Source organism: Marmota flaviventris, chromosome 9, assembly GCF_047511675.1.
Source record: "Marmota flaviventris isolate mMarFla1 chromosome 9, mMarFla1.hap1, whole genome shotgun sequence".
Lineage (NCBI taxonomy): Eukaryota > Metazoa > Chordata > Mammalia > Rodentia > Sciuridae > Marmota > Marmota flaviventris.
In genome coordinates, this window is record NC_092506.1 from 17848314 (window position 1) to 17920402 (window position 72089).

At 36.4% G+C, this 72089-nt stretch overlaps 3 protein-coding genes and 2 pseudogenes across 3 annotated transcripts; 2 read left to right on the top strand and 3 right to left on the bottom strand.

Annotated features, from left to right (window-relative positions):
• Nucleotides 1–12565: 12565 nt before the first annotated feature.
• LOC139706974 (olfactory receptor 4C11-like) lies at nt 12566–13497 on the top strand. The gene is given in 2 exon segments (XM_071616953.1): nt 12566–13451; nt 13454–13497. Coding segments are annotated over 2 exon segments (930 nt in total).
• Nucleotides 13498–22452: 8955 nt separating this feature from the next.
• LOC114093772 (olfactory receptor 4C16-like) lies at nt 22453–23385 on the top strand. The gene has a single exon (XM_027936674.2). It carries the CDS (start codon nt 22453–22455, stop codon nt 23383–23385), a length of 933 nt encoding a protein of 310 aa, XP_027792475.2.
• A 19017-nt stretch (nt 23386–42402) lies between these two features.
• LOC114093684 (olfactory receptor 4C15-like) lies at nt 42403–43419 on the bottom strand. The gene has a single exon (XM_027936554.2). The coding sequence runs from the start codon at nt 43414–43416 to the stop codon at nt 42403–42405; it is 1014 nt and encodes a 337-aa protein (XP_027792355.2). The 5' UTR covers nt 43417–43419.
• Nucleotides 43420–55614: 12195 nt separating this feature from the next.
• LOC139706975 (olfactory receptor 4C15-like) lies at nt 55615–56550 on the bottom strand (annotated as a pseudogene).
• Nucleotides 56551–68768: 12218 nt separating this feature from the next.
• Nucleotides 68769–69753, bottom strand: LOC114093549 (olfactory receptor 4C15-like; annotated as a pseudogene).
• Nucleotides 69754–72089: the final 2336 nt, after the last annotated feature.

The window sequence follows — 72089 nt, forward strand, 5'->3', positions numbered from 1 at the left end:
TATCGAAGATATAAACTCGTTTTCTTCATACCACTTCAATGGGTATGTGCTACCAGTGTGACCCCACCTTTGCTGGGAACTTGCCCACTTAGCTGAGGCAGCCATGGTCACATTCCTTTCTGTAGTTGCACAGCCCCTATCCCATACTGACTTGTTTGGAAGGGGTCACTAGGCACAGCCCACAAGAAGAGGCATGGGTGTCCTCTAAAACATTCAGGACACTTTATCTATGTAAATATTTTGAATTTATATTCTTTGAAATTTCTCTACTCTCCTTTAAATTTAGTTATTTGGATTCTTGGATGCATGTGTTATAGTGCAGCTTATATTTCAGTACGGTTTCTTTGTGTAGATGCAACATTGTTCACAGCTTTCACCCCTGTAGGGTCTTTCAGTTGACCCAGTATTCCTGTCCCACATTCCCATCACCATGAGTGAATGTGTGTTTTAGCACACCCTTACTCTCTACCACTGAAGGATGCTCCAGTTTCTCTATTAGCACAGATCTGGAAGTAAATATTCTTTCAAGAAGGACTGATCATTTTCTTGAACAATAATATTGGAAAGAAAGATCCAGGTCCTACAGTTTTGTTTTGTTTTCTAGCCGAAAGTGTCACTTATCACCCAAAGTAGTACTTTTGATTATAAGAATAAGCTACTCCTTTACCCTATAATCTGAGATAAATCAAGGAAGAAGTTCTTTATCACATTTAACTCATTTTTCTTATCATAGGGAAGGGACACTTGAGGGAATTTCTTCCCAGGACTCCCATGATTTGCATCATTCATATAAAAGGCACCTCCAGGGAAGGCAAGAGGAGAGGAAACTCCCAGTGAAACTCCTGTGTGTGGGTAGATTTCAGAAAGTGCTGAATGACTCTGGAGCCATTTAGTTTGCCTTCCAGCATGCAGGTTAGAGCATAAACTTGTTGATGAGACCAAAGACATCCTGATTCCAGAATAATCAGGCATTGATTTAGGAAAACTTTTAAAATTCTTATTTGAGTAAGTGACCTCTATATTACTTTGAAAAGAGGGCAAATGAACATTCTAACCTTGCATTATTTTGTCAAAGTTGGTACGATTGGTATTAACTTATTTGTATTTATACTTCCAGAAAATGAATCAGATTAAGGTCACAGCCTGTTTCTAGCACACTCCAGGACTTGGTTGAAGGATAGGACCTCTAGGGTCTTTTCTAGGAATGCTTTCCAATCTAAAGTGAGAACATGGATATGGATTAAAAGCAACAACAAACAATCAAAAACTGGGCACTGTAGTTCCTAATGGAAATGGATACTACTAGGGATGGTTGTTCATATATGGAGCTTTAGTGTATATATGGAAATAACATATATTTTGGATGTTCTAGGTCATTCTGTTGGTGATGATGTTCCCACTGATATAGTTGGAATCCCTTTCCCCTGATTGCAACTAAGTATAGACTAGTGTGGAACTCTATTGATTTGTATCCATAAGAAATCTCTTAGTTCTATGGTACTGCTTCATGCAAATGTACACCATACTTACATCTACAAAAAAATTATATAAAAACGTATACAATTTTATAGGACACCTACAAATTTGCTCCAAGTTATTATAGGGAAAACCTTAAAAAAAAAACCTAAAAATACATACTATCAAATGCCAGAAATCCAAAGAAATGTCTTCTGTCCTGTAGATCAGGGCCAGATTGAATGACTTAAACTCAAATTGAGTCATGACCCAGTCCCAGAAGAAATGCATCTTCTGGGAGAAGAGGTTGACAGAGTTCCATACAAACACAGAAAAACACATAGCAATTTATTGGCAAAACCCTGTCCTGTTTCCATAATGGTGCCTAATCTGTGAATATCAATCTAGTCCTGAGTTCTCAAGTAGGAAGTCAATAGACATTGTTGCCTGATCTGCAAAAGAGAGGCAGGGATGTCAATTAAGGACTTTGACCAAGGGGCTGGGTTAAAAGTAATTTCTAGTTGCAACTTCTTGCTGGGGCATAACCTGCCCCCAAACACTTCAGTTTTTATTGAAGCAGTCTGGTTCCCCTCTTTCCCCTTCATAGATTTATCTTTCAGGTCTTTGTTGTCCTTTCATTTTACCAAACTTTTATGAGAAATAGATAAGCTGATAATCCAGGCATTGCTGACTTGGAGTAGCCAGATGGGAGTGAGCGTACCTGAACAATTCATGAAAACTAGTCCAGTCCCACACTAGGGCTCTACAAAGCAAAGTGTTTTGGCCTTTCCCAGTCCAACAGAAGGTCAACTGTGCAGACACCCACTTCCAGGGAAAAGACATTAAGGCCTTTTTGTGGATTCATTATCGGTATCAACTATTAAATATAATGAATGTCCATTTTCTGCATATGTGTATGAAAAAAAAAAAAAAAAAAACAGACCACTAGAATGACCCTTTGCAATGCTTCTCCTTTAATTCTCTCCTATTCTCTTGTATGTTTTCTGGTTTTCTCTGGTTGTTTGTTTTCATCTCCACTTATACAGATATTATTCTAGCAATCTTCATTATATAGACTGGAAAACCTTCTACAATCAATATGCTGTTATGGCAATACCAAAGCTGGTTATGAAATGAAATTATAAAAAGCATTATGGTAAGAAACCTATGCCCAGGGAAAGGGTCAGTTCTCCTTTGCTTTAATTAGACTTTCTTCAGGAAGTCTAATTAACCATGGGTCCCTACCTTTTGGATTATAAAAAACTGTCCTAGAAGTCTGATTACTACATTTATTTATTTATTTATTGCTGAGTTGTGCTTGTGACTAAAAGGCTCAGGGGTCACTCCAGGTGAACTGAGCTAATTGAGCTGCACGAAATAACCACACAAGAGACAGAAATACCATTTTTTTTCTTGGGGGGGGGTGACTGTGACGGCTCCTCTGACCTTAAGGGTCCGCAGGAAGAGAGAGAGAAAGAGAGCCCATGCATGCTGACCCCTTTTATTGAGGAAAAGCTGTTCAAATGAGACAAGGGGTCAGGTTTCAAGGGGCTGAGTCTAGCTTCATGATGTCTGCTGTTAGCAGGTTGACTGACATCTAGGTAGGCCACACCCAAGAGCACAGTAAGAGAAGGGGACACACAAAAAATGTTTCCATGGAACATTCTATCTCATACAGGGAAAGGGGTAATATTACAAAGTAACAGGTGAGCATAGCTCCATCCATCCATGTCTTGCTACAGCCCATGCACAAAGACACGTCCCTCGAACCTAAGAAGGGTGGGGAAAGACCTGCCACATTTCTGCAACTGGATGCCTCAGCCCCCAGTCAGGGAGTGTGACTCAGTCATATGCAAGTTTGGTCTCCCAGAATTTATTTATTCTAGTTAGGTATATATGATAGCAGAATACATTTTGATTCATTGCACACAACTGCAGCACAATTTTAATTACCATGGTTGTACACAATGTAGCGTCATACCATATGTACAGTCATAAATGTCCCTGGAGTAATTATGTCCATCTCATTCCACCATCTTTCCTGCCCCATGTCTCCTTCCCTTCCCTTTTTCCCCTTTACCAATCATAGTTCCTCCACTTTTCCCATGTTTCCACCATTATGGATCAACATCCACTTGTCAGTGAGAATATTCAGCCTTTGGTTTTTTGAGATTGGCTTACTTCACCTAGTATAATATTCTCCAATCCATCCATTTACTTGAAAATGCCACAAATTTAATATCTTTTAATGTTTAGTAATATTACACTGTGTATATATACCACAGTTTTTTTTATCCATTTATCTATTGAAGGGCATATAGGTTGGTCCCACAGTTTAGATATTGTGAATTGATCTGCTGTAAAATTTGATGTGGCTGCATCACTATAGTTGGCTGATTTTAAATCCTTTAGGTATTGACCAAAGAGTGGGATATCTGGGTCAAATGGTGGTTCCATTCCAAGTTTTCTAAGAAAGTTCCATACTGCTTTCCAGATTGGTTGCACCAATTTGCAATCCCACAAGCAATGTATGAGGGTGCCTTTTTCCCCACATGTTAAACAGGAGTGCTGAGAGAGAGAATCCCTGACTTGTTCCAATTTTTAGAGGGAATATTTCCATTTTTTCTCCATTTTGAATGATGTTACCCTTGGGTTTAGCATAGATATCTTGTACAATGTTGAGCTATGTTCCTACTTTCCCTAGTTTTTCTAGTGTTTTGAAAATGAAAAGTTGCTGTATTTTATCAAATGCTTCCTCTGCATCTATTGATATAATCATATGATTCTTATCCTTAAATCTATTGATGTGATGAATTACATTTATTTATTTCTGTATGTTGAACCTTGTATCCCTGGAATGAACCTCACTTGATTATGGTGCAGTATTTTTTTAAATATGTTTTTGTATGTGATTTGCCAGAATTTTTTTGAGAATTTTTGCATCTATATTCATCAGGGATATTGGTCTGATTTTTTTTTTTCCTTGATGTGTCTCTGCCTGGTTTTGCTATCAGGATACTAGCTTCATAGAATGAGTTTGGAAGGGTCCCTTCCTCTTCAATTTTATGGAATAATTTGAGGAGTATTGGTATTACTTCTTTTTTGTAGGTCTTGTAGAACTCACCTATGAATCCCACATGTTCCTGGGATTTTCTTGTTTGATAAGCTTTTGATGGTGTTTTCTATTTCTTTGCTTGAAGTTGATGTGTTTAATTTGTGTATGTCCTTTAGACTCAGTTTGGTTTGATAATATGCCTCTAGAAATTTGTCAGTGTCTCCAAAGTCTTCTATTTTACTGGAGTATAAATTTTCAAAATAGTTTCTAATTGTCTTCTATATTTCAATAATGTCTGTTGTGGTATTTCCTTTTTCATCATTAATTTTAGTAAGTTGAGTTTTACCTCTCCTACTTTTCATCAGGGTGGCTAGGGTTTTCCTGAGAAAAAAGTGTATTCACTTATTGATGCATGGAATATTCTATGTACATCTGTGAAGTCTAAACTATTGATTGTTTTATTGAGTTCTATAGTTTCTTTTTGTTTGTTAGTTAGTTTATTTTTTTGGAAGATCTATCCATTAGTGAGAGAGGTGTATTAAAGTCACTGTATTAAAGTGTTGTGGTCCATTTGGTTCTTATATTTGAGGAGGCTTTGTTTGACATACATAGATGACTCATCATTTGGGGCATAGATATTTATGATTGTTATGTCTTGTTGATGTATGAATCCCTTAAGCAAAATGAAATGTCCTTCTTTATCCCTTTTCAATAGCTTTGGTTTGAAGTCCACTTACTCTGATGAGGATAGAAACCCCTGCCTATTTATGAGATTCATGTGAATGGTATGTTTTTCCCACCCTTTCCCCTTCAGTCTGTAGATGTCTTTTTCTATGAGATGAGTCTCTTGAAGGCAACATATTTTGGGGTCTTCTTTTTAATCTAATCTGTCAGTGTGTGTCTTTTCATTGGTGAGTTTAGGCCATTCATATTTGGGGTTATTATTGGAATATGATTTGTATTTCTGGATATTTTGCATTATTTTTGGTTTTTAACTTGACTTAGTTTCTCCTTTGATTAGTCTTCCCTTTAGTATAGTTCCTCCCTTCGCTGATTTTCATTGTTATTTTTCATTTCCTCCTCCTGGAATATTTTGCTGAGAATGCACTGTAGTGCAGGCTTCTCACTGTTTAAATCCTTTTCACTTTTGTTCATCTTGAAAGGTTTTTATTTTGTCATCAAATCTGAAGCTTAATTTTGCTGGATAAAAGATTCTTTTATTGATTGGCATCCATTTTCTTTCAGAGTTTGGTATATGTTGTTCTAGGATCTCCTGGATTTGAGAGTCTGAAATGAAAAATCTGCTGAGATCTGAATTGGTCTCCCCTATATGTAATCTGATTCCACTCATGTGGCCTTTAAAATTTTATCCTTATTCTATATGCAGGCATTTTCATTATAATGTGCAGTGCTGTATAGCTGTTGTAATTTTGTACATTTGATGTCCTGTAAGTCTCTTGTATTTGATTTTCTAATTCATTCTTCATGTTTGGGAAATTTTCTGATATTATTTCATTGAAGAGATTGTGCATTCCTTTGGTTTGAATCTCTGTACCTTCTTATATCCCAATAAATCTTAGATTTGTTCTTTTGATGCTATGCCATAATTCTTGTGTGTTCTATTCATTGTGTTTTTTATCATCTTCACTCTGTGGTCAACTTTATTTTAAAGAGTGTATATTTTGTCTTCATTATCTGATGTTCTATCTTCCAAGTGATCTAGTCTGTTGGTGATGCTTTCTATTGAGTTTTTTATTTGGTTTATTGTTTCCTTCATTTCAAAGATTTCTTATTTTTTTTCAGAATTTCTGTCTCTTTCTTGAAGTAATATTTGCTACCTGTATTTGCTCCCATATCTCTTTGTTGGTGTGATCAATGGAATTTGTCTCTTATCTCTTTGTTGGAATTATCAATTTTTTCCTGTATTTGCTCTATCAGGTCATTCTTCAATTACAGATCATTTTAATTATGATCATTCTGAACTCTTTCTCTGATATTTTATCAACTGTGCTGTCAGTGGATTCTATTATTGTAGTATCCTGGTTTGTTTTGGGGCACTTTCTTCCCTTGTGTTTTCATGTTGTTAATGTATTGACCTTTCTTGCAGTGCAGATCTGAACTATTACAGTTTCTACCCTATACTTTTGGAGTGACCCTGCAGATTACCTCTACCTCACCTTGGCGTTGGGCTTCCAGTTCACAGCCAGTGTCCCAAGATAGATGCTACTGCAACTAAAGATGGTAGCAGCAATAGCAAAGATAGCGGTAGGAGTGTCCCAAGATGGATGCAACCACTTTCAGAGATGGGGCTGGGAGAGTGGCCTTACAATGGCTTTGGGCTGCCTGTTTGGAGATTCAGATGGCTCCAGGCCCTGTTATTGTCCCAGGGTGAAAGCCATTACATGGGGAGGGCTATGTAGCAAGAGCTATGGCAATATGTGCAGTGTCCCATGGGTGTGGACTAGGCCTGGTCTCCAGTGTCCCATGGGTGTGGACTAGGCCTGGTTTCCAGCCTGGGTCAGCATGGGCAGTCCTAGGCCTGGACCTGGGCTTGCTGAAGGGCCCACAGGTGGGCAGGGTTGGGGATAGTCCTGGGCTTGACCTGGGCTTGGGCTCCCTTCTATATTGTATTTAGAGACAGGGTTTTACTGAGTTGCTTAGGGCCTTACTAAGTTGCTGAGGCTGGCTTTGAACTTGCAATCCTCCTATCTCACCCTTATGAGCTTCTGGGATTAAAGATGTGCATCACCGAGAACAACTTCCATTAAAGTTCTGACTGCTCACCAAGTAAGTAAATATGCACTTAAAATATATCCCAATGATCCAATTTCTAGCTCTTTGTTCAAGAAATACAGTATGTTCATAAAATGATTGTACTATACAATTTAGGCAGGTTTGTGAATAATAGGTACGAACATCAAGAGACTCAAGTGTCTATTAATAAAAACAATGAAGACTCTGGTATATACATACAATGAAATATACTTCAACAAGAAAAAGGAGAGAAGCACTGATATGCACAATACCTGTAATGAATAGCAGCAATATTTTGCTGAATGAAAAAAACCTGTTCATAAAAGAGTACATTATTTATGATTTTATTTATATAAGTTTCTAGAGGAGGCAAAATTAATCTATGGTGTAAAAAATCCTAAAAGCAGCAGAGTACCAATGGCCTATTGGGATGGGACACTGGTAATTATCTGAGCTTCAACATCTCCTTCTTCTGATATCCCTTCTATTTTCACATTTCCTTCCCCCACTTTCCCCTTTATTTTGCCTTAGCTTTTTCATTAGAGAGAAAAGAGTCAACCCTTAACTCTAGGTATGGTTTATTTAACTCATCATGAAGTTCTGCAGTTCCATCCATTTTCCACTCAATAACATAATTTCATTCTTCTTTAGGGCTGAGTAAAACTTCACTGTGTATATGCACCACATTTTCTTTATTTATTCATCATCTCATGGACACCTGTGCTGGTTCCATAATTTGGCTATTTTGAATTGCACTTCTATAAACATTTTAGAGCCTATATCACTACAATATGCTGATTTTAATTTTTTTAGATAAATACCAAAGAGTGGGAAAGTCGGATTGATGGTGATTCCACTTCTAGTCTTTAAAGGAATCTTCATTCTGCTTTCCAAAGTGATTGCACTAATTTGCAGTCAAATGCACTGTGTGAATGTACCTTTCCCCCGCACACCTTTGTCAGCATCTATTATTAATTGTATTCTTGATGATTGCCATTTGGACTGCAGTGAGATGAATTCTCAACAAAGTTTTGATTTCTATTTTTCTGATTGATAAAGATGTTGAACATTTTTTTTTCAAGTATTTGTTTTCACTTGTATTTCTTCAGTTGAGAAGTATCTGTTTAGGTCTTTTTCTAATTTATTGATTACATTTTTCAAAACAAATGAATAAATATTAGTACACAATTATTGACTGAGATTCATATTTTATTCAGATATCCTAATTTTTATGTCCTATCTTTTTTCTCTTCAGAATCCTGTCCAAGATGACACATTGATTTAGTCATGTTTTTGTCAGCACAGATAGACAGGGATACTGTCTTTGTTTTTCAGTGACCTTGACACTTTTCAGGAAAGCAAGTCAACATTTTTAATAAATCTCCTCAGGTGTTGCTTGCCTGCTGTTACTCAGTCTGGAATTGTGAGATTTTGGGGAAGGAACATCAAAGAAATAAAGTTTCAATTTTATCATGTCACATCGGTGGGTATGTGCCACCAGTGTGACTTTACACTTGCTGGGAACTTGCCCACTTGGCTGAGGCAGCCATGGTCACATTCCTCTCTGTACCCACTTGTCCCCCATTCAATACTATCTTGTTTGGAAGGAATTCACTATTCACACAGTCCACAAGAAGAGGCATGGGTCTCCTCTAAAATTTCCAGGACACCTTGTCTCTGTAAATACTTCAAATTTATATTCATATAAGTTCCTCTACTCTCCTCTATTTAGTTATTTATTCAATTATAACATGTGGACTCTTGGATGGATATGTCATACTTCAGGCTATATTTCAGTATGGTTTACTTACTTATGTTGCTGCTATATTTTCAGTTTTGATCCCTGTAGTCCCTTTCAGTTGACCCTATATCCCTGTCCCACATGCCCATCGCTGTGAGCGTGTGTGTGTTTCAGCAATAACCCATTCTCTACCACTGTAAGATGCTCCAGTTGCTCCTATGCATTCTCAGTTCAGTTCTGGAAACAGACACTCTTTCAAAAAGGCACTATCATTTTATTGGAGAATAGTATTGGAAGATAAGTTCTTACTTTTTTTTTTTTGTAGCCCAAACTGCCACATATTACCCAAATTAGTGTCTTTAATTATAAGAATAAATAACCTCTTTATCTCATAATCTGAAATAAATTGAAGATTAAGTTACTCATCATATATGATTTATTTTTCACCTGAGAGGAATGGGACACTTCAGGGAATTTCTTCCCATGACACCTTTAATTTGCATCATTCATATGAAATGCATCTCCAAGGCGGGCAAAAAGGAGGAAAGTCCTAGTGAAAATCCTGTGTGTGAGTAGATTTCAGAAAGTGCTGAATGAATCTGGAGCCAGTTTAGTTTGCCTTCCAGCATGCAGCTTAGAGCATAAACTTGTTGGTGGGACTAAAAACATCATGATTGCAGAAAAATCAGGGATTGATTCAGGGCCACTTTTAAAATTCTCCTTTGAGTAAGTAGACTCTAAATTACCTTGGAAAGAGGGCAAATGAACTTTCTAACCTTGCATTCTAATCTTGCCAGAGATGGTAAGGTTGGTGTGGTTTGTATTTAAACTTGCAGAAAATGAATCAGATTAATGTCAAAACCAGTATCTAACACAATTCCAGGACTTTGTTGAAGAATAAGATCTTTAGGATATTTTATAGAAATGCTTTACAATCTAAAATGAGAACATGATTTTTTATAAAATATGTTAGATTTATTCTTCTGTCTTTCCTATTCCTATCCTCCCTTCCTTACAGTCTTTCCCCATTGTTTAATCTACTGAGCTTCTCTTCTTCCCCTCCTTCTCTTTATTGTGGTTTAGCTTCCACATATCAGAGAAAACATTCAACCTTTGGTTTTTGTGGACTGGCTTTTTTCACTTAGCATGATATTCTGAAAGACAGTAGAATAAATGCAACATAATTTTCCTAAGTGAACTCCACCATCGTGTCCACCAAAAAAAAAAAAAAAAAAAACAAAGGAGCCCTAATTAGAATAAGATAAATCCTGTGATTTTATAATTTTATCAAAATGGATTCTACTGTCATGTACAACTAAGTACCAATAAAATAAAATAATAGGCACAGTAAATAGAAAGTGGCACTATTAGGTATGGTTGTTGATAGGTATGGTTATAAGGTATAAATAGAAGTAATAGTTTGGGTGTTTTAGATGTTGCCATTCATATTGTGAAATATAGGAATACCTTTTCTTCAATAGTAGCTAAGTAAAAAAATGGTATAGAACAATACCTATTTGTATCCATAGAAAATATCTTGATTCTCTTATTCAGTTTACTCCAATATATACCATTCTTATGCCTAAAACACACACACACACACACACACACACAGTGCCAAACAGATGTGTTAGGATGATTACATATCTAAATCTAGCTATCTATAGAGACAAGAAAAGAAAATTGATTTGTTGATATAAATGAACATATTTTATACTACTTAATTATAGAACACAAGAACATTTTCTTTATCTCTGTTTCCTAAATAGCTCCCATAAGGAATATATTTAGAAAATATCCATATGAAGCAAGTGAACCTGTAGTTAATACAGTGTGGTGGTTTATGATGCACTTAAACACTGCTGAGTCTTATAATCACCTCACCTGTTGCTGAAGCTCAGTGCTGTCTAAAATTAATACATCTGTCCTGTACACAACAGAGATAGTTGTGATGAATCAATGACATGCTGATATGAATCATAGTCTCTCTTACAGTAAGGTATTTCAACTTTTTTCTAATTGGGGTATGATTATATATTTAATATTATATAATAATATTTTCAAATATTATTAAAGTGATTCATTTAAAAATAGTTATTCCTCACTTCAAAGAAAGCAGTGTCCATCCTGCAAATATTTTATGGTCTTTTAAATAATATTTATTTGTATAAGGATGTATATATATGCAAGCATATTTTTCTGTAATGAAAATTGTATCATCCTATGAGAATACCACATGTTGAAATCTTTTTTTTTTTGGGGGGGGGGGGGGTACCTTTAAACTATGGACACTCAACTACTGAGCCACATCCCCATCCCTATTTTGTAGGGGTTTAGAGACAGGGTCTCACTGAGTTTCTTAGTGCCTCGCTATTGATGAAGCATCCCCATCCCTATTTTGTAGGGGTTTAGAGACAGGGTCTCACTGAGTTTCTTAGTGCCTCGCTATTGCTGAGGCTAGCTTTCAACTCTTAATAAATCCTGCCTCAGCCTCCCTCCTGAGGCTCTTGGAAGCAGGTTTGTGCCCCTGAGCCTAGGCCCTGTTGAAATTTTGAATTACAATTTACAATGTGTTCTTGATAGTAATCAGTATTTACATAATATTATCATCCTTGATTTTTTCATTAGCATTTTGATCTTAAAGGTTGCTTTTTTTTTTTTTTTTTTTTTGCTAAGGGTTGAACTCAGAGGGCATTGAACCCAGGGCCTTGTGCATGGGAGGCAAGCACTCTACCATCTGAGCTGTATGCCCAGCCCTCCCTTTGCTTTTTCTTTTTAACTACCACTGAAAGGGCTGCAGTATTAGTCTTGTTCCCTGCTGCTTTGTTGGATTTGCTTATCAGCTCTAAAATGATTCTTTGTGCCTGACTGGCTGTGTCTAAGGGAAAGGAATCTCTGGATCATTGTCTTTGTACAGTTGTGAGACTACAAGCTTTGAGATCACTAGGAGCTTGCAAGCCCTTGAACCCACCAAAGATAGGTGTAACTGACTATTTCTCACACATTTCTACATATCTTTTGTTAAAAAGACAGTTATCAAAATACTGCTTTATTTATTTGATATAGGTGCAAAGGATATCCAACTGGAATTTTAATTTGAATGCATGAACTCTGAATGAAATGGAGCATTTGTTCATATGCTTAATTTTTTTTAATAAAGATGAGATTCTGTTTGGTAATATATTCTTTGCCCTCTGTTAAATTTTTGAAACAGATCTGTGATCCATTTGTATTTGAAAACTTATGGTTTTATATACTAAATGTGATACACACACACATTTGCTTGAGGAAGGTCTTGCTATTTATTAGTTTGCTATTTCCTTATTTTCAAATATAATTGGTAAATGCATTAAATAAATTGTAAATGCATTAAATAAATTCTAGAAATTCAATTTTATTCAGAAAAAAATATATAAAAATGTAAATGCTAATCTCTTTGAAAGTTTCAACTTCATGTTTGATAATTAATATTAAAAGCATATGTTTAGTATTCATTTTACGTTTTCTTCTTTGCAGATAGGTGGTTTCCAAATTGTGATACCCCCATATCAACTGAGATGATGCAGCAAAAGAACAATGTGACTGAGTTTGTATTGCTAGGATTGACACAGGATCCTTTGAGGCAGAAAATGGTGCTTTTAATCTTCTTAATTTTCTATATGGGGACTGTAGTTGGGAATATGCTCATTATTGTGACCATCAAGTGCAGCCGGACACTTGGAAGCCCCATGTACTTCTTCCTGTTTTATCTGTCCTTTGCTGATTCCTGCTTTTCTACTTCCTCAGCCCCTAGATTAATTGTGGATGTTCTGTCTGCAAAGAAAGTCATATCCTACAATGAGTGCATGACACAGGTCTTTGCACTGCATTTATTTGGCTGCATGGAGATCTTTGTCCTCATCCTCATGGCTGCCGATTGCTATGTGGCTATCTGTAAGCCTTTGCATTACCCAAGGATCATGAGGACGCAGGTCTGTCACATCTTGATTGTCTTTGCCTGGATAGGGTCCTTTATACATTCCATTGCTCAGATTATCCTGGCCTTGAGATTGCCCTTCTGTGGACCCAACTTGATTGACCATTACTGCTGTGATCTGCAGCCCTTGTTAAAACTTACCTGCATGGACACATATATGATCAATCTGCTGTTGGTTACTAACAGTGGGGCAATTTCTTCCAGCAGCTTTGTTATTTTGATGATCTCATATGTTGTCATCTTGCATTCTCTGAGAAACCACAGCGCAGAAGGGAGGAAAAAAGCACTGTCCACTTGCACATCTCACATAATTGTTGTTGTCTTGTTCTTTGGTCCCTGTATATTCATATATACACGCCCACCAACCACGTTCCCCATGGACAAGATGGTGGCAGTGTTTTATACCATTGGAACACCCTTCCTCAACCCACTGATCTACACGCTGAGGAATGCAGAGGTGAAAAATGCCATGAGAAACTTTGGCATGTTAAAACTGCATCAGATAAAAAGGCATGAACTGAGGGCCACGTCTTATACTTATTCAGTTATGGTTTGATGTATAAGTACAGACATTGAATTCAATCATGTCTGAATATTGTGGATGTATCTTACTATCAGTGCATATGTTGTGGTTCTTTGTTTTTTGAATTATTTGACCATATTAAGTCATTTTTGTGTGTGTCAGTGCTAGATAGCATATTCAAATTATCATGCTCCAATAGACTTTTTAAGAGTCTTTTGTTTTCCACCTTCCTGACTACCCCCTTTGAACTCTAATATCATTACATTTGATTTCCTTGCTGATAAATTGCTCTCCTGACCAATAGACAGGAGCTTCCCCAAAATACCAATTCTGGCTCATAATTTTTCTGAGAGCTCAATTCTGGCTGCCTGTGAGCTACATCTCACAACACTGTCTGCATACAGGTTTGGTAAGAAGGAAGACATTTATAAAAATCCCACCTGTTCAAACTTGTGAACATCTACCAACAATGTACAGTTATTTGTAATTAATTTCTTTTATGACAGATTTACAACAAAATATTGGTCTTCCTCATGAACATTTTAAGGTAAAGGAATAGATTCAATGTATCTGGACTTCACATTTCATTTCATGGCTAGTTTCTATTTGAAAAGTTATATTCTTTTTAATCAGAGGCTTTCCTTTTACATTTTAGTTTATTTTAATTTATTATTTCCTTTCACTATTAAGATAAAACTCTATTTGTGAGATTCCTAAATGTGCTAGTAAAAATCCTTGAGATATTCAGCTACTTAACTCATTAGCGCATTGAAAGTATAATAACAAAACTGCATGACTCAAGAAATAGGAAAATAAAATATTAGATGTTGCAAACTAAAAGTTCTTTTTTAAACTACACTGAAGATACAATGCATTTTTAGAGACTTAAGACAAAGATATAGAATCCAGTTTGAAGATAAAAATGATATGATCTGCAAAGTTGATAATGTCAAAGAAACAAGTGAAAAGACTATAGGCATTCAGAAAATCCTCATACTGCTTGTCTCTCTTCAATGAGATTGGGGTGAGCACACTACTGCTCTGATTGAACTCAGGGGTGCTTCACCTCTGAGTCATATCCCCAGCCCTCTTTAGTTTTTTTCTTTTGACATGGTCTTTCTAAGTTGCTTAGGGCCTTTCTAATTTGCTGAGGCTGTCTGTGAACTAGCAATCCCCCTGCCTGGGACTCTCAAGCTGCTGAGATTATAAGCATGTACCACCAGTTTATTTGTGCTGTCTACAAAGGGTTTGTATAGATTATTCACAAGTTATAATTGTTAATGGAATTGTCATGCCTAAGTGTGAGGAGCAAATTAACAGCTCCATGGTAGTTTTGCAAGCCCTGAACTGTACCATGAAGCGTCAATACTCCTTAGCTTCAGTGTATTATAATGACCCCAGCCTCAGCATTATCAAATGAGAAAATATGGCCAATTCAGACAATGTCTTCTGTCAGAGATGATTATTTAACCCATTCAGTTCCTAAAATGCAGAGATAATTAAAATTCATAGTTTCCCTTTAGATCAATCATGTTTGAGAGTGGGTAGTCACTCTGAAATTGTGATTTAGATGGATATGGTGTAACAGAACTTTAAAAAATTATTTTCCTTCACTTCCACAGTTTTGGTTTGTTTGTGTGCTTTTTCATTTTTTATTTGTTTTAATTAGTTATACATGATAGTAGAATGCACTTTGACATATTATACATAAATGGAGTATAACTTCCCATTCTGGTTGCACATGGTGAGGAATCACACTAATTATTTAATTATATATGCACGTAAGGTAATAATGTCCAATTCATTCTACTATCCTCCCTACCCCTATACCCCCATACTCCCCTCTGCCTAATCCAAAGTAACAATTCTTCCCTAGACCCTGCCTCCTTCTTATGCATTAACATCAACATATCAGTGAAAACATTCAGCTTTTAGTTTGGGGGATTAGCTTATTTTGCCTAGCATTATATTCTCCAGCTCCATCCATTGGTCAGCAAATGCCATCATTTCATTCTTCTTTATTGAAGAGTAGTATTCCATTGTGATATACCATGTTTGCTTTATCCATTCATCTGTTGAAGGACATCTAAGTTGGTTCCCTAGTTCAGCTATTGTGTGTTGAGCTGCTGTAAATATTGATGTGGCTGTGTCACTGTAGTATTCTGTTTGTTTATTTTTTTTAAGACAGGGTCTTTCTGTGTTGCCCAAGGTGGCCTGGAACTCCTGATCCAAGTAGTTATTTCATTTCATCTTCAGATGACCATGGCCTGTAATCAAATGACACTATGCCTGGCTTATTTCTTCATTTTTAATTTGACTACTAATGCTTTTGATATATAAAAGCATCTTCCATTTTTCCCTATGTAGCTTCTTCATATTCTGTTTTTATATCCATTTTTTTGTTATTTGTTTCCTGAAACCTAATAAAATCCAGTGCTCAAATTGGTGTCCCACAATTGACAAATCAGGCACAATGAGGGTCTTATAATTAATCGACCATGGGAATATGAGTCCATCATAGATTTGTTCAATCTTTTCTTTGCATTACACCAATGCACGTGCACACACACACACACACACACACACACACACCAACACATGCACAAGAATATACACTCCTATAACCCAACAGAGGATTTTTCAACCATGTCTCCTATCAACGATGATTTTCAACAAATTAATTTCCTAAAATGCAGGGACAATTAGAATTTATAATTTCTCTTTCGATTAGTCGTTTTGAAGGGTGGGTAGGCACTTCAAAATTACCTTTGGCTAGATACTGGTATCATCCTACATTTTAAAGGTGATTGGCTTTTCTAATATCTCAAATTGTTTCTCAGATGAACTCACCCAATATCATAATTTAAATTACTATTTTAAATTAATTATTACCAAAACAAGCTCTACAGCCTTGTCTAGAAATTCAGACTTTCAAAAAAAAAACCTTCCTCTGTCTTCATCTGTCAACTGAAACTTTTCCATTTGCATACCTCATGGAAAACTGAATTTCAACATAACCTCATTAACTCACTATGGATTTTAAGCTCCACAACCTGAGGCCACATCACTCAGCCAATAGAAATGTGTTTTTATAGCTTTCTAAGGTTTCTTTAACTGGTGTAGAAAAATATATGGAAATATTAAAAACCATGGAATAAGACTATCATTAGTGCAGATCTTGTTAATGAATTTACTAAATATGTAAGCTGAACAAGCTACTTAACTTCTATGAGCTTCACTTTTCTCTCATGAACTATTGTTGAATTATACCTCATGGAATATGTATGTGACTTGAAACTACAACTTATGCAAAGTGACAAATACAGAAATATTTGGGAAATAAAATTATTTCAACACAAATGTCTTTGTTAAGAAGTGTCGTTTTACTCACATGAGTTAGCAAACCAAGTGGAAATTAATTTGAAAATTATTTTGCAATCCATGTTTAATGTAATTATTGATCCTCAGAATATATTCTATAAATCTGTTCTTTTGTAGTGGGGGGCGTCTGAAGCCCACAGCATGGAACCTATGATTTCAGAATGCTGCACTGATTTCCCTAGATTGTACTTGCAAATTAATTACAAGACCTAGAGAACTTGTCTTCTACAGCAAGATGAGGCAACATAGGGCATTGGGTAGGAGTAGAGTTGTGTTCTGATTATCCACTTCTATTTTTACTAGTATCACTTTAGTTTTCTCTTATTCCCCCTTTCTACTCTCTGCTTCCTTATCTATGGGTGGTTTTTCTCTTTTACCCTGGACCTTTGCTCAACCTGGAGTACTTAACATGTCAAAACCCTTGTTTGTATTTCATTAGTTATTGTGAGAAGGATCAGTTTGCTATTCTTATAGTCAAAGTAGGAAACCAAAACTTAAGTGCATCACAATTAACATGCTGATGAGCAGCAAAGTAGGAGAATCCTTAGGGATAATACTGTCTTAGATACTAATGCCTTACATCATTATGTCTTAAAATAACCTCCCTGGAATATAGAGAGGACCTTAATTTTCTAGTTTTCTATAAAAAGGGTACTTTCAAAACAGGATGATCACACCTGACATTAATTCAGAGAGTCCTCTAACAGGTAAGCAATATATTATTTCCGTCTTTGTGGACAGAGAGGCATCATTATAGAGTAATCCAGTATAAGTTTCAAATTTAATTATATAGGTCTCCTGATTATACTAATGACATATACTCTGAGAAAGGAAGATTTTGTTTTTAAATAACAATTCAAGTGGCTTCTTTTAGATTAATGTTAACAAAGAGTATAAATGAATAAAAACAAGTATTGGGAGAAAAATTATCCTTTGTGCTCAACTAAAAATTTATGAGCACCCAGGCATGTGAAAGCCATGTTTATGTTGGGGAAAAGGGAGGACTTCATTATTTAAGATGTACCACAATTTCTTCAAGTGGAAGAATGAAAAAAAAGTCTATTCATGTTTTTGAATTAGATTGCTTGGCAGAATACATCCTCAGTAGGTGGTTGGTACAAAAAATTAGCAGAGATTATGAACTGCTCAGAACTGAGAGAAAAATGGTATTGCAAATAATGATTTTGACAAGCTATGAAAGAATACCTGCTTCTCCATCTCCAAGAGAGAGTCTGGAATGCATGTTGTTTATCACAGTATATGATTTGTGTTCCTTGCATGTTTCCTAAATGGTATCATATGAACATAATTTGTAGTTGACACATTTCTGAGACTTATAAGTAGAATCATTATTGTTCAAAATAAACATTACAATGTTTCATAGGCTAAACACTGTGTAATGAAAGTGAAAGATAGATAGATAGATAGATAGATAGATAGATAGATAGATAGATAGATAGATAAGGCACAGGAGGGAGTTCCTGAAAATACTTTGGATAAAGAGTTTTCCATTTTCTTCAATATTTGTTCTTGTTCAGACTTCTTCAATTTGTTGTCCAATCTACCCTTGCTTCTCCACAATACTCCTGCTCTCTCTCATAACATTTAAAAGAGGAATAACTAACTGTACATTGATTTCATGATATTTGGGGCAGCTAGATACACAATTCATGGGCAATGGTACTGAATTCCATGATGAGCTCTGGACCATACGCCAGGCTGTTCTCCAGGGCATGTCTTGGTCAATGAGCAGGATTCATGAAGCTCCAGGAGAGTAGATTATATTACTCTCAAATTTGGGTTATGGGCAATAAAACATCATGGGAGCACATCAGCTTTCCCACAAAGAATGGGGAATTCTGAATAGAAATAAAGTCAATGCAGATATTTTCCTGATGTATTAGACTGAATCTGGGAGGGTTGTGTAGTCCTAGAGAGAGTCCTGAAGGAGCAGAAGAGCTCCTCGCTGCCATCTCCCTATGTAGCATGGAATCATAGGAGACCCCTGGTGCTGTAATCCACGCTCCTCTGTTGTCCACACAAGGCTTTTCACCTTTCTTCCAGCACTTCTGGTACCCAGCATGCCAACAGGTTATCTGTTCATTAACATCATTTTGAGAAATTTTTCCATTCTAAATTTGGCTGATTTTGTCTGAAGATTCAAGGTGAGTACATTAATTCAAAGGTGATGTGGTTTTGATGCTTTTTTTTTTTTTATGGTAGTAGGTATTGAAGGCTGAAGTATTCTCCATCTGAGCTACACTTATTTTTTTTTTTTTAATGAAATCTTTCCCTAAATTGCCCAAGATGGCCTCATAATTTGCAACTTCCCTGTTTCTGCCTCCCAAGTAGCTGGGATTAAAGATGTGCACCACTCACTGTTCCAGGCATTACAGGGTGTACCTAGTTCTAGTGACATTTTTGTCTCCAAACCATTATGTGTATATAAACGCACATACACACATGAAAATATGAATTAATATCAAGAGGACATGTAAATCCTCTTCCTTTATCCTTAAGGTGAAAGGATTCATGAGAAACAAACATAAAAACAACACAAACACTTTAAAATGATCATTTTATGAGTTTTACATCCCCAATATTATGCATCACAACATGGTGTTTTTTAAAGTTAAATTTTTTTTTTCAAATTCAGGTTGTGGAGTGAATTTGCAAAATTATTTAAAATCAATCTTAGGTTGTTGTTTTATTTTGTTCCTGGATTTATAAATTAGGAGCATGTTTATGTCTCTACATACAAGATAGATAGAAAGCCCCAGTAAATTAATGATGTTAATGTGCTTGGTAATCATGGTACTACAACAGTGATAAATGCTATTGCATTTCAGAAGTGGTAAAGAATGAGTGATTCAAAAACATTTAGAGGATACCTACATTGTACAGGTGTTGGTTTGGAACTTGGAGAATAATATCCTGAGAGCACATATTTTTCCAATGCTCTTATTCTAGGAAGGAAGCTTGTGTGCTAAAGAGTAATATATGATGTTATTTACAAGCTGTAAAGAAAGCTTGTAGGGAACAAGAATGATAATTTTCTTAATCATAAGACTATCATCAAAAGCTGCCTTAGAGATCTTCCTCAAAAGATAAGTCCTGAAGTTTAACCAGATGGAAATTAAAAGGCTCTTCTGGAAAGGAAAGAGCAAGATCAGCTTGAATACTCTACTCTGCTTTAACTTCTGGATTCTTCACTTCCTCATGATAGAGATCCCATAGGATGTACATATTAACCTTCAGTATGTCTACAAGGCAGCTGAACCTAACATGAGATAACATACTCCAGTAAATATTTGGTGATGCGAGCACTATGTTCCCTAATATCTTGATTCCAGGGTATGGTATAAATGTGGCATTTATACACAATGTAGTATTACTCTGCATTAAAAAATGACAAAATCATAGAATTTACAGGGAAATGGATGGCATTAGAGCAGATTATGCTAAGTGAAGCTAGCCAATCCCTAAAAAACAAATGCCAAATATCTTCTTTGATATAAGGAGAGTAACTAAGAACAGAGTAGGGTCGAAGAGCATGAGAAGAAGATTAACATTAAACAGGGATGAGAGGTGGGAGGGAAAGGGAGAGAGAAGGGAAATTGCATGGAAATGGAAGGAGACCCTCAGGGTTAAACAAAATTACATACAAGAGGAAGTGAGGGGAAAGGGAAAAATAATACAAGGGGGACAAATGAATGTCGGTAGAGGGGGCAGAGAGAGAAGAAGGGAGGGGAGGGGAGGGGAGGGGGGATAGTAGAGGATAGGAAAGGCAGCAGAACACAACAGACACGAGTATGGCAATATGTAAATCAATGGATGTGTAACTGATGTGATTCTGCAATCTGTATATGGGGTAAAAATGGGAGTTCATAACCCACTTGAATCAAAGTGTGAAATATGATATATCAAGAACTATGTAATGTTTTGAACAGCCAACAATAAAAAATTTTAAAAAAAAATCCTTGAAATGTACTTGGGGGTATAGAAAAGCGTTTTCAAAGATATCAAGAAATACATGATGAATGTACAATGGTTTATCTAGAACATAAAATGATTGAAATGGGCTTTGTGGCTACAGAAGTTGCTGGGAACTTTATGTCATTCTGATTCTATTGGTTACATATTTGAAAAGGACTAAAAATCATTAAAACGTTAAATAAGTCGTATGTATTTATGATGCATAATTTATCTTAAAATATATACATAAGTATAAAAAAAGAGCTTTTCCTGAAAATTGGTAGGCTATGGGAATGATGTTATATACATGTATATATAATTATATGTATAATTCTATAGTATAATTACATATATACATGAATAAATATATGTAATAGTTATATGTGTGTGTATATATATATATATATATATATATATATATATATATATATATATAAACACTCCCTTATACACATACTAGTGAAAACTTTATTTTTAAAGTGACATTTGAAAAGTGACTAAACATTGAGTATGAAAGGAATGGAAATAAATTGAATGAAATTGGTTACTGATTACTCTGTGTCTTTTAAAACCACATCCCCTGTAATTTCTCACCTTTTAATGTGAGGTTTGAGACACTATGATCCTGATCTGGTCCTAACCAACCGACTGGTAGTAACCACGATACACAACCAATTCAGGTCTAAATTAAGTTAAAAACATAAACCATGAAAATGTTTAACTATCAAGTAGGATAACTCCTTCTTTAAATTAATGTCTTTTGGGACTGTGAAGGCTCTAAGATTGCTTTTCAGAAAAGGGAGCAATAAAAATAAAGTTGGGATTTTTTGAGCTATAACAAACTATAAAAGACCATTCATTTAAGTGACTTTTTAAATGTCAAATACTGAATGTCATAAAGATACTTGAAGGTTAAACAGAATCATAGAAAAGAGCAAATGGTTCTTACTCCTCTTTTCAAGCTGGCATGTATGTTGGTAAATATGCAGAGAATTAGAATTATTTATGTAGCTATAAATCATTTATTTTTATAATGAAGTTTCATAAATATGTAATCTATTACATTTATAAATAACTGTATGAGTTTGAGGGGAGTATGTGATTTTATGGTTTTATCATGAAGCTCCAAAGGCAATCAAATATGTCTTTAATGCAAAGTATTCACCATGCAAATATACTGTCAAGAATTTTTAATATGAAAAAAAGAAGTAAAAAACAATTCGTATGTACAATTCGTAGATCTAAGTTGCAAAATCAATCAAAATCATGCCAAAGTTAAGGAGAGTTGTTTTTGAAGAATTGTGTAGGAAAGAATCACATTCGATATCCTTATTTTAAAATGATATCCTGACTAAATGGTCACTAAAAATTGGGGAATCAAGTTGTGATATGAATAATTAAAATATCATAGCAGGAAGGTACACAGATAGTAATATTATATTTGTTTTAAATATTCCATAATCACACAGAGCACCATGAACTATTTTTTTTTCAAATATTTCATAACTTAACAGAATACACCATAAATTAAATCCATTCTTTTTTGCAGATAAATCATCTCACACTCACCCCTTCCTCTCATTCATGGAATCATGCAGCTGAACAATAATGTGACTGAGTTCATCTTACTTGGGTTGACACAAGATCCATTTAGGAAGAAAATGGTATTTGTTACATTTTTGCTTTTCTATTTGGGGACGTTGCTGGGTAACTTGCTGATTATCACCACCATCAAGACCAGTCGGGCACTTGGCAGTCCAATGTACTTCTTCCTTTTCTATTTATCCTTATCTGACACCTGCTTCTCTACTTCCATAGCCCCTAGAACAATTGTGGATGCCCTTTGGAAGAAGGCCACTATTTCTTTCAGTGAGTGCATAATCCAAGTCTTTTCATTACATTTCTTTGGCTGCCTGGAGATCTTCATCCTCATTCTCATGGCCATTGACCACTGTGTGGCCATCTGTAAGCCCCTGCACTACATGACCATCATGAGCCACCGGGTCTGCAGTGTATTGGTGGCTGTGGCCTGGGTGGGGTCCTGTGTGCGTTCTTTAGTTCAGATTTTTCTTGCCTTGCGTTTGCCTTTCTGTGGTCCCAATGAGATTGACCACTACTTCTGTGACTTGGAACCCTTGTTGAAGCTCGCCTGCACAGACATATATGTGACCAACCTCCTCCTGGTGTCCAACAGTGGGGCCATTTGTACAGTGAGTTTTGTTGTGCTCATGTTCTCCTATGTCATCATCTTGCATTCGCTGAGAAACCACAGTGCAGAAGGGAGGAGAAAGGCCCTCTCCACCTGCATCTCCCACATCACTGTGGTCATCTTGTTCTTTGGACCATGCATATTTATATACACACGGCCTGCAACCACCTTCCCCATGGATAAGATGATAGCTGTGTTTTACACCATCGGAACACCTTTGCTCAACCCTCTGATTTACACACTGAGGAATGCAGAAGTGAAAAATGCCATGAGGAAGTTGTGGAGCAAGAAATTGGTCTCAGATGACATGAGATGAATGGAGGTTTTGAATTCTTCTTAGTTTGGATTAAACTAGAAGAAGTAAATAGAAATTTTTAACTTCAAATAGCAGATTTTATAGAATATTCCCTAGGGGAATGAGAGTTCCTTTAGGAAATGACATGCATACATGTATACTGGTTAGTTTGAATTGACTATATGTAGAAAATGAGACTAGCTGAGGTGCCAACAGATATATAAGGGTTACTGCCTTAAATATTTTTCCCTTCTGTGTCATTCTCTTATTTGCCTATGATCTTTTGTGAAATTTATCTAGTGTTTGTCTGGCCTTTTTTTCAAATTGGTGTTCTCTGCTTATCAATATTGTTTCACATTCTCAAATACACAGACTGGCAGGTTCTCTCTCATAGCCTTATTTGTTAGACATTTCAACTTCTTATATCTGATTATGTACCTCAACTTATTTGTTCCTCCTAACTCAGCAGAATGTACCATATGCAATGATTGTAAAGTGTCCTGTTATTGTGAACATTATGGATAATCTAGGTGATCCCCAAACCAATACTTGAAGGAATATACGTTGGACTCTTACCTTATGTTTACAAAGAACCTTCCAGAACAGGCAGAATATGGGCAGAAATTTCACCCTTCCAAAGGAGTCCTTTGATCTTACACAGACTTTGTGGTTTTATTTTCTTTTTCTAATAAAGTCATTCTTTTCCTAAAATATACTTTATGGTCCTAATTTGTTGCTTCTAATTTGAAGGAGTGACCTTAGGTTCCTTAAAAAAATTACAGTTATTGAAAATTGTTCATAATAGAGCCTTATTATGATTGTGGCATAGATGACACAAATGAAAAATGATACATTTATATGGATTAGAAGGCAAGAATACAAGCAGTTGAGTCAGATATATTGGTGCACCCCTGTAATCCCAGTGACATGGGGCTGAGAGAGGAGGATCACAAGTTCAAGTCCAGTTCCTCAATTTAGCAAGACCCTGTCTCAGAATTTTAAAAAGTACTATGAATATAGCTCAGTGATAGAGCACCCATAATTCAATCCTCAGTACTGGAAAGTAAAAATATATATATATATATATAACCTGTTGATGTTGAAGACTTTAAAAAATATGAATGATTTTAACAAAGTTTGAAATACCAAAAAGAGAATTTGAGCTTTGTAACAAATATTTACTATAGTGTATGAATTATAAATTTTCCTCCTTGAAAAGGGAGAACTGAAGACAGTAACAAAACAATAAGTGGTATTCAGGGATTCAGGAAAAGAAGAAAAACCAAGAATAAATGGAGCACAGAACATTTTCAGGACATTGAAACTATTCTGTACAATGCATGTACAATAGACAAATGACAACAAATTTCTCATAAAATTCTACAATACAAAGAATAAACAATAACATAATCTGTGAATTTCAGTAATAATTTATTAATACTGGTTCAAAATTATAACAAATGTTTAACACCAATGCAAGGGGCCACAACAGGGCCTTGCACAACTATAAGGGGCAGAATGCCATTATTAAGGTATTCTCTGTACTTTCTGTGTGATTTTCATGTAAACCTAAAACTGCCCTAAAAAGAAAACATATTTCTAAGTTATGCTAACAACAGAAAACCCAACTTTCCATTCTCAGTTTTTAAAATGTATTATTGGAAATTTTTTACAAAATTTTGGTATTTCTTCTATTAACATATTGGTGTCCTCAACCCCAAATGTTTCCTAGTGTGCAACACAAATGGCACAGATGCCATTATTAAATGCACAATTGCTAAGAGCCAAGTATATGATGCATGGCATTTTTGGTCGAAAGGTGACGCCAGCTAGCCATTGAGATGATATGATTATGTTAAGATTTGCATTCATATGGATATTGGACTCCTGCTGTTCACCTAGGCCAGCTACGGGACTCCTGGAGAGTTCCCATTGGTTGGGGAAGTACAGTAGGAGGGAGTTCCGGGGGAGGAGCTCTCTCTGCGGGTCCGGGAGGAGGCCGCGTGGGTGGAAAAAATCTCTGCCTGGGAGGTACCAGACATTGGGGGCAGTTTCAAAAAATAAACTTTGTTCCTGCTTGAGTGGCTCGTGATTTTGTGCCCAGCCAGACTGCGGCAACTGGCGGCCCGCACGGGGAATGCCTGAAGCTTGGAGGTGAGTAAAATTGCTCACCCCTGAGGGAAGGCAACAAAATGGGTGACCATTTCAAAAAAACAATGTGTTCTCGTTTTGATTTATCTTGTTTTTGTTTCAAGCTGCCTATCCCTAGAATTTTCTCAGGCAAACTGGGAAAAATGGTTGGCTCAAGGTTTGAAGTTGTTCGGCCCTGAGAAAGAGAAAATTGATACAACTATTCTTTGTTCGGTTTTTGTTTCATTCTGTTTCGGTTTTGTTTTATGCTATCTTATTGGGTTGCGTTACCTTTATAGTAGATTAGAAACTAGTAAAAAACAAACCGAAAGACTGTTAAGTAAATTGTTAGAGGTCCAGACTATGGTAGAAAACATGTTAGGTCAAGCGAAAGAGAAGGTCTCTCAAGCTAGTCAGACAGAGGAAGATTTGAAGAAAGAAAGCTTAGAGGAAAAACAACCATCAGGCGGGGAATTACAACAGGTGTCTGCTACTAACCCCGTTCTATCACAGAGGGTGTAATTCAACCAACAGCTCCATCTACAGCTGAGCGGCCCTCAACTCCCGTAGTTGATGGACGGAATCCTGAGGCAGGACCCCAAAGATTAGCATGCCCTGTACTTGAGCAGGCAGGAGGGCAACAAATTCACCGTGCTTTAGATTTCAAAACAGTGAAGCAATTAAAGGAGGCTGTAACAACCTACGGGCTGCAAGCACCCTTCACTGTGAGCATGGTCGAATCCATTACCAACTTAGACATAACGCCAGCAGATTGGGCTAACATGTGTCGATCTGTGCTAAATGGAGGACAATATTTGTTATGGAAGGTTGCCAATGAGGAATTTTGCATGGAGACAGCTAGGCGAAATGCAGCAGCCGGTTACCCTCAAAGAAATCTAGATATGTTATTAGGAAAAGAACCTTATGAGGGTCAACGGCAACAAATTGAATATGATCCTGGCGTATATGCACAAATTGCTGTAGATGCAATTAAGGCATGGAAAACTTTACAGGGGCATGGAGATTTACAAGGACAATTATCTAAGGTAATAAAAGGAGCTAATGAACCTTACGCTGAATTTGTAGATAGGCTTATTCAGACAGCATCTAGAGTATTTGGAGATACAGAACAGGCAATGCCATTTATAAAACAACTGGCTTATGACCAAGCAAATCGTTGCTGCAGAGAGGTCATCAGACCATGGAAACATAAAGATTTAAACACATATATTAAATTATGTAGAGATATTAATGAACAAGGGAAAGTCTTAGCAGCAGTACAACAGGCTTTAGATGCCAGGCCAAAAACATACTATAATTGTGATCAAACAGGACATTTTAAAAGGAGTTGCCCCATAGGAGGAGGGTTTAACAAGGCTAGGTATCAAAGAAATAGAATACCGGGTATTTGCCCACGATGCCGTAGAGGGAAACATTGGGCTAATGAATGCCATTCTCAAACCACCATAGAGGGTATTCCGTTATCAAAAAACAGACAAGGACCAAGTGTTTACCCACGATATCGTGGAGAAAGACATCAGGCTCCATTGCCAAAAAATGGATTGGAGGGCCCAATGCTCCGGGGCCCAAAACCACAAATATACGGGGCAGTGGAGGAACCCAGCAACACCATCAAGGTAGTGCCCAGGACGCATTATCCATTAAATCCCTCATCAGACAAACTAGAGGGAGCGCAGGGTTGGACATCTGCGCCTCTGCCAGAGCAGTACTAACTCCAGAGATGGGAGTTCAAATCATTCCCACAGGAGTAAAAGGACCTCTTCCCCAAGGAACAGTAGGCTTATTATTGGGACGCAGTTCTTCAACACTAAAAGGACTTATGATAAGTCCTGGGGTAATTGATCCCGATTATGAAGGTGAAATAAAAATTATAGCCAGTTCTCCAAAGGGTATATCAGTAATTTCACCAGGAGATAGAATAGCACAGTTATTAATAATACCCAGCCTACATGATAAATTTTCCAGTCGTACTGTAGAAAGAGGTTCCAGGGGATTAGGCTCCACAGGTGTAGATTGGGCTATGCTGTCTTTAAATCTAGATTCTCGCCCAATGCTAAAACTAAATATTCAAGGACATGACTTTAATGGGCTACTTGATACAGGTGCAGACCTTAGCATCATATCTCATCAAGAATGGCCGAAACATTGGCCATTACAACAAGCCACTCAAACGCTTCGAGGCCTAGGAGTGGCAACTAATCCCCATAGAAGTGCAATGGTATTAGATTGGAAGGATCCTGAAGGATGTGAAGGAACTATACAGCCCTATGTATTGGATCATCTTCCTATAAATTTATGGGGACAAGATGTCCTAGATCAATTAGGTTTGACATTAACAAATAACATCAATCCTAATGCGCCCACTACTAGGGCTAGACAAGGCTTTAGGAAAGAAGAAAGTTTAAGAGAACAAGAACAAGGTATGACAGCACCAATTCAAATATATCAAGAAACAAATAGACATGGATTGGGTTTTCAGAAAGGGCCACTGAGACAATCAAAATTACTTGGAAATCAGAAAGACCAGTGTGGGTTCCTCAGTGGCCCCTGACTAAAGAAAAGATACAAATAGCCCATGACCTGGTCAAACAACAATTAGCGGAGGGACATATACAACCTTCCGTATCTCCCCATAATACTCCCATTTTTGTCATTAAAAAGAAATCTGGTAAATGGAGATTATTGCAAGATTTAAGATCCATTAATAATGAGATGGTTATTATGGGACCTGCTCAATCAGGGATTCCCCAATTGTCTGCTTTACCAAAAACCTGGTATGTTTTAGCTATAGATATTAAAGATTGTTTTTTTTTTTCAATTCCAATTCATCCCGAGGATAGTCCACATTTTGCATTTACTATCCCTGCACTAAATCATGAAGGTCCTGATCAGAGATATGAATGGAAAGTACTCCCTCAAGGGATGGCTAATAGTCCAACTATGTGTCAAATTTATGTTAACAAAGCAATCCAGCCACTTAGAAATCAAAATCCTGAACTACAAATATTTCACTATATGGATGATGTGTTATTGGCACATAAAGATAAAAACACATTGCTAGAATGTTATGCCACACTTACAAATTTATTAAAAAATTATAATCTAGAGATAACAATAGATAAAGTACAATTAAATCTTCCAATTAATTATTTAGGGATTTTATTATCCTCAACCATGGTCCATCCACCCAAAATTCAAATACAAGTAGATCAACTCAAATCACTTAACGACTTTCAAAAGTTATTAGGAGACATAAATTGGATAAGGCCTTATCTAGATATACCAACAGGAGAGTTGGGACCTTTATTTGATATTCTAAAAGGTCCATCAGATCCAAATTCACCCCGAATGTTGACGCCTAAAGCAAGAAAGGCATTAAAAATCATTGAAACATATATGGAAAATATGCATTTGGATAGAATTGATATAAGTTTGCCTTTATTATTTATTGTACTGCCAACAAAAAATATTCCTACAGGAGTATTCTGGCAAGAAGGTCCATTATTGTGGATACATTTATCTTATTCTCCTAACACTATTCTTACTAGGTATCCTGAGGCTGTAGGACAATTAATACTCAAAGGAATAAAAGCAGCAAAGGGAGTGTTTGGGATTTCTCCCAATAAAATTATTACTCCATATACTATAGATCAAATTGATGAGTTAGCTAATGAGTTAAATACTTGGGCAATAATCATGTGCAAATCTAATGTTTCATTTGATAATCACTTACCGTCTAATCCTTTCTTGTCTTTTTGGTCTAAACATCCTGTAGTTTTTCCAAAGATGACAAAAAAAAAAACCCTATCATAAATGCCCCAAATATATTCACTGATGGGTCAAATAATGGTACAGCAGCAGTAGTTACCCCTGATCAAACTTTTACATTTTTAGTACCCAAACAATCAGCTCAAAAGGTAGAGCTTAATGCAGTATTACAAGCTTTTATGATGTTTAAAGATTCTGTATTTAATTTATTTTCTGATAGTCAGTATGTAGTTAATGCTATAGTATCCCTTGAAGATGCTGGTAGGATTTCCCCTTCTTCTACTGTTTTCTCTTTGTTTTCCACTATACAAAGTCTAATCTGGGACAGAAAAGATCCATTCTTTATAGGACATATCAGGGCACATACAGGATTGCCTGGAGCCCTTAGTTTGGGCAATGAGTTAGCAGATAAATCTACACATGACATACATATTTTCTCCACAATAGAAGAAGCTATAAATTTTCATAAAAGGTTCCATGTCAATGCTAATACTTTACAAAAGCGTTTTAAAATAACTAAAAAACAAGCCCGACATATAATAAAACAATGTCAAAGTTGTGTGACATTTTTACCACAAGTTAATCTTGGAGTCAATCCTAGAGGACTGATACCTAACCATATTTGGCAGATGGACGTCACACACTTGCCAAAATTTGGAAAATTAAAATATTTACACGTTACAGTTGATACTTCTTCTGGATTTCTGATGGGCTCCCTTCATGCCGGAGAAAAAACTAAAGATGTTATAGCTCATTGCTTACAAAATTTTGCCACTGTGGGCGTTCCAAAACAGTTAAAAACTGATAATGGTCCTGGCTATACCTCTACCTCTTTTAAACAATTTTGCTCATCATTTGGCATTACTCACATAACAGAAATTCCATACAATCCACAAGGACAAGGCATAGTTGAAAGATCTCATCAAACTATTAAAATGTACTTATTAAAACAAAAGGAGTGAATTGGAAAGGGGTATATATCCCCCAAAGATAAACTTAAAATAACCCTTTTTACTCTAAACTTTTTAAATTTGGATTCATCAGGACTTAGTGCTGCGGAAAGACATTTGTATCCAAAAAATGTACATAAGCCTAAGGTACTTTGGAAAGATATTCTAACAGGACAATGGAAAGGTCCTGACCCAGTGATAGTCTGGAGTCGGGGCTCTGTTTGTGTTTTTCCACAGGGAGAACAGCAGCCGATTTGGATTCCAGAGAGACTAACTAAATCAATTTCTACAGGCCAAAAGGAAAATGATTCAACTCAAATCCATAACAGCTGATATCCAGATCTCCAGCTTGGCTATTCTTACATCTGCGACAGTGATTAACCAGGATGCTTTTTTCAATATCTATTTTATTATTGCTTTTTCCCACATCATAAAGTTCTATTTTAGTTTTGAGCTCATACAGACGTAGGTTAATGTTTTTTCTGATCAGTTTTATTTTTTGACTGTGGAGTTTTTGAACATTGCAGTGGAGATTTCACCTAGGTAAAGCTACAAGGCCTTTACTATTGTCTTATGTGTTATATGTTATGTGTGCACACTTCTGTTTTGTGTTGTATGTCTGTATGTGCGTATGTCCATATATCACATATGAGGAGCGCTCATGCACATGGATCCAAAAAATTTTTTTTTATTATTCACGTGATTTTAATAGTTTAATTTAATTTGGGTAAACAGCTGTTGAGGATTGTTTTAATATATGAACAAACAGAAGGTTAACAGATCTGTTTGTTTACTTTCACCTTTCCTTTTCATTATATTTAATAATTCTGTTCAGGATAATGTAAATTGTTCTAAATATTGTTTTCTTAGTACCTGTTGAAATGTTACATATTTTTTTTTTTAGCATCATTGTCAAAATTCCTATTTTCATCCCAGTGCCGGTGAAGACAAAGATAAAACCAAACTACAACTTCTTCGAGAGTTATCACAACAAACCGTGTAAACTGATACATCAATGATTTATAACTCAACAAGTAATGCTCAATCAATGAGTCGATTTATTTTGGAAGGATATGGACATATTGATAGATTCCTCTGCTTTGAACTGCTTACAAAACTTGCCTGGACTATGTATCACTTGTATGCTTTATTTTGGGAGGATATGGACATATTGATAGATTCCTCTGCTTTGAACTGCTTATAGAACTTGCCTGGACTATGTATCACTTGTATGCTTTGTGATCTATTTGTTGATGCAGCGAATTATGGTAGTGCTAGCGTATCTTTGCTGATGTGTCACCAGTGATGCAATTTTTCCTAGGAGCCGTTAATTGACTTGGTGTCATGACATTTCTGTATCCTCCTCTCTTCTACTAGTGATGGTCTAATTTTGGGGGCCAACAGAGGTGAGGTAAAGAACCTCACCCCCCCCACTGACACCAAGGCCAAATTTGGGGGCCAACAGAGGTGAGGCAAAGAACTTCACCCCCCCCCACTGGTACATAGGCCTATCCACAAGTATGGCTATATGCTGGACCGGTAGTCAGTGACGGGTATGATCCAATTGCAGTGGTATCAACCTAATACAGGAGGCTGAAGCCTAAAAGTCAGTTTTCCGATGACGGGTAAGAACCATATGTTGAATTGGACAAACCTAACAGGCACGGTCCCTAGCCAGATTGCTTGTTACTTAAACAGAAGGGGGGAGATGCTAAGAGCCAAGTATATGATGCATGGCATTTTTGGTCGAAAGGTGATGCCAGCTAGCCATTGAGATGATATGATTATGTTAAGATTTGCATTCATATGGATATTGGACTCCTGCTGTTCACCTAGGCCGGCTACAGGACTCCTGGAGAGTTCCCATTGGTTGGGGAAGTACAGTAGGAGGGAGTTCCAGGGGAGGAGCTCTCTCTGTGGGTCGGGAGGAGGCTGCGTGGGTGGAAAAAATCTCTGCATGGGTGGAAAAAATCTCTGCCCGGGCGGTACCGGACATTGGCGGCAGTTTCAAAAAATAAACTTTGTTCCTGCTTGAGTGGCTCGTGATTTTGTGCCCAGCCAGACTGTGGCACACAATATTATAATTTCTGTGTGCCAGTTTTTAAATATTGAGAAGTATTAAGTATTAATAAACATTAATTTGAATGCTGGTACAAATCATGAGTAATTTGCATTAAATGACTTTAACTACATTCCCTAGAAAGATTTTAGTATGTTCAAATTTAGAAATCTAAAAAGTGTCTCTACTCCCAGAACCACCCACAACAGCCTCTGAGGTGCCCAGGTACACAACAGGCCTGGTCCACCCCTTTCTAGCGGGAGGGGGCAGATACTCACCAGAGCCAATCCTATGGTGCAGGACCACCATTTCTGGCCAGTGGACTACCGGGAAGGGCAAGCCCAGCAGCTCAGATCCACCCACTCCAACTTACTCAGGACCCAGACCCAGGATGCAGTAGCATTCATTGAGGGACACCAGCAGGGTCTGGAAGGGTCTCTTGCTGGTTTTCAGATGTCCATCCTCTTCCCATGTCCTCTATGACAGAGAGCAGAGAGGGAGGGAATAAAGGCCCCCTTGTCTTTTGTTGTCAGGGCACTAATTCCACGCATGAGGACTCTGCCTTCACAATTGAATTACCTCCTTAAGTCTCCATCTCCTAATGGCATCTCAGCTGGGGTTAGGATTCAACAAGTGAGTTGTGAATTCATGACATTCAGTCCATGCCAAGGCTCTCATAGATAAAGTACAGAGACCGTAATAACAGATGGGAATTGTAAGCAGGAATTGGCAGGCCCCACATCTAGGTCCATGAATTTTTTCTTGAATCCAGGACCCACTGAGATGGATCTCTTGATTGTGTGCAGGGTGGATGGACTTCAGCCTGTGTCCACAGGGGCCAGTCTAATCCACAGGGGATTCTAGGAACTAGACTAGGCCTTGTTCTTCCACCATTTTAATGAACCTGTACCTTCAATTCCTAGGGCTTTCTCTGGGAACCAAATTTTCCAGAAGAGACTGTGGGTCTATGGTAACTGGTTTGGAGCCTGGGTCTATAGGGGTGACCCTAGAATTTCAGTTCATGTGAAATATCCTAGCATTGGGGTCTGCTGGGTTGAACTTTGATGCTAGGTCTTCTGGAGAAGGCATGGATCCTAAATATTGAAGAATCTTGGACCACACAGACCATCCTGGAGCCTGAAACTGGCCTTATGCAATACCTATTAAAATCCCAATGACATTCTTCTTAGAAATAGAAAAATCAATCCTAAAATTTATTTGAAATTTAATAGACCCAGAATAGTTAAAGTACTCCTTAGCAAGAAAAGTGAACCAGTAGGCATCACACTACCAGACTTTGAACTATACTACAGAGCTATAGTAACAAAAATGGCATGGTATTGGCATCAAAAAAAGATTTATAGACAAATGGTATAGAATAGAGGACACAGAGAAAAAACACATAAATACAGTTATGTCATACTACACAAAGGTGTCAAGAACATTCACTGGAGAAAAGACAGCCTGTTCAACAAATCGTGCTGGGAAAACTGGAAAGCCATTTGGAGCAAATGAAATTGAACCTCTATTTCTCACCCTGCACAGAAATCAACTCAAAGTGGATCAAAGAGTTAGGCACTAGAACAGAGGCCCTGCATCTAATATAAGAAAAGTTAGGCCCAAATCTTTACCTTGTCGGCCTAGGATCTGACTTCCTTAACAAGACTCCTAAAGTGCAAAAAGTAAAATCAAGAATCAGTAAGTGGGATGCATTCAAATTAAAAAGCTTGTTTTCAGCAAAGGAGATAATTCATATCATGAGGAGAGAGCCTACAGATTGGGAGAAAATCTTTACCACATGTACTTTCAGCAAAGAATTAATATCTAGGATATATAAAGAACTCAAAAAACTTAACACCAAAAAGACAAATAACCCAATCAACAAATGGACTAAGCAACTGAACAGACACTTCACAGAAGAAGAAATATAATCCATCAACAATTATATAAAAAAAAATGTTCAACATCTCTAGCAATTAGCAAAATGCAGATCAAAATTACTCTAAGATTTCATCTCACTCCTGTCAAAATGGTGAACATTAAAGAACAATAAATGTTGATGAGGATGTGATGAAAAACACTCATATATTGCTGATGGGACTGCAATTGGTGCAATCACTATGGAAAGCAGTACAGAGATTCCTCAAAAAATCTTGGAATAAAATCACCATTTGACCCACCTATCCAACTCCTTGGTTTATACCTAAAGGACTTAAAATCAACATACTACAGTAATGCAGCCACGTCAATGTTTATAGAAGCTCAACTCACAATAGCTAAACTATGGAACCAACCTAGTTGTCCTTCAATAGATGAATGGATAAAGAAAATGTGGTACATATAGTCAATGGAATACTAGTGAGCTTTAAAGAAGAGTAATATTATGGTATTTGCCAGTAAATGGATGGAGTTAGAGAATATCATGATAAACGAAATAAGCCAATCCCAAATAACCAAAGGCTTAATGTTTTCTCTAATATGAAGATGCTAATTCACAATAAGGCAGAGGGCACTAGAGAAGAATAGTATTATCCTAGATTAGGTAGAAGGAAGTGACAGAAGTGGAGAGGGGGGAATGTGGGGATAGGAAAGATATTAGAATTAAACAGACATTATTACTTTATGTATATATGTGACTGCATGACCAATATGATTCTACATGTACACTCAGAAAAATGAGAAATTATATCCCATTTACATATGATATATCAAAGTGCATAAATGCATTCTATTGTCATACAAAACAAATTAAAAATTAAGAATCTACATATTTGTAATAATTTAAAAAATAAGCTTGTTTTATGAATACTATAGTTAACAGAAAAAAATTTGAAATGTTACTAAAACTAACAAACATGCAATGTTTACATTACTATCTGTCCTTCTGCTTACTTTTAAACAATCATTTTCACTGTGGTCTCAGAATCATTCCTAACCAATGTCTACATTATGAACTCAATATCCACTCACCAACTGTCAGTAAAAAAATTATGTATTATAAATGACAGAGTGTTCATATATGATCCAGTTCTGGTCTTCTTAGAATAGCCCTAAGCATGAAAGAGAATGAAGTGAAACCAGTGAGAACATTGGCTCCAGACTCATGCAGTCCTGGGTGCAAATCCACAATCTTTTACTTGCTTTATGGTGTGGAGCATGTTTTTTAAAATTCTTAAAATACTATAAGCCAAAAAAAAAAAAAAAATACTATAAGCCTCAGGTCAAACTTCTGCATCTGGGTTTAGTTAGAATGTCTATCAATAGGACTCCTGTGAGGATTTGATTAGACTCTACAGGTAGAAACGATTGTGCAGTTAATAGCACAGGGGAAGAGAATGTGTGGGAGAATAAGCTGCCACAGCCCCTGACCCAGACAGAAATGAAAACTGGCTTATTCCTAATTCCTGCCTCACCATGACTAAGGCTGATAAGTGTGTTACATATCTTCAAATGTGCATGAAAATGTAACATATTTTTTAGATGCAGTGAAAAATATGTTTTTAAGTAAACAATACTTTTAAATGTCCCTGATGTCCCCTGTATGCATTATTATGTTCTCAGAGCCACATGTATTCTTCCTGTTTTACTGACTCAATGTACAAAGAAAACCAAAAACACAAATTAAGTGGAAGTCTTAAAGAAAGACAGGGTCGTATGTTAAACTAATAAGTAAATAAGTCTTATCTATTCACTTTCTTCTGTCAGGGTTTTCTAAAAGCAATACTATTTAATTTTTAAAAATCATTAATTATAAACAAAATAGCTCCTACTTTTATCAAATAAAGTGATTTCCAAAATTAGTCTTAAAACATTGACAAGGGATAATATAGTGTTTATGATCACAGTTTATGATTTTAAATTTTTGTAGGGTAATTGTCTGGAATGCAATGTGTTATCCTGCATTGAATCTTACAACAGAAAAAGGACAGAAGTAGAAAAAATAATTAAATATCATCATATTGTTATGCTCGAATTCGGGACCCCCAAAAGACCACCAGAGACCCAAGATCCATGTAAACAGCAAAGAGGTGTTTATTGCGAGCTAGCTCGGTCCACACAGCAACTGGTGATGCTGAGAGGCCCTGAGCCCAGGGTTTGCAGCAGTTTTATACATTCTTTGGAGAAGGCAGGGACCCCCACATACATCATAGCATCTCTTAGCAAATCATCACACACCGTGGGAAAATCAAATAACAACTCTAAAACATGATTAGCACATTCACTGGCGGGAACAAGTTGGGTAGGGGTGATTGGTTACTACAAAAGGGGTATTCATTTGAACTGATTGGTTTAAGCCAAGAGGGGTGTTCATGCTGAACTACATAGTTTCCCAACACCATAAACTACTGGGAGGGTCATCTGGCATCCCAGGTATTTCCCTGTCTCATGCTGATTGGTGGCTGCTAGGGTGTTGCTATGGGTCCCCACCTAACCTGACTGAGTCAGGGACACCTGGCACAGCAGATCTCATTTGTAGATAAACAACTTAGCAGGGTGGGAATGTGCCTAGGAGTGTTCTGTGGATCTTTCCAAGGACAAAGGTCATGTCCTTTCCTTGGACAGGCTTTGCTCTGAGGCAGAGGCTGGTTTTTCAATATGTTAAGAGCAATATATCCACTATTCTTACATATTCTTAATAAATATTCCTTTTGTCATTTAAAATTAAAATATTATTCTTGGTAAATTTTCTGTTAATCTAAACTTATAATAAATTAATTTTAAAAGTCATTCCATGTATGCCATCAAAAACCATAATCCCAGCAAACTTTTCAGCTTCTAAATGTAGCCCTCCTTGCTCTAAGCTTTATTAAAACAAAAACAAAAACAAAAAATTATCTCTTCTCCCCATCCCCTCCCTAACAAGAGTAGGGAGACAGTACTATCTTTTCTTCCCCTAGTTAACTGCCCTTGGACACACCTACTACAGGAAGGAGATGCCTGCTGAGGATCTGGGAAGTAAATATCTTCCAAATTAACATGTGAATCCTAACAAGGGAACAGGGCACCCTGGGACATCCTACTGGAATGTAACACCTGAAAAATTTCTTTAGCCCCCCAACTCCCCCAGTTCTTCCTGATCTGGAGAGTCACAGCTTTTGGGACAGTAGTCCCTGTGTTTCTCTTTTGCTAGCAAAGCAATAAAACTTCTTTTTCCTTTTTATCAAAACTGTGTCCTCATTATTAAATTTGGCATTAATTGGCATTGGGGACAGGGACCAAGCTTTCCGTTACAATACTGTGACATTAAACAAAACACAATACTTCTAACTCTTCAGCTATAAAGCAGCTAATACTTGTCATGTTGCCTAAACTATAAGAATCAAACAGTTATTATTAACATGTGTTTCAAAGCAAAATCAAAAGGATGATATAAAATATAGATGTCAGCATTACTTTAAGCAATTTCTATATACACAAAGTGAGACAGAAGTTGAATCACTCATAACAAAATTTATCTTTAAAAAATCATGTTGTTTTAAATTTTATCTATATTTTACATTAGATAAAAGTGCAGTGAATGAAACTTGTTCACTCATCTATTTCTTTTTTCTTTTGGAAAACTTATCAGTAAATAATTTTATGATCATAATTATGTTTGCATTTTAAACTGGTGACCTCAATACTAAAAATATGCTCTAGAAGTAAAGCAAGATAAGGGAGCTTTACAATGGAAGATGGTATGGAATCATGTACAATAGGGAAATGTCGAAATATTTAAGTGTTCTGTACTTTAATGATGTATAATGTAAATGAGGCTGTTACCACATCACATGATAGGATCAATAAAACACTGAAATATGAGGAGTTAGCCCATTTGAATTTGTAAAATTTGAAAAACAACAACAACAACAAAAAAAGAACTTTTATTTCCATCTTTGCTTATCCTAATTGATGCATGAACTTGTCTCATTTCTGATGTCTCTTTTTTAAAGGGAGAGACCAAACCTTGACAACTAGCAGACAACCTGCAGTAAAACAGTTCAAAACTTCAGTCTCCATAGTTCTCTTGAACAATTTTGAGACAGCAATCTGATGCTCTGCCTGGAATCAAATGAACTCAAGGAAAATCAAGAGTACATAGCTAAATCAGAAGACTTGAGTCACTTTTTCTTACCTTTAATGTCATTCCTTGTGGTATTGGTGAGTGTGAAGTATAAAAATAGTAAATGCTATATTCTCTACCAATAAGTATGAGAGTCTGCCAGCGTATGTATTTACCATATTCCAACAATGGTATGCCTCAAGAATTTCGCTTTATAATCAAAAACATCATCATGGGGAGAATATTGAGGTTAAATGATAAATAAGCACATGTTCTGAAAGAAGAAATAAAATCCTATTTGGAAGCCAAGTAAAAAATGTGCACTTGTTCTATTTCTAATTTATTTTATCTATCTTAACTTGATATAGAAATCTAAATACACTCCTAATTTGAGTAATTTGCATAAGTATATTGCTTTGGACAGGCCTAGGCACTGCATTAAATTGGTGCCCTGACCACAACACCCACAGTTTTAATCACAACAATACAATTTGAAATACTTAATGCAAAACTGTGAATTATAAAACTCACCATCTACCACTTCCTTGAAATTGCTAGTGACAGCTGACAGCTGTTATCTATTCTCCATGGAGAAATATCTATTCCATGGTGGCCAAAGTGTGAAGGTAATTTCCAAGTGTTTCTTCTATACCTAAGGGAGAGAGAGGAAAAGCATCCTGGGGAATCAGGATGATATTGTTTCCCCTACATCACACATATTGCCATTGACATAGTCAAAGGAAAAAAGAAAATGAGGCATCATTAATTCCCTATCGATTTCCAACTGCAGTTTAAAGGGGATTCTCTGACAGGTTATGAACCTATAGAATTGCTTCTCAGTTTCCCCCAGGACATGGAAATTTTCCATCAGCATAATTTGCCAAGACATTTTTTTTTGTAGTTTTTCACTTATACCAGTGTTTATGAAACAATTATATACCTAACAATTGAATAATTTTGTTCCTTTTCTTATAACTTCTCCTAGGTTTCTACTTAAGGATGTGTTCATTCCTCCAATATGTTAGAAATAGGACAACATTGACGTGGAGCTAGAAGATAGTGTCTGCTTGGAGAAGTAGAACAAGATCCAGTGCACTTACCAAGTGTAAGAGATGAGTTCTGCAATAAGGCAACAGTAGTCCATAGGACAGCACATTGTATTATGAGACTGTGGCAGAAAAAAGTTCTTATTTTTAAAAATGCATGTTAATATTGTAATTTTTCATCTCATAAATTGATTTTAAGGTTCTATAACTTTAAAATTAAAAGTGACACTTCTAGAGATAAATTTTTCCTTGTAAATTTATTTGAATAGAAGTTATAACAGGCATGTTTAATAGAAGGAAATAGAGCATTGAGACAGAAACTGGAGGGAAAACTGAGACATAAGTCTTCAGGCCCCTTGAAGAGTGTCCAAAGTCTTCTGAACCACGTCATCATGTTAGTCACAGCAGCAAACCCATTTATGCATTTCATTCATCTTGTCACTGTGACCAAAGGACGTGACAACAAAAATGTAGAGGAATAAAATGTTATTTATTTTGGCTCAGGGTTTAAAATTTTCAGTCCACAGTCAGTTTGCTCAATAGCTCTGGGCCTAAGGTGAAGCAGAACACATGGTGGAAGTGTGTGGTAGAGGACAGGTGCACTGGCATGCCTAAGCCTCTGTGACACACCTGGTCTGCTGTAGGGCTCATATTTTGTCCAGTTGGTATTTTAGAGCAAATTTTAATTCCTCAAAGGCTTTAATTCCCCCAAAGAGCATTTAAATCTTATATATATTTGTCCATATCTGTTCTTGGGAAGTCAATTATTATATACACTCTTCTACTTTGAGCCTGGCCTGACTGGTTACAGAAAAAAAATCAGTATTATTGCCCACAATACTTGGTGGGCATTTTATTCATGTTGCTAGGCTAGGGGAGAATTGAAATGTTTTGTGTAAATGCAATTATTTCAGAAGCCACATGGCAACCTCATATATTAAACAATCTCAACTATGGGAACAAAAAATAAGATGTATCTAAATTTAAATGATCTTATTGATGACTGTTCAAATAGAATTATTTTCAATTGGTGGCAAAAACTCACAAAAATTTAAATCACGAAGTAAATTGAGATGTAATCTTTTGAGACTTCCTTGCATTTTCTGATGCCCCTAGATTTAATCCTTCTTTGGGGCTGGGAGGAATCAGCTCTTCATATCTTCAGTTAGTTCTGGTTTTCTTGGTAATGTAGCATCTTCAGAATTCCCTTTGCTTGTGCTTGAATAGGAGATACACACAGCTGACTCCCTCCTGGAATCTGCCTCCTCTCTTTTTTTTTTTCATTTTTATATATTTTTTTTCTTTTTCTTTTTTTTAAACATCAGAAATTTATTAGTTGCTCAAAACATTACATTGATCTTGACATATCATATATCATACATTTGATTCAAATGTGGTATGAATTCTTATTATTCCCACTTGTACAGATTGCAGAATCACATTGGTTATACAGCCATGTTTATACATACTGTCATACTAGTGTCTGTTGTTTTCTGCTGCCCTTCCTATCCCCTTCATACCTCCTTCCCCTCCCTTCCCCTCACCTCCCCTTACCTCTCTCTACCATGCTGGGAGCCATTAGCCAAGTAGGTATGACAATTTCCTTGCCAGCGTACCCCATGTTGCTGACATGTTGCAGAGACATTGAATGTAGGTGACCTTGCTCAAGGACCAAGGCAGATTAGGGTGTTCCCGGTTTTAAGATAATCGTGTTTAGGGCGTTCCCAGTTTAGGTTCCAGGTTTAAGGTTTAAGATTATTCCTCCTGGGAATAGGGCATATCCTGCTGCCTGAGTTCCCCTTGAGTTCTCACGGGATTCAGACAGTATATTTTGGAGATAGAAGCCCACTGGTGGTGGATTTGGGCAGAGAACGTGGATTTCCCCAGAACGTGATTGTAGATGGCTGGTGTGAGTTCGGGAATAAAGAGTTGCTGTTTGAATCTACAAGCTGTGTGGTGGCTCGTGATTGTGTGCCCAGCCAGACTGCGGCATTTGTGCCCAGCCAGACATTGGCACTACCACATCTACCTTAACTCATTTCTCTCTCTCTCTCTCTTTTTCCCCCCTTCTCCTTACATCCTCTTATATGTATTTTTGTATAACAATGAGGATCTCCTTCCATCTTCAGTGCAATTCCCCTTCTCTCTCACATTCTCCTCCAACTCTAGTCTTTGTTTGATGTTAATCTTCTTCTCATGCTCTTCTTCCCTGCTCTGGTTTGGGTTGTCCCCCTTATATCAAAGAAGACATTCTGCATTTGTTTTTTAGGGATTGGCTTACTTCACTTAGCATAATCTGCTCTAATGCCATCCATTTCCCTGCAAATGCCATGATTTTGTTATTTTTTAGAAGTCAAACAACAACAAGTGCTAGCAAGGATGTGGGGAAAAGGTACACTTGTACACTGCTGGTGGGACTGCAAATTGGTGCGGCCAATTTGGAAATCAGTATGGAGATGCCTCCTCTCTTCTTAGCCTGATTGTTGCCCAGGAGGAACTCTTAGTGGGCAGCACTTGGCCACCCAGGGTTTATCTGTCAAGAAATTCCTGAGGCTACATCAATTATATAGAAATGTTAATGGATCCCTTTCATTAATGGAGTCATCTGATGCAGAACTTCTACAGCAGTTCTATTATTGCTCTTCTGTGTACTTTTCCTGAATTCAGGTTACTTTTGATTCAGAATCACTGAGTTCACCCTCCTAAATAAATCTTTTTTTTTTTTTTTTCCCAAATGAAATAGTTTGAGTAAGATTCTAATCCTCATGTCAAAGATGTATTTGTTTTGCTCACCCAAGATTTTGGAAAGCATAAAGTTAATGTCTAACATTTTGACAAATAATTTTTCTCTCCATTCTTTATTATTATTATTAGATTTGAGGTAAGCATAAAGATCAACTTTCTCTAATTTTCATATCTAGATACTGAGTTGCCAACTCAAAGTAGACACCTGCTATAAAAATAAAAACATCATCTTTGATGGCCAAAATAATTTCTTGTTCTATAGAAGTATATTACATCTTAATAGGTACTGAGCATCCTATAAAGCTTTGTCTTCGACCATTTGATTGCTTTGCTCTTTATACTATTTTTGCATCTAATATTTTCATCAGAAACTAACACCAATCTCTTCCACATTTTCCTTATAGCATTTTTAACTTCCTTATTTCTGAAAGTATAAATCAAGGGATTGAGCAAGGGGGTGAACATGGTATAAAACGTTTCCACCAGTTTGTCAAAGGAAAAGACAGAAGGAGGCCGGACATTTATAAACATGTATGGGACAAAAAACAAAACCACAACAGCAATGTGAGATCCACAGGTGGACAGAGCTTTCCTCCGCCCCTCAGCACTGTGTTTTCTCAGGGAGAACAAGATGATACCATAGGAGACCAGCAACAAGCAGAAGATTATAATGCACATAAACCCAGTTGTGGCAACCATTAAAAGGCCAAGGATGTGAGTGTCAGTGCAGGCCAGGTCCAATAATGGGTACAAGTCACACATGAAATGATCAATGACATTAGGCCCACAATAGGGCAGTTGGAAAGTGAACAGAACCACTGTAATGGAATGCAAGAAGCCCCCTGACCAGGCCACCAGCATCAGAATGCCACAGAGCTTCCAGTTCATGATGGAAGAGTAGTGCAAGGGCTTGCAAATGGCCACATATCGATCATAAGCCGTGGAAGTGAGGATGATCATCTCCGCCCCACCAAATAGATGTTCAGCAAAAAGTTGAATCATGCATCCTTTATAAGAGATGGTTTTCCTCTCATAAACGGAGTCTGCAATCGTTTTCGGTGTGATGGCAGAGGATATACAGGCCTCCAGGAAGGATAATGATGCCAAGAAGAAGTACATGGGGGAGCCCAGCAGTGCAGGGCTACAGAGGATGGTCACTACAATCAGAATGTTTCCTACAATAGTTGCAATGTAGACCAACAAAAACACAACAAATACTATTTTCTGAATAGTATGATTCTTTGAAAGCCCCAAGAGGACAAATTCAGTTATGAAGCTTTGGTTTTGCATGATTTCCAAGAAAAGGGCAAACATGCAAAAGTTATCATTGAAGTTTGCAATTATGATAAAAATTTGCTTCAGGCCACTTTATAGTTTTAGAGTCACCAATTATCTCAGTGCATCTAAATACACTATTGTCTTTATGGTTTCTGTTGTCATTGCAAACACAAATTTAGACATTTATTGAGGATAGGAGCTAGAGATCAGGCAGAATTGAGGTGAAGATAAGTATTCACAGCCTTTGAATTAGCAAAGCTTCTATAAAGAAGAAGGTAGAGGAGAATAGATTTTAATCTCCAAAGAGAGCTTTGATGATTCACTAGTGACTTCCCTCAGTGGATCATTGGGAAGCATTCTTCACCTCACCCCCATGGTGGGATACAAGGACTGTAGCTCTATTGTTCATTTCTCCCATTGTTATGGGAGGAGGCAGAATTGACTAATAAGCCATCTGTAATCTGGAGACCCTGAGACCTAAAATAAGAAATAATATACAATTTAAGTGGTGATTTTAAAGCATGACTACACATCAAAACTTTCTTTAAGGTATAAACTGAATTTGGTCTTTTCATGATTCAATTTCTTCTTTATCAAAATGAAGGATCTATGAAATAGTACCAAGTGACAGACAGCACATCACAAGTCTGCACTAAATGTTTAGTTTTTAGGGTACAGGAGAGAAATAGGTACAGGAGAGCAGTTATACAAAACTCACTACCCTGGTAACACTCTAAGATTTATATCCTTACTTCCTTGATAGGAAATTCATGGTTGAGCACAAGTGAACACCAGATGATTGACCTAGGTTGTTACAAAGTCCTTTCCTCTGGATCACTCTGGAAAGAGTAAGAATTTCTCTTTTCTATCAGAAACTTCAGGGCTGACTTAACTTTCCTAGAGTTCACACCCACTTGAATCACTAAATCCTCTTAGTTTTTGTTCATTAGTGAATGGGATCTTAATGAAGGAAACAGAAAATGATGAGGAATCAGAAGGTGATGGCCAATCATTTGCATAGGCAAATAGGCAACCATCATAGTCCAGAGTCTTCAGGACTCTTTTGAGGATCCAATTAGTCTCTACAGGTAAAAACATTGATGTCTTCAATAGCACTGAGAAAAGTAATGTGTGATGAGAACACACTGCCATAGCCCCTTACCAAGGCTAGTGTAGATAGGTGAGACTTTTTTTTACCTTAACCTGTCTTCTCTAAGGGACATTGTCAAACACTCTCTAACCCTCACAATATCAAATTCCTCCAAGACCTCTCCTCTTCTTGCGAGAAATGTCAAAAAACTAACCCTTTCTCTAACATTTGTCCTCCCTCCATTCCAACTCATTAGTAAGAGGACATTTACCTGCCAACAATTGGCAAATTGACTTCAACCACATGCCCACCATAAAATGTTTCAAATATCTCCTAGTCCTGGTTGACACATTCTCTGAATGTGTTGAGGTCTTTCCCACCAGTAGCAAACCATTTCCAAAATCCTCCTTAAAGAACTCATTCCTCACTTTGGCCTGCCTTCTTTCTTTCAGTCTGTAATGGGCCCAAATTTATCTCTCAAATTATCCAACAATTAACACAAGTACTTAACATACCCTGGTATTTTCGTATACCACTGCCCTCAATCATCAGGCAAGGTAGAACGCACCAACGAAACCATCAAAAACTCTTCACTAAACTCTCTCTCAAACTACATCTTGACTGAGTAACACTTATCTCTCTGCCCCCCACCAAGGTTATGAGCCCTCCCTAAAAAAACCCTCCCATATCTCTCCATTTGAGCTTATGTATGGGTGCCCAATGACATCCTCTACTTTATGCCCACAGCCCACAGCTATTCCACCCCACCTTTTGCCCCCTCTTTTGAATCACCTTCAAGCATTGATTTGGAAATATGCAGATCTTAATCACTTGGTCCCTACAGACAACTCTTCCTCCCCTATTCCAGTGGGGGACATGGTATTCTTCTAATCCTTCCATCCCAATGCAGTTACTCTACTCAATGGCCTGTCCCCTAAATGGATGGAACCATATGAAGTTACTCTCAACCACCCTAACTTCTGCCAAGCTTAAGGGGTTCCCCAAATGGATACACAATTTAGCTCTCAAAACTTGCTCTCACCCTCACTTCACTACAACCTCCACAGGCCCCTCACTTTGTGGCTCAAACAGACACAAGTCTCCAAACTTCAACCATTACTAGAACAACCAAAAGACCACACCACCTCAGATAAGTGACTTCCTCTCCCTTTCTTATTACTATCAATTTCTGTTCATCCTATGGACAGAGCTGGCCTCTGGCCCAGGACTTCCAAGGCCTATTACTCCCACTTTCCTCTTCTAGCTCATTTCAGGGATCCTTCATGGACTTCACCCCAACTGAAATTTATCTTTTTCCTTACTTTCTCCTCTACTCTCTTCCCTTCCACTTACTATGATCACACTACTCCTCTTCCTTCCCTATTTCCCTCCCACAACTCCCAAAAATCCTCCTGGTACTCACTATGCTTGGCAATTTAAGATATATGCAGTGGACAAAAGTCCTTCACTTTAGTCAACTCTGCATTCTGTCCCATTAAAGGTTGTCAAAGGACCCTCTCTTCACACTCAACTTTGCTCAGATCTGTGTTGTCAACTGTTTTGACTATACCAAATATACTCAAGAAAGCTTTTTCTCTCATAATTTCTGTCTCTGCTTAACTTCTGATAACTGACACATGCAATGACTTCAATTGGAAGGGATATTCCAAATGGTCCTGCAATTACCATTATATGGATCATGGATATGGCTCTTCTAACAGACTGTCCCAACCCCCTCCTTCTCCAAACCCCTATGATAGGGTCCTACCTTTACATACCTTCAGGATTGATGATCCTTGGGACACAAAATGGGAAAAGGAATAACTGGCTCTGTAAACCTTTATGTGGTAAGCCCAGACCCTCGTGGATCTATCCAGATAATCTGAACCTATAACTAAGCCCCACACACCCTATTAGATGTAGTCATTATATAGTAACAAACAGTTCCCACAAAATTTTCCAAAACTTAAAAAAATAGACACCCTCAAACTTCCTGGCTCCAAATCATAGGTTATTCTCTATACCTCTTACATCACATAGTAAATCAGTCCCTTTATCATCAAGATTGCTTCATTTGTACCCCAATGGATGATCCTCATAAATCAGCCATTCTCCTATCCAATGTCCAATGTGTTCCCATCTCCCAATTCCTGTACTTCCACCTTACATAAATTCTCTCAACAACTACCCCTTCATACAGCAGGACTAAATGGGTCTTTCAGGAACACTCAGTCTAACACCCACCAACCCCACCTGCTGTCTACACCATATCATCACAGGGTCAGACTCTTATATAACCCCCCCAGGAACTCACATCTTATGCCAAAATAGTTCCCTCATGACATGTGTCAATGCTTCTACCCCAGGTCCTGTGTCTTGATTGTCCTATCTCCCCATCTTGCTCTATACATTGGTTGAGATGGCTGTCCTCATGTTCCCCCAACATAATCTAACCAGGCAGTCATTCTTCCAGTCCTCTTAGGCATTAGTCTAACATCCTCACTGGTAACCCTGGGGACAGTAGGGGGAGCCCTCGGACATATCCTTACCTTGGCCTCCCAACATGACCAACTTGGTGAGGAACTAGTCAGATCCACCTACAGTTCAATGAGGCTATCCACCTCCTATAGACTCAGATCCTCTCCCTGACAGAAGTCACCCTACAGAACAGGAGGGAAATAGACCTAATTACAGCAGAAAAGAGAGGTACCTGTCTTTTCCTAGAACAATGTTTTTACTATATCAACCAATCAGGAAAGATAGAACAAAACATACAAACCTTAGAGAATCTAAAAGCTAAGCTTAAACTAAAGTTCTCTGGCCAACTCCCTCTCCTCCTCTCTCACCAGCCTATGGAACCCTATCCTGACTTGGGTCTTATCCCTCCTAGGATCTCTCACTGCCATTCTCTGCCTGGTAGTTTTGTTACCATGTGTTTTCAAGTTTTTACAGGAAACCATCATGGAAAGAACTAAGACCTTCACCAACCAAGTGGTCAATCAGAAGCCTCTGTGAGAATATACTCTGTTGAGAGAGAAAACCTCCCTCTTGGATCTGCCTCTACCCCTGTCGCCATCCCCATGCCAGCAGGAAGTAGCCATAATAAGAGACCTCCATCCATAAGCCACCCTAAACCCCAGTATTAAAACCAAAAGGGAGGGATGTTGGCATAATTATGACCATCTTCCTTTCCCCATCCCCACTTTATGAATAATGTTTTTCTTCTTGCGTGGCGATGGGCTTGATCCTCAACACCACATAAAAATAAATAAACAAAATGAAGGTAAACAATAAGAGAGGTAAATAGGGAGCCTACATCCTGGGAACAAATCTTTCCTCCTCACACTTCAGATAGAGCCCTAATATCCAGAGTATACAAAGAACTCAAAAAATTAGACAATAAGATAACAAATAACCCAATCAACAAATGGGCCAAGGACCTGAACAGACACTTCTCAGAGGAGGACATACAATCAATCAACAAGTACATGAAAAAATGCTCACCATCTCTAGCAGTCAGAGAAATGCAAATCAAAACCACCCTAAGATACCATCTCACTCCAGTAAGATTGGCAGCCATTATGAAGTCAAACAACAACAAGTGCTGGCGAGGATGTGGGGAAAAGGGTACACTTGTACATTGCTGGTGGGACTGCAAATTGTTGCAGCCAATTTGGAAAGCAGTATGGAGATTTCTTGGAAATCTGGGAATGGAACCACCATTTGACCCAGCTATTCCCCTTCTCGATCTATTCCCTAAAGACCTAAAAAGAGCATGCTACAGGGACACTGCTACATCGATGTTCATAGCAGCTCAATTCACAATAGCAAGACTGTGGAACCAACCTAGATGCCCTTCAATAGACGAATGGATAAAAAAAAATGTGGCATTTATACACAATGTAGTATTACTCTGCATTAAAAAATGACAAAATCATAGAATTTGCAGGAAATGGATGGCATTAGAGCAGATTATGATAAGTGAAGCTAGCCAATCCCTAAAAAACAAATGCCAAATGTCTTCTTTGATATAAGGAGAGTAAATAAGAACAGAGTAGGGACGAAGAGCATGAGAAGGAGATTAACATTAAACAGGGATGAGAGGTGGGAGGGAAAGGGAGAGAGAAGGGAAATTGCATGGAAATGGAAGGAGACCCTCAGGGTTAAACAAAATTACATACAAGAGGAAGTGAGGGGAAAGGGAAAAATAATACAAAGGGGAGAAATGAATGACAGTAGAGGGGGTAGAGAGAGAAGAGGGGAGGGGAGGGGAGGGGAGGGGGGATAGTAGAGGATAGGAAAGGCAGCAGAATACAACAGACACTAGTATGGCAATATGTAAATCAATGGATGTGTAACTGATGTGATTCTGCAATCTGTATATGGGGTAAAAATGGGAGTTCATAACCCACTTGAATCAAAGTGTGAAATATGATATATCAAGAACTATGTAATGTTTTGAACAACCAACAATAAAAAATTTTAAAAAAAGGTATTGTGTCCAACTACAATAAAAAAAAATAGAAATTTGCCCATCTTTGAGAGAGAAAATCTTGTGGGTCTCTGTTCTCTCCTTGAGAGATAAAGCCATGTCCATCTCTGTTCCCAAGAAACATGAACTTGCCTTCCGAAAAAAGGTGATGCCAGTCACAAGAGATAAACTTGTGCTTAAAGTGCATGCGGCCATGATTCTGGCCTATAAAGTAGCACTCAAGGGGTACTTGCTGCTGTTCTCTTTCTGTACAAAGCAGCCGGTCAGGCTTCTGACAAGGCGGGTGTGTGATCAGTCCTGCTCCAGTTTTCTTTCAAAAAAGAAGACAGGCCCTATGTTAATCTAATAATTAAATAAATTTTGCCCTTTCACTTCCTTTTATAAGGGTGTTTTTAAAACAATGTAATTTTAAATTTTAAATATTCACTAAATATAAACACACAACTCCTTATTTTATCAAATAAAGGAATTTTGTAAATTTGTGTCAGAACATTGACAGTGGAGAATATAGCATGTTAATCGTTTTGATCAGAAGGTTTATCATTTTAATTTTTTGAAAGGAAATTGTCTTAGAGGCAATGGGTTAAGAAGAATTGAATCCTAGAACAGAAAAAAAAAAAAAACACAGTAAAAAAAATTAGTCAAATATAGTCTACGGTTTAGTGAAGAATAAGTTAGCATCCATTATTGTTTCATATTCTTGATACATATTTCTATGCTAATTTAAGATGCAATATTAGGGGAAAGTGGGTAGTACACAGGATACTTTCAATCTTAGCAATTTTCTGTTTACCTTAACTTACTCTAATAAAATATTAATTTTAAAATTCTTTCATTGTTTGCTGTTGGAAAACTATGAATCCTAGGAACGTCATCCAAAATAGTCAGGTGTCATTAAAAAATCATCATGTTCCCATCTCCTCAAGTCTAAAATAGAGGAACACTCATCAACTACCTGACACAAAAGAGTCAATTGCTTATAATTAATATGTTTTTTGAAGTATAAATGGAAAGCATGACATAAAAAATTGGTATTAGCAGTATTTTTAAGCACTGCCTATCTATACAAAGAGAGATGAAATTGAATCACTCTAAAAATTTATACTTTTTAAATTACACTATTTTAAATTATACCTTAAAATAGCAATAAAACTGGTTCACTCATCTAATTCCTTTGTAAAACATATTAGTAAATAATTTTAGAATCATAAATATGTTAGTAATTTTTATACTAGCAACTTCAACCCTAAACATTTATCCTGAAAGTGCACGGGGAGAGAAAGGAAGCTTTACAATGGAAGATGGTTCAGTGCCATGTGTCATGGAGAAAAGGGAGACCTAGCTAAAATAGTCAGCGACAGAAAGATGCTTATGAAAATCATATATTTAAAATTAATACCATATGATGGTAACAAAACTGTATAAAAAGCTGGGCTCCCTGGCACACTTCTGGAATCCCAGCCCCTTGGGAGGCTGAGGCAGGCGAATTGCTAATTCAAAGCCAGCCTTAGCAAAAGCAAGGTGCTAAGCAACTCAGTGAGACCTTGTCCCTAAATAAAATACAAAATAGGGCTGGGGATATGGCTGAGTGGTCCAGTGCCCCTGAGGTCAATCACTGGTACACCCCTAAAAAACAAACAAAGAAACAAACAAAACCATTAAAGGTGTATTAAGAATTATAATGCAAATAAATAAATAAATAAAATAGGTGAAACACTTTTATGGTAGGTTAAATGACAAAAACAATAAAATTTCCAATAGCCAGCTTATTTGCTTTGATAAATATAATATATCTGGAAGGAAACATAAAAATGTTAAAATAGTTTTAAAAATTTTAATTGCAATATATATCTGGTTATGGTTTTAGCAATATTTAAAGTTGATCATAAGTTTAAACACAAAATACCAGATTTTCCACCATCTAGAGTTCAGCAAAATAGAGTGAAGTTAAGAGAGATTGATTTGTATAGGAGGAAATAATTGGTTAATATAACAGAATTTTTATCAAAAATTTTTAACTATTGTTAACTTTCCATTAAAAGCTATACCATGGACAGAACCCTCCCTGTCCTGAATACACTAATTCTGGTATCAATTTTAAATAGTTCCTCCTACAAGCAGCAGCTTATTCTGTCCGTATCTCTCCTGGAACATCCTGTGGTCTTTCCTTTCTTGATTGCTATATTATTGAAAATGCTGAAGCTGTACCTGGGATTTCTCAGGGCCCCCCAGCAGCATGAACTGTGTGGACACCAGGTCATCATCTGGAGGTGACCTTGGGAAGTTTGCCTCACTGTGTCCCACTACCCACATTGCCCACTGTTTGCTTTCTATTCATTTTAGCAACAAAACTAACTCTATCACTAATTGTTCTGGAAATAATAAATTTTCTGTTTCAACTTAAAAGTACATAAAACACTCAAAACTATAAAAGGGATTAGTAGTGAAGTTGTCACTGTAAGTAGTGTTTTGCAACTATATTCAAGTAGTAAATTTCAAATGCACTTATATAAGAATATATATGCATATCAGTCACATTTGCATCCATTTTACTATACCAAGTAAATATTGCTACTACAAATTAAGAGAATGAATTAAAGTCCTATTTGTAATTATCCTTCTTGACAAGTTACTTAGCCTCCATATTTTTGATTCAGAATTATCATTCATCTATAAAATATGTATTCCTTGTATATAAAGCTAAACATATTCATTTTTGTGGCCAGCTCAGAAATATATTCTTTTCAGACTTTAGTGTATTTTCTCTGTCATCATGGTAGCCCTAAATATCTCATTCTTTATACACTTCATATTTCTGGAATTTGAGGGAGAAAAAAAAAAACTTTTTGTTTTCACCTCTCACCTTTCTTACAGGTGCATGAACCTTCTTACCTTAGTAATTGAGCTCATTTTAAAGAAGAGACTAAGTTATGTCAAGTAGCACTAAAGTATTTCAGAAATTCAGGAACTTAGATTTTCCTGGACAATTCTGAGGAGGAAATTAAAGTAGTTTTTCATTTTTAGGTTTTTAAAAACATGTTTACTGTCTTTGTATTCATTCAATTCACACTAAATGTGAAAAATTTCAAAAGAACAAAATAAATCTTTGCTTTATCACAAACATATTAGGACCCTGAAGATATGTAGGAGTCATGTTTTTTTTTTTTTTTTTTTTTTCATATGGTTGAACAATTTGGTCTAAATTGCTGCAAGTGAATGAGAACTAACATACTATGTATTTGACTTGGAGCATATGTTGAATTTAACACATTAATGCTTATCTGTCTTTGCTTCTACAAAACTTTCTATGGCTGAGCAGTAAGTGTAATATAGCTTGTGCTGACAAATAATACATTCCATTTTCCACAAATATGCAAATAAAGATGAAAAATTGTCCTGCTTTTTCAAAGGTCAAAAACTGTATCTTAAAAACATCTCTATAAGCCCAATTCTAAGGCATTTTTACCATGATTTAAGTCAATTTTTCTTTTTGTCATCATTGATTTTAGGGTTATGGATTTATGAACTCAAAGCACTTAGAGAAAATTAAATGGGCATTATTAGAAGACTGTACTTGAGTCCTGCTTTCTTTTTTTAAATATTTTTCCCTGTGCCACTTGTGAGTTTGTAGCTTTGGAAATACTAAAGGCTGCATGCTACATCAATGATTGTGAATGATAGAACAGTACTTGAATTTGTCATGTTTCAACCTCAATGTACTTTATAGAGACTCAGAAAATTTCTCTTTTTGATCTTAAAACTCCAGATGAAGAGAACACTAGAAGACAAATGATGAATGAAAATTTATTAAAAACAAAGAATATGCTGTAGGAGAACTAGAACAAAAATATGAAGTTGTTGCCTTTCTAATTATTTGTCTTTAACTTGAAGATGAAAATCTAAACGGGTCTAATTTATCATACTTGAATGCATAGATTCTCCCTACCACCATATCCTGACTGAAAGAAATATTGGAAACATTTAAAGAGCTGTTGTTATTATCAAGTGTTGTCTTATAGGATCCACATGTATTATTTATTCCCCTTGACTATCATTGAGTGTGGTAATATAACGTCCACTAAAGATGAGAATCTTACAGCCACAATAGCTAAGTAATTGGTCCAAAAATGCACAGTATTGATAGGCCAAGGACTGCATTAAACTTGGTACACTGATCACAACACATACAGAATTTTAAACACTGCCTCACAATTTGAAATCTCTCTGACAATGCAAAAATTTAAATTTTAAATCTTACCATATACAGATTCCCTGAAAATTCTAATGATGACCACCCCGTAATCTCTGTAGAGAAAATTTCATGCAGTGGTGGCCAGAATGTGAAAGTTGTTGCCTGTTCTTCCTTGTATATGTAAGGTGTGGGGGAACATGCTCTCTGGCAGTCAAGCTGGTAATGTTCTCAGTGGCTCACAATTGTGGTCTTGAACATGGACTCAGGAAAAAGAAAAATGAATAAGAAGGTAACCTCCTTGATTTCTAACTGGAATTTAAAGAGGTTTCCCTGAGAGCTCATGAATCTGGAGAATTGCTTCTCAGTTTGCTCACGTGTGTTTAAAATTTTATGTCCACCACCAATTAAAAGATTCCCCTGCCCATTTTAAACTGCTCTTGGGTTTTTATGTGAAAATGTGTTCACTTTACTTGATGCTCAGGAAAGGAACACTGTGCATGTGGGGATGAAATGTAGGGTCTGATTGTAAAAGTGGGGCAAGATGCCAGTGTCCTTATTAAACGCAAGAACTAAGATCTAGGACAAGACAGCATTAATCCACGAGGACAATGTGTATTGTACTGGGACTGGGGCGGCAACATGTGCTTGTTAAAGAGAAATATTTCTGTAAACATATGAAAACATTTATGTTAATCTAATTGCTTTTTCTCCTCTCAGAAATTGATTTTGAGATTCTATAACTTTCAAACTAAAAGCACAATTTCTGAAGGATAAAATAAGTATCTCTTTTTATTTTATTTGAAAAGAAGGTAGGATAGTTTCATTGGATGAAAATGAACATAGCTTTTAAAACTGAAACTTCAGGGGAAAATGGTACCTAGCTCCTCAGGTCCCTTTGGGTTGGACCACACTAAAACAATGGCTTCTTTGTATAGTCTTTATATGAATATCCTTCCTTTAAGAATATCCTTCTTTCATTTTTGTTTCAACATCTTTCATTTATTCTATTTTACCATGTTTTGTGACACAAGATGGTATCATTTCTATTTGTGTGTTTCAGCCTAAACTAGGAGATAGAGGCTAGCAGAGAGAAAAAATTCAGAACCAGAATCCATGCTTTTATACAACAAGGAAATCTCTAACACTCTGCCCCACATTGGCATGCAAAGTGTCACACTGCCACCTTCCAGGTGGAGCCAACCTAAACCCAAGAACCCACAGACAGACAATGAAGGAAACCCCTGATTTGTTCAGAACACCTACTGCATACCATGGATGCAAACTTCAGGATGAGTCAGCCTGACCAGCACGCCATATGTATATTTGAAAATGATAGCAGGGAAGACATAGGAATATTAAATAACAGTGGGAGAATTCATAGCCAAAAGAAAAAAAAAGTTATTTTCAGTGATAGGAAGACAAAGAATAATAATCAGGGAATAAAATAAAGAAAACCCCACAGTGCAAGGATGGGCAAAATATTCATGGTAGGAATAAGAGTAATTTGAGATTGGAGAACACTATGAGATTTTGAGCAAAATTATGATTTTATCTGACTTGTGATGTAACACAATATAATTCCTAAGTAATTTCATTGCTTAAACTTGAAAATCCAAATAAATTAAAATATTATCTTGTTTTTAAAGTTCTTTTTACTCTCTGTTGCCTCTGGATTTCCTCTTTAGAATGGAGAGGAGTCAGCTCCTATATTCACACTTGGTCCTGGTTTTTTTGGCTGTGCCCTTCATCAATTCCCTTTGATTGAACTTGAATAAGAAATACTCATTGTTGGGACCCCATGACATCTGCCTCATTTTGCCCTCTGAAGTTTATTTGACATAAAGTTGTGCTGAACAAAGAGAAAATCATCCAAGGTAGGCAGCTCTGGGCCATCAGGGTCTATCTGTTATGAAATTCAAGAATGATTAAACCAGTAGAGATGGTAATGGACCCACCTTAAAGAACATGGTCACAGCATACAGGAAATCCACAATGAAGATTCCACTAATGTTCTTCTGGATACCTCTCCTGAGTTCTGGTTGGTTTTTCTCCAGCATCACTGAGATCAATATCCTAAATCAAAATTTCTTTGCACTTGAAATACTTTAAGTATCTGTCTCTCAGATACTTTTTTTAATCCATGCACAAGTTTTATCAAACATGGAGTCAGCAGCCTGCAATCTGACACATATTTTTTATTTCCATTTAAAAATATTAAATTCTAAGTAAACATAAAATTCAAATTACACAATAGGATGTTGACTTGCCAACTTGAGTAGATACCTGAAAAGATAGTGAACAACATTGTCTCTGACCCCAGAGTACTGATATTTTTATAGAATTGTGTTACCACTTTCCAGATAATGAGGGTCCCATCAAGTTTTTTGTTTAAGCCCATTTTGAATTTGTTACTCATTATATTATTATTTATGAAGTTTAATAATTATGTTTTTCATCAGAAACCACCACTAATCTCTTCTACTTTCCTCATAGCATTTTTCATTTCCATTTTTCTAAAAGTATAAGTCAAAGGATTGAGCAAGGAGTATAGTATGGTGCAAAATATTGCCACCATTTTGTCTAATGTAAAAGTAGAAGGAGGTCTTGCATATGCAAATATTCATGGGACAAAGAACAAAATCACAACATCAAAATGAGCTTCACAGGTGGATAGGGCTTCCCTCTGCCCTTCAGAATCAAGGGTTCTCAGAGACAGCAAGATTATAAAACAGGAGACCAGCAACATGGTGAATATTATAATGCAGATAAACCCACTGTTAGCAACCACAAAAAGTCCAAAGATGTGTCCATGCAGTCCAGCTCCAGTAATGGGTACAAGTCACAGAAGAAATAATCAATGTCATTGAGGTCACTAAAGGGCAGCTGGAATGTAAAGAGAATCTGTATGATGGAATGCAAGAAGCCCCCTGTCCAGGTCACCCCAACCAGAATGCCACAGAGCCTTCAGTGTATAATGGAAGAGTAATGCAAAAGCTTGAAAATCCACATAGCAGTCATAGGTTATGGGCATGAGGACAATCACCTCTGCTCCAGCAAGAAAGTGCTCAGCAAAAAGTTGAATCATGTGTCTTTTGTAAGAGATGGTTTTCCTCTCACACAGGGAGTCCACGATCATCTTTGATGTGTGACACAAGAGAAGCAGGCATCCAGAAAGGACAGGAATGTCAAGAAGAAGTACACTGAGGAGCCCAGCAGTTCAGGGATGAAGAGGATGGACACTACATTAAGCATTTTACCCGCAACAGTTGTAATGTAGACCAACATAAACACAACAAATACTATTTTCTGAATTCTTGGATTATTCAAAAGCCCCAGGAGGACAAACTCAGTTACAGTGCTCTGGTTTTGCATTATTTCCAAGGAAAAGGTAAAGGTAAAACTGTGATTGTGTTAACCTACAATTAGCTATTTATAGTATTATTGTCATCAACTAGTTGGTGCAGGATTATGTGAACCTACTTGAGTGCTTTGTTATCACTGAGAACATGATATTAGACATTTATTGAAGGCTGTTGTAGATCAGGCAAAGTTGAGTGGAGTCAAATTATTGTACACTTTAAGAAAGCCAGATTTTCAACATGGTGGAGAAGTTACTTTTTATTTAAAAATCCAGCTTTAACCATTGTGTAGTAGCTGCCTAGTGAATTATTGAAAGACTTTCTGAAGCCACACTCAAGTTACCAACAAAGAAAGACTATTATTTATATATTACACCTTCCATAGATATGGAATGAGGCAGGGATGAGTAGACTACAATGTTTGATGAGAGGACTGCCTCATTTACCATTAGAAGAAGAAATAAGAGGCAGTTGAGGTGGTTCCTGAAAACCATGGCTACTCCTCAAAAATTTATTAAAAACTTTGTAAGGAATTGGTCCTGTGAATGATATGATTCATTCTTTATAAAACAGGAAGATGTATGAAAAAGTGTGTAGCTCTACTATCCTTGCTGCATAAATACATACAATGTGTTGAGATTTTACTTGCAATTTATCATTTAAAAATGTGAACAAAAGTTAATAGAAATAATACCTGTTTTATGATGAATAAATGGAACAATGCAGGGAAAGCAATTGCTTGGGATCCACAATCTGTGTGAGGTCTTGTTATCCTTATTTATCGGAGAAGAATATATAATTAGAAATCTCATTTTGAAGCAAACAACAGATGCTTGACTTAGAATTTTAACATAAAATCTTTAGCTCCAAAATGCAAATTCTTTTCAAGAAGGTCAACAGAGAAAGGAATAGTATGTTTTCTTTTCCAGCAGGAAGTACAGGGCCTCCAGGATCTCTCTACGGTTTCAGTCCACATTTAAGTTTAAAACATATTATTATTCCTTTGCTCATGTTTGAATAAGGAATCTTGATAAAGCAAACAGAGCACATCATGAAGTGTCAGCAGGCTAGTGTCCAACCACATACAAATGCATATTGGCACCCTGATAACTTTTCCTATATAAGGAAAAAAAATAACTGGGTGAATATAATTTAGAGTCTGCAGACTTTATTATATGTTTATTATTTATACAATGAAACCCTATCTGAGCAGATATAATCCTCCAAAACATATAGTTTCAAATTTATCTGACTTTTTTATGAGATAGAAATGTTCACAGTTTACGTACTCTTCTCCAAGGATTAGAATGATGGTCACATTTGGAAATATAAAATTATAAATGTTAAAATGCCCTTCCTTGCAAAGCTGGTGGCCTCACCCACAGGAAGCTTTTCCTTGAGTTCTCCAGATAAATATTTCCAACTCTTGAAATCATTTGCCTCCAGTTGACACAGCTTCAAAAAGTGACTGTGTCCTCACCTGTGCATATGACAGAAATGTAAATAGCGTTGTGTCTGTGAATATTGATATGTACATATATGCATACATAAGGATTTTTGTTGTTAAAATAAAGGAACAAAACAATAATTGGGTATATTCAAGAATGAAAAATGGGCCAATTTTTATGACTTCCCTTTAGAACCAACAGAAACAACTTGAAATATTAATAAAGCTGACATGCACAACTCTGTGCCTTAGCACATGTTCTCTGCTGACTTGACAGTGGCCACTGTCACTGTGCTTTCATTTCATTCCTCACTGAGGTCTGTACTGTGAGCTCTGTGTCACATGGTATCACCAAGGAAACGAGAGTATAAAGCAAAAGCCACAAGGTCACTGGATCAGACAACAGCCCTAGAAGATATATAATTTAGCAGGGGTCAGTTTGGCCAAGAACCAAAGCAGGAAAGGCAAAGGATGAGGAAGAACATCTGTTCCACTCTTGCACAGACTTGGCTTCCAAACTTTCTGAGACTCAGACTAGGTTATTTATAGCTCTCAAAAAATCTAAAAGCCTCAAGTTTATTATGCTTTGTGAATGAATTTAATAGGAAGGACTATCTGCCCAGTTCTTGTGAGAGTCCAATGAGGCCATCCACTAGAAATATCAATGCAGTCAGAAATGCAGAATGTCCTGCCACAGCCTGGGACACAGAGCACAAATGACAACCTGAATGTCAGAGATTACAGATATATATCACCATTCTCTGCAAAGTCTTGAATTTTTTCACATGGTAACAAGAAAACAGCATTCAAGGAAATAAAGTGAATTGCATAGTAGAACCCTCTACACCATCTTATTTCTGTTAATCAAAAATTATTCCAAATAAATAATTAAGCAAAAGGAAAAATTTTGTTCATTTTTTTTTCAATCAAAAATGTAGCAATCCCAGTTTCATGGTTAATAGGAATGACCTACCATGCCTAAACTTTTTGATGTAAAAAAGAGTAAACCAAAGGAAGATGTAAGCATTTATGTCAGCAATATTTTAAGAAGTGTTTGCATAAACAAAATGAGATAAAACTGAACAAGTCAAAAGAATAATATGTCTTTGTCAAATCATTCTTAAAAAAAAAAAATGACTTCTCGGGGCTGGGGTTGTGGCTGAGCAGTATAGCACTTGCCTAGCATGTGTGAGGCACTGGGTTCTATCCTCAGCACCACACAAAAATAAATAAACAAAATAAAGGCATTGTGTGCATCTTAAAAAAAAAAAATGACCCCTCACTAGGTGTGGCTCACTCACACCTGTAATTACAGTTCCTCAGGGAGGGTGAAGCAAGAGAATTGCAAGTTCAAACCAGCCTCAGCAAAAGTGAGGCTTAAGCAACTCAGTGAGACCCTGTCTCTAAATAAAATGCAAAATAGGGCTAGGGATGTGACTCAGTGGCCGAGTGCCTGAGTTACATTCTTGGTACACCCCCCACAAAAAATGACTTCTACTGTAAAATGGAAACAAAATTGATTCATTAATGTAATACTTCTGAAAAATATATTAGTAAATGATTCCAGAATAGTAAGTATGCTTGTATTGCTTATACGAGTAGCCCCAGGCAGATAAATTTATTCTAATACCAAAAAGAGATAGGCAAATTTTACATTGGAAAATTATACAGTGTTAATATTGGAAATAGAGAAATATCTAAAATATTCTGCAATTAAGATGTTCATATAAATATGGCTGTTACAAATTACCATCACAGGATACTGTCAATAAAACATTCATAACATGAGGACATAAAATATGAAGTATTTTATAACATGAGAAATGCAGAAGAAAAAAATCAGTGACAATTTATAAATATTTTAAATATATTTTATAATTTAGAAGGGAACATATAACAATGGCAGACTCTTTATTTGAAATATGTTTTGTTACTATTATAGTAATATTTAGAATTAAACATCAGAATTAAAAACCTAAACACCAATTTTCCTTAAAGTTCAGAAATAAAGTGTGAGCTTTATGGTTAATTTATTTGCAAAGATGGAACTCACAAACTAAAATAACCCAGAGTCTTAAACTAAAATTTTAAACTATTGAAAACTTTCTATAAATGATCACATCATGGACCCAACCTTCTCTAACCTCCATATATTCTTCAATATCAATTTTAGGTATATTATAATGTAGGCCAAATTTTCATACATTTTATTAAATGATTATTTTTTACAAACTAAAAATAAATTAAGATCTTACTTGTAATTAACATTTATGTTAAATTTCTTATATTTAGCATATATTTGATCTAGGATTCTTCTTCTCCAATTAAATATTTATCACTTGTCCTGCCTAATCAAGCATGTCCTGTCTAATTAATCATATTCCCTTTCCTGGATATCGAAGATATACATTCTTTTTGGATAGCTGCTTCTTTCCTTTCTCCTCAGTGTAGTTGTGCTGATTTCCCTGGATGTCTCAACATTTAGACTTAATGTGTGTGAGAAAATATCCATTCTCTCTGGTTTCCTTCTTAACAGATGCCTGAACCTCCTTTTCTGTTGTCTGAGTGATTTAGCTAATTGAAAGGGTGAGACCAAGCTATGACAACTAGTCCTAACGTAGTTCTGAAAATCAGCCACTTGGATTTTACTGAACAATTCTGCAGCAAGAGCCCAATGCAATCTATGACATCAAGCACACTTAGCAAATTACATAGACAGGTAAATCAGAAGCTTCCAAATGAGTCCCTTTTTCTCATTTTTAATGTCCTTCCCTGTGCCATTTGTTAGTCTGTGGTTATGGCAATAGTGAGTTTCATATTTTCTCTATCAATATCTATGATTGGCACATAGTACTTAAATTTATCATGCTCCTACATCTGTACTTTGATACAGATTCATAATATTCACCTTATAATCTAAAGCATTAGGATGGAGGTATCACTAGAGGATAAATGAGAACGTATTTAGAAGGAACAAATAAAAGTTTATTGGAGAAGTAGTAGAAAAACATTCTCTTGAAATCCTAAATTATTCAGTTTTTGCTCAAAGATAAAAAGCTGAGTATGAATTTAATTTCATAGGAGTTCCGAAAGCAAAGGAAGGAAGAGGAGAAAAATAGGAAAAAGGCTTGAATTCTGTAACAAGTGCTGTCTTTTGGGTCCTTTCAGACATCCAGTGCTGTCTTCTCTCTCCACCTGCATTGTTTCATCCCCTGCCGCATCCTTTCATCTTGGAAGAATCCCCACTAAACATGAGGGATTTTGGGGCCAGAGATGTTATACAGCTAACTTAAGTGCACACAGTTATTCAGCAAAAGGGCAGTGTGTGACATTAACCATGAGAACATGACCACAACACCTGCACTTTGAAGCACTACATCACCATTGAAAAACCTTTCTGAAAATTCAGAAGTGTGAATTAGAAATCTCACCATGCACAGTTCCTTAAACATTCTGGTAATGACCAAAGAGTGATACTCTTTTTTCCAATTCTTCCTTCTACATCTAAGAGAGGAAGAGCAGTGGAGGTGGAAAATGTTCTCTACTGCTCAAGTGCTGCCTTGAAACAAAACAAGATCTTAAAACAAAAGAAAAATGAAGTAAATTTTCTGCCTTGGCTTCTGACTGGAAAATAAAAAGACTCCCTGAGAGGCCATGAGCCTTCAGAATACCTTCTCAGTCTCCTAAGGGAATGAAATTTTCCCATTAGCCTGATTAACACAATTTTATGTGACTTTTCACTTGCTCAAGCATTTACAATTTTTGTTTTTGCCCCTGCATAACAGGATTTTTTCCTTCTTCTTCTTCTTCTTCTTTTTTTAATTCTCTTGGTTTAATAGAAGATGTTATCATGTCCTATCTTACTCAGGAATAGTGTAGAGTGTATAAGAGGATGGGACATAGTACCCCTTTGCAGTATTCAGGCAAAGAACTCTTGTATTACTAAGTATAAGAGTTGAGTTCTGTGATAGGAAATCCTTTCTTCAGTCCATGAAGAAAATGCATACTGTTTATGAACTAAAGTAGCAAGGAGTGCTTATTAGAGAAAAGCATTTTACATAAAAGTACATTGAGGGTATACATTAATTTAAATTTTTTCTTAAAAGTTGATTTGGAGAATCCATGATCTTAAAACTAAAAACATGATTTCTGGAGATTAAAGGATTTTTTTCTCTTTGAATCTGGATGATGATAAGGCAGATCTGTGTGGTGTAAAGGAATACATCTTGGAGACTAATGCTCCAGGGAAAACTCAGAAGCAGCTCCTCAGGCCCTTTAGGGGGACCCACAACAAACCATTTGCTACTTCATACAGTTTTAATCATTGTGTCCTATTTTTATTTCTGTTCATTCCCCAAAGGAAAAAAAATGTAGAATCAAAGTGATTTATGAAAAAAAGAATTAAGGCTCAGAAGCACCATTGTTAATCATTCATACAATTAAGAAGCAAGTGTTATTTTCTTTTAATTGAAATTCTACATGTGAGTATTGATATGGAAGAATTGCCTGACATGGATCACTCTCCTGGTCAGGGTGATATTTCAAAAATGGCAATCAGTGATAAGACGCTACCTAACACATCTGGACTTCCACATGCCACTTCCACTGTAGTTTTTGCCTTGCTTTGCTTAATCCATTTTTTTTTTTCTGTTAGAAAAATAGAGTTGGATAAAAGGGAAATTTTAATTACAAAGATAAAATAGTGCAGGTCATGAAATTAATATTATTTGCACAATTGTGAAAAATAGAATGACTATTTGTTTAGTTTGACTCAGAAAAGAAACAGAGACAGAGGGAGGCACAGACAGAGAAATGTGAATAAAAGGAGGTGTGGGGTAGGAATTCACCCTTCCACTATTTAATAGCCAATATTCCATTCTTTCCCATGCATTTTATGTTCATGGGCAATATATATTTTATTAGATCATTCTGACATTCTCTTTTCTTTTCATATTTTTGTTAGTACATTGTATTTAGATATGCTAGTGGAGTTCATTCTGACATAATCATAAATGCATATAATCTAGTGTGCTCAATTTCAACCCCAGTACTACCCATTTCCCTCCCCCTTTTCTTCCCCCTTGTTCTTTTCTTCTATCCTACTTGTCTTCCTTTTATTTATTTATCATTTTTAAATTCCACCTTCAGCATTAAGTTTGAAAATGATAAAAGATTTCCACAGGCAAATTATTTAATTGAAAAATTTTCTTTTTTCCTAAGAATTCCTTATGACTTACTTTACAGTAATATGTAAGCAATAAACTATGTTCTGACATTGAGTAGACTCAGTCCTTCATTTCTTCTGACAATTTTTTTTTTTTAATTACCAAGGCCACTTTTCAAACACAGGCACACATCCACACATATTTTCGAACGGTCTAATCACTTTTTGTGAAAAGATGCTCTGTCATTATGAGTGAGTGGCTATTAATTTATTAGAAAACAATTGTAGGTAAAATCAGGGCCTCTTCTATGATGTGCAGGGCCAGCCAAATATTATTAAGGGAATGGTCTTTATATAATCAGCAGAATGTAAAGAATAATAAACAATGTGAATAAAGAGTATATTTTTTAAATTCTTGAAACAGTGTCAGATGAAGTGATTTGTGGATGAACAGTGAGCAAACAGGAGGAATGGATCAGAGAATGTGAAGACTCTTCCTGCTGAGTGGGCATGTCTCCATCATGTCCAGGAATCATCTCTTCTTTTTCTCTGCAGAACCTGTTTATGTTGAAATAATGACTCTGAAGCTCCTGCATGACCATTTTAAACTCCATTTTCATCACACTCAAGCATCCCATCATTTATTGGGCTGCTCAAGATTACTGTCCTCCAGGGACTCTCTTACATCAACTTAATGGTAATGATCACAGACAAAAATACAAAAACCAGAGTATGAAAAAAATGTGAACAATAACTCCTTTCTTATTCATGCAAAATTGAGCATTAAAAATTTTTTAGTACAGGATAAAACTACACAATCTGACCATATTATTCCTTGAATTCCTTAGGCTTTAAGCACTGCATGCCATAATGTGATATTTGACAAATGGGTCCATAGCCCTGCAGCCATATACTGCAACAAAAGCAGGAAGAAAGATTAGTCAGGCAATTTAAAATCTTGAAAACTTTAATTCACATAATAAGGTTCCTAAATAGACGCTCAGACATATAAACAAAATCAGATTGAGAAGTGTGTTACCTCCATGATCAGAATGTACTCTGAAGCCACACTTCCTCCTGTCAAACCACACTCAACTGCCCACCAAAGATCTGACATTCATCCAGCCCTTTGATATTCACCTGTGGAACATAAATGATTCTAAAACACACCTTTAAAGGATTCTAGGAAAGCTAGACAATTCAATATGTGCAAAGTATATAGAAGTTGTGGCTATGCACTGTGTGCAATTGGAGTAATTACCGTCATTATGTCTATTAGTACTGAAACGGTGAAACAGTGTTTTCCTAGACATAATTTTTATTTCTCAAAAAGGGTAATTTCAGTTACTCACTTACCAATAATACATCTACAATACTATTTTAAACCATGAAATTCTTCTGATGAGTGACATAATTTATATTGGTACCATAGATCATCCTAGTTTTTCACAATGATTAGAAGATATGAATGACAGCTCCAAATACCTTTAGTAAATATAAAAAATAAAATTAATTAATTAATAAAATATATAAAATAAAATTAATTAAAAGTGACTGTCATCTAAAAGATTGGCATGGGCAGAAAGAAAAATCATAATGTTTTCTTGAACAGATAGAGCAACATGAAAACTAATTAGGCAGACTCCATGGTCATAGAAAGAAAATTTGGAAATAAGTTGTCTTCTTAGCTGTAGACCATGAAAACAAGGTTAGGAAATTTTTATTTATGTTCATTAGTGAAGGATAAAATTCAGAAGCATAGAAATATGTTAGAGTCTTCATCAAGATATCTGAGAGCAAAAATAAGCCTGACTTATTTAATCAAATTTTACCTTCCTTTAAAACCTAAATTATACAAAACTGGACTTTGAAGTTATCCATAGCAAACAGCCTACCTCCTTCAGATGGCAGAGAACCACAAAGATATCCATCTTTCTGTTTCCTGCAGTTAGTAATTCAGTAGAAAATATAAGCAGACTCATGGTGGTCCCCATAAAATAAAGACTGGCATGCATGGCACTCCAAACATGATACCTCAATGCCAATGTGTTTCTTATAGAAGACTCAAAAGAGCTTAATCTGAAGTCTTCTCTGTGGAGTACATAAAAACTAAATATCTTCCCTCAGCTTTAAGAGAATAGTTTATATTACTAAACACAGAAATGTTTTCCACAGTGTTAGGTAATCATAAATTCTTTTTAAAAATGTTCACACAAATTAGTGGGAAAAAAAAAAAAACTCTCAATTGGGGTGAGAAACCCATGTGATGTTATTGTGAAAATCAATAGATCATGAAGACCAAATATTCAAGCCAACATATCAATTCCAATGTGATAGTCACCAATCCTAGAATACTTTAAGTAGATTCTCAGAGGGCTTTATTGAGATGCTTATTTTATTTCTTTAAACAAAGAAAAAAATTCAGGTATTAACTATTCTCTTTTTTTCCAACCTCTCCTATTTTTTTTTTTTTTTTTTTTTACTTCATTCCTATCATTTGAAAAAGAAAAGTGAGCTGGTATAGTAATGCAGGAGGATCACAAATTCAAAGCCAGCCTCAGCAAATTAACAAGGCCCTAAGAAACTTAGCAAGACCCTGTTTCAATACAAAAAAGGAAAAAGAAAAGAGCTGAAGATAGGGCTGAGCGAACCAGCACCCCTGGGTTCAAACCCTGATACCAAAACTAACTAAATAAACGTGTGTATGTGTGTGTGTGTGTTTGTGTGTATACATATACATATGCATTTGAAAATATGATGATTCATGATGAAATAATTACTATAGTTCTCAAATGACCTGGTTGAGATGCTTACTGTGACTTTCAAAGCTCCCTGTACCATAAGCCTTTCCATATTTTTTCCTAGAACTTGAGCTCATCCATGTTCCAAGCTAACAATTGCTGTTCCTCCTGAATACATTCTCTGATTGCTCCATGTGTCACACCATCAACCCTTTCTCTGCTCTCACTTCCACTTTCCATTTCTGCTGTGGACATAGCACCAGATTAAATACCAGCTTCTCAGAACCGTTCCAGATTGCACCAAGTGGGTAACTTACTTGCTAATGTCATCAAGTATTAAACTGTGTGCATATTTATTGAATCATATAATCTGTAAGATATCATTCTTTCATTTTTACTTCAACATTGCTCATTTCAACTATTTTACAATATATTAAAACCACAATGCACAGGTCATGTGAAAGTGAGTGGTAGAGTTTTGTAGGGAGCAATCAGAGATCCAGGATGAGAACTTGCATTTTCAAACTCCCTGAAATGACTCTCTTAATACACCACCCCTATGCCATGCAAAGCCCACATTCTAAGCATCCAGGTGGGGCCAATATAAATCTAAGAAACCATAGAAAGATTAGAGAAGAAACCAATGGCCCTTTCATTCTGATTACACTAATGCATGCAATCTTCAAGATGAGTCAAAAAGAATATCAGTTTATACACATATTTGAAAAATAATGGTGAGAAAAATATTTAAATGATTAGAGGACAAGGGGAGGAGTCAGAGCCAAAAGGAAAATGACATTTTTACTAAGAACCACAGAAGAATGGTAAACTGGGAATCAGAAAGATTAACCACAGTGCAAGAGTGAGCCATGATCCATAGTAGACAAAGCATAGTTTAGGAGGGAAAACCTAAATAAGACATTGAATAAAGTCAAGAAGGTATCTGACTTATGATTTCACAAAATGTCACTTCTGAATAATATTTTAAAATTAGGATCTTGTTCTGTGTGTATTGTCTTCTCTTGGATATCCAGAGACATTTTCCTTAATTCACACTTTTTACATAATCATAATGTGTTTCTGAAAACTCTTTGAATAATTACAAAAATTATTATTACTAAAATTATAATTAGCATAACATTCTAATGGCCTAAAAGTTGAAAAGACTGAAATGAGCTTCACCATGCCAAAGTAATCAACATAGAAAACAAAATGGAAAACCCAAGCAACCATTGTTCTGGGGAGAATTTTGAATTACTGTTGTTCAACAAACTAGTGGGAATGAAAGGGTTGGGTAGATGTCTTTCAGTATTTGTTTATTCCCCTGCTGAATATTAGTGAATTTTCACCTTGTATATAACTACAAAATTCATGATGAAATAAATGTTGGGCATTAAAATAATTTTAAAATGCTTGAATTTGAGGATATGGTGGAGCAGACATGAATTGGTGTTGGTCAGTGAAACTGGCCAGAATAGTGTTTTATTTTATAGCTACATTTCAAATCTTGGCTTCACAGGTTCATAAAGCAATGGAGCCAATCTAGCAGATCTATGATTCTTGAGCTAGTTCTTAGGGATAAATGAAGTAAAATATGAGGAACTTGGAAGGCAGAGGGCATGAAGAAGCTACTCCTACTCTGAAGACAGGCAGATGTGAAGAAAGGAAAAGGTGAAGGAGAAGCACATTTGCATGTCTGAGCCTTGTCACACTCTTAGTCTCCTGCAGGACACCCACATTGTCCAGGTGAGGATTTAGACTAACAATGTAATACTTGAAGTATATTTTCAGGGGTGATCAATGAAATTACTAGTATCATTTGCATGTCTATTATGAGAAAGACTACTAATATGATCTTTTACTTTGAGGGTGGCATGAAAATTTAAGGAGAGGAAAAAAAAGAGAGGTTATTTACTATTTTTACCCATAATACTAAACTGGCATGTCATGAGTGTTTTGTCCATTTTTTGTTTTTGTTTTTGTTTTTCTGGAAAAAAATAAATAAATATTAAACTCAATAAATTTGCTACCTGTTACACTTGACAACCTGAGACTAATAAAGCATAGTAATAAAACCAAGTATTTTTATAAATTGGAATGATCTCTTTATTGTTAACTGCTCAAATGAATTATTTGCACTTGAGAACATGAACTCAGGAAAATGAAAATCACCAAGTAAACTGTAGTCAATACTCTTTTGAAAATCTACATTTACATCTGGTTCTTCTGGTTTCTATTCCCTCTGTGGGAGTGTGGGGAAAATGTGCCCACTACACCTGTAGCTTTGGCCTGATATACCTAGTAGTGCATTGTCTCAGAAATTAACTTTGATTGTAATGCTGACCCTCCTGTGGAATAGCTCCAACTTCTCTGCAGTAGCTGATTGGTATGAGGTGGTCACTTGACCCAAGGGACCACTACCATAGGCAGCAGTGAACCAATCAGATGTTATCTCTCAAATTCAAGAAGTGTCTCAACTCTAGCATATGATGCTGGATCCACATTTAAGATGAAGTGTGCCTTAAAAGAGCGTCTCTTTGATATTCTTAAATCCTGATGTTCTACATCAGAATCAATGACTTCAGTATCAGAGAACATTCTGATACTGAACATTCTTTTCACTTCAAATGTTCTAATTTCTAATATTTTCTTCCACAGATATTTTTCTGTTTAACAAAGCATAATATGAATGGAAATCATTTTTATCAATTAAATTCTTTTCAATTTTTAATAAATTTAAGAAAATACAAAATTGAACTATCTTTAATTTTCATATGACAGCTATTGAGTAGGCAACACTTACTCCCCCTCTCAGTATAATATCTTCTTAGAATTATGTAATCTCTTTCCATATAAGGAATATGCCCAAAATTGTCTAACTAAATAATAAATTCTTTATACTCTACATCATACTTTTTATACTGTAATATAATATATTTATCAGAAACCACCAAGTCTCTTCCACAATTTCCTCATGGCACCTTTCATTTCCTTGTTTCTCAGAGTATAAACCAAAGGATTGAGCAAGGGAGTGAAGACAGTGTAAAACATTTCTACTTCTTTATCAAAAGAGAAGGTAGACAGAGGCCGTGCATATATAAATATGCATGGGACAAAGAACAAAACCACAACAGTAATGTGAGATCCACAGGTGGACAGAGCTTTCCTCCGCCCTTCAGCACTGTGTTTTCTCAGGGAGAACAAGATGACCCCATAAGAGACCAGCAACAAGGAGAAGTTGACGATGCAGATTAACCCACTGTTGGCGATCACCAGAAGGCCTAGGATGTGAGTGTCAGTGCAGGCCAGCTCCAGTAATGGGTACAACTCACATATGAAATGATCAATGACATTAGAGCCACAAAAGGGAAGGTTGAAAGTGAGCAGAACCAGTGTGATGGCATGCAAGAAGCCACCTATCCAGGAAACCCCCACCAGAATGCCACAGAGCCTCCAGTTCATGATGGCAGAGTAGTGCAAAGGCTTGCAAATGGCCACATAGCGGTCATAGGCCATGGCTGAGAGGATAATCACCTCTACCCCACCAAATAAGTGTTCAGTAAAAAGTTGAATCATGCATCCTTCAAATGTGATGACTTTCCTTTTACGGATGGAGTCCACAACCATCTTTGGTGTGATGACAGAGGAGTAGCAGGCATCCAGGAAGGACAAGACTGCCAAGAAGAAGTACATGGGGGAGCCCAGCAGTGCAGGGCTACAGAGGATAGTCACTACAATCAACATATTGCCTACAACAGTCGCAATGTAGACCAACAAAAACACAACAAATAATATTTTCTGAATAGTAGGATTTTGTGAAAACCCCATGAAGATAAATTCAGTTATGAAGCTTTGATTTTTCATGATCTTATGAAATGGTTAACATTAAACTGATGATGTGGTTCTGCAAGTAGAATAAAAATTGCATCAAACTAGTTTTAATGGTAATAGTCACACCAATAAGCTGTTATTTACTTATGATTTATTTTTATACCAGTAATTGGAACTTGTGGTGTATAAGCACTAAGACACACTGTGCCAGCTCTTTTTTAATTTTTTGAGACAAAATCTCACTAAGTGTCTTAGGGTCTTGTGAAGTTGCTAAGACCAGCTTTGAACTTGCAATCCTCCTGCTTTCACCTTCTGAGACTCTGGAATTATAGGAGTATACCGCCTGCAGACTACTTATAAGTATTTTAATATTATTGTGAGTACAGCTTATTGAGTCATTATCACTGAGAACAAAAATGTGACATTTGTTGAATGTAGTTATCAGAGATCAGAAAAATTGAGGTGGGGATGAACTATAGAATACTTCAAAATGTCAGGCTTTTAATAAGGGGAAATGAAAGCAGGCACATATGTTAAAGAAGAATTTTTTTTTCAAGTGACATTGAAAATTTATCAGCGATTTCCAGGGCAAATGATTGGAAACCATGGTGAAATTAGAAAAAGACTGTGATTTATTAACCATGCCTGCCATAGGCATGAAACAGTAGAGAACAGCATGCCAATTGTGAGTGTAGAAAGTCTTATCTACAAAAATAAGTAGAAAAAAACATGCACCTTAAGAGGTACTCAAAAATGATGACTACTCCTGCTATGTTTCTTTAAAAATCCAAGTTAAATTGGCTGTTAAATGAATTAACTCATTCTTAAAAAAAAAAAAAAAAAAAAAAAAAAAAAAAAAAAAAAAAAACTCATGGGAAATTTTCTAGCTCTAAAATATCCATGAGACATATATAGGTATATTGATATTATTATGTATTATGAAACTCCTGAGGGTTATCTTGATCCCTGAGTGAATTCAAGGCCACCTCCAGCTCAGAACTCATTGTCTAGAAGCCAGTCTGTGTTAGGTGTTATCATCCCATTCTACCAATTGGAAACTCAAGCTTAAAGACCTTATGTTCAAGTAAACAACAGATGCTTGATACGGGATGTCACACACAGCACCTCTGTCCCCATGCCCAAACCAAGTCCTTTCCCCTGGATCAACAGGAAATGAATGGAAAGTTTTCTTTTCCAGCAAGGACTTCACTGCAGGCTGGTCTTTCTAGAATTTCTGTCCACTTGTAAACTTGAAACGTCTAATTCCTTGTTCATGTTAGAATGAGGCAACTTGGTAAAGGAAATCCAGCAAGTGATGAGGAACGGCCAATCCCCTAAACATGCAAATCAGCAACAACCACCTAGGTAAGGAAGAGAAGAGGTTAACTGTCAGCCAAAGTCTAGAGGCTTCATTCTTCCTTTGCCAGTGCTTACTACAACATGATCCATTCTCATCAGGTATAACTCAAGATAAATATTTCAAATTGATGAGACCATCTCATCAGGCAGAGATGTTCATTTATCTCACCTCCCAGGGTTATCATGAGGTCAAATTTGAAAGTGTGGAAATGTTGCTTATGATAAGGGGCCTTTACCAGTTTGTAGTTACTTCTTTATGTACTTCTTACATAAAGAAGCCAGCAGCCTTGCCTGCAGAAAGCTCCTCCACAAATCCTCCAGGTAATTACCTGAATTCTTGACATCAGTCCACAGACAAACACAACTTCAAAGAATGAATGAAAGTGTCCTCACCTGCAAGTCACTGAAATATATCAGTGAAATAGCACATGTGTGTGTCCATATACTCTTTTCTACATATATATGTATATAAATATGAATATATGTATACATATATACATATATATTTCAAAAGATGAAGTATAATGGGTTTTATGCAAGAATAAAAACTCAACTGTGTTTATATCTCCCATTTAGAGTAAGCAGAAACAATTAAGTTTTTATAATGAACTAATACATATTGTATAAATTAATACTTATTTGTTTGCTTTCATTAATTCCATTTTTTAGAGAGAGAGAGAGAGAGAGAGAGAGAGAGAGAGAGAGAGAGAGAATTTTAGTTTTTTTTATTTTATTTTATTTTTTAGTTATCGGAAGACACAACATCTTTGTTTGTATGTGGTGCTGAGGATCAAACCCGGGCCTCATGCATGCCAGGCGAGCGCGCTACTGCTTGAGCCACATCCCCAGCCCCAATACCATTTTAATTGTGTTCTCAGGTCATTCCTAACCAACATCTGTACTTTCAACTTCATAGCCACTAAAAAGAGAACAATATAAATCAAAGTCTGAATGTACATTGGATCCTTTGGAAACCACTTATTACAGAATAAAGAATAGCAATGTCAAAA

Bases quoted from the DNA above. Each gene is read 5' to 3' on its own strand.
- LOC114093772 (XM_027936674.2), top strand. From the start codon at position 22,453: ATGCAGCTGAACAATAATGTGACTGAGTTCATCTTACTTGGGTTGACA.
- LOC114093684 (XM_027936554.2), bottom strand. From the start codon at position 43,416: ATGCAAAACCAAAGCTTCATAACTGAATTTGTCCTCTTGGGGCTTTCA.